Source organism: Zingiber officinale, chromosome 1A (genome assembly GCF_018446385.1).
Source record: "Zingiber officinale cultivar Zhangliang chromosome 1A, Zo_v1.1, whole genome shotgun sequence".
Lineage (NCBI taxonomy): Eukaryota > Viridiplantae > Streptophyta > Magnoliopsida > Zingiberales > Zingiberaceae > Zingiber > Zingiber officinale.
The window spans coordinates 87,266,360-87,338,448 of record NC_055987.1 but is presented as its reverse complement, the minus strand read 5'-3'; the positions used below and the strand labels follow the sequence as shown (position 1 = coordinate 87,338,448).

The 72,089-nt window shown below is 40.4% G+C and overlaps 1 protein-coding gene across 5 annotated transcripts; it reads left to right on the top strand.

Moving 5' to 3' along the window:
* The first annotated feature begins 46,828 nt into the window (after positions 1–46,828).
* Positions 46,829–54,931, top strand: LOC122026666 (auxin response factor 7-like). 5 transcript variants are annotated; one of them, XM_042585413.1, is made up of 16 exons: positions 46,829–47,067; positions 47,213–47,473; positions 47,629–47,814; positions 48,421–48,536; positions 48,913–49,008; positions 49,116–49,172; positions 49,456–49,608; positions 49,768–49,852; positions 50,199–50,289; positions 50,417–50,581; positions 50,902–51,021; positions 51,106–51,181; positions 51,326–51,491; positions 52,379–52,836; positions 52,956–53,146; positions 54,650–54,931. In XM_042585413.1, exons 3-16 carry the CDS (start codon positions 47,769–47,771, stop codon positions 54,795–54,797), a joined length of 1,968 nt encoding a protein of 655 aa, XP_042441347.1. In that variant the 5' UTR covers positions 46,829–47,067; positions 47,213–47,473; positions 47,629–47,768; the 3' UTR covers positions 54,798–54,931. The 5 variants fall into 5 exon arrangements, with proteins under 5 accessions (XP_042441347.1, XP_042441331.1, XP_042441337.1 ...); XM_042585397.1 differs by lacking the exon at positions 54,650–54,931 and adding an exon at positions 53,281–53,869 and having other exon boundaries at positions 46,832–47,067; XM_042585403.1 differs by lacking the exon at positions 54,650–54,931 and adding an exon at positions 53,281–53,869 and having other exon boundaries at positions 46,832–47,067; positions 47,207–47,473.
* The last annotated feature ends 17,158 nt before the right edge of the window (positions 54,932–72,089 follow it).

Sequence of the window (72,089 nt, the reverse complement as noted above, 5' to 3'; positions counted from 1 at the left end):
CGGAATCTAAGTCATACTTTTTTTTATTAATTTGTTTGAACTCTAACTGTGCTAACAATCTATTTTACAGGATATATATTTGCCTCGGACTAACTCTATTTTGCAGGGGAAGGAGTTCCTGGAAATAGGAGGTCCGGGCGCTCGGAGGTCCAGGAGCCCGGAAGGGATCCGGGCACCCGGAGGTAAGTTTTATCCAAACTCGCGCGTCGCCACGTGGAGCTTGATGGTTGGACCTGCCACATCCCACCAGGGCGCCCGGAAGGGATCTGGGGCGCCCCGAGCCTCATATAAAAGAAGGGTCAGAGGGGAGCTTCAGAACAACAGAAAGAAAGTCTTCTACTGCTTGCTCTACTGCTCTGCGCTCCAGCGACGCTAACAAAGATCCGACAATACGCTCCTGTCTTTTTTCTTTAATTCTTGTCGGTATTTTCCTTTATTTTACTAGCATTTTTATACTATTAAAGTGTAATCATTTTCGAACTGCTAGTGATTGCCCAACGAAAGTACTCACGGAGTACGGGCCTTCGAGTAGGAGTCGTCACAGGCTCCGAACGAAGTAAAAAACACCGTGTTCAGTTTATCTCAGTTTTTATTATTCCGCTGCGTTTATACTCGTTGTTTTTCAAATCGATATTCACCCCCCCCCTCTATCGACGTTTCACGATCCAACAAGTGGTATCAGAGCAGGTACCGCTCTGATTTGGTGCAACCACCAATCAGACAGGGGGTGAAAATATTCTTTTTCTGTTTTTTTTCTTAATTCTAATATGATATTATTATTATTAATTTAAATTTTTTTCGCAATTAAATCTATAATTAGTGCAACACTAATTTAGATGCTGTCATAATTTTTTTTCTTTCCGCACTGCTAATCCAAGACCAAGTCTTGGGATATTTTTCTTTCATTGTTTACTTGTGTGCAGGATGTCTCAACTAGAAGGCTTTAGTACAGTACGCCCTCCCCTATTCAACGGGGATGACTTCTCGTACTGGAAGAAAAGAATGGAGGTGTACCTAAAGACAGACTACGATAAATGGTTCAGCGTTATAAAGGCGTACCGAACTCCAGTCGACAACTCTGAAAATCCACTAGACCCGGAACAGTGGACTCCGGACATGAGGAAAAAGGCATCAACAGAAAACAAGGCAAGTCAACTGCATGCAAGAATCAAAGACGTCCTCAACGGACTCCACGCGATAGGCCACCAGATGGAAAACAGAGATTTAATAAGGTATGCACTAAATGCCTTTCCTCGTAATAGCTTGTGGGCATCAATCGTAGATGCCTACAAAATTTCGAAAAATCTATCTAAGTTAAAATTAGACAAGCTTTTCTGTGAGTTAAAATTACATGAAAAAACTAATGCTGGAGCCGAGAAAGGTATTACTTTATTTGCAGGCTCATCCAAAGAAAAGAAGAACAAGCCTGAATCTGAAGAAGATTCTGATCAAAATACCGAAGACGAAGAACACCTGGTGAACCTGGTAAGAAAAATGTTCACCAGGAGAAAAAGAAGCTTCAGCAGGAAGAACCTTCAAAAGATCAGTTCTCCCTCAGAACAAAAGAACGTAACGTGCTTCGGATGCAATAAAAAGGGGCACTACAAGAACGAATGCCCAAGACTGAAGTTCGACAAACCGAAGCCAACCAAAAAGAAGGCCCTCAAAGCAACGTGGGATGACTCCTCGGACGAATCGGAGGCAGAAGAGCAGAAACACCAGAGCCATCTCGCGCTGATGGCCCGCGAAGCTGAAACGGAAGACGGGTCTGAACCCGAATCAAGCCACGAGTCCGTACTCGTTTTCGAAGGCCCGGATGAGGTATATTTTAATTTAAATAAAAAGTTTTTTAAAATTATTTCCTGCTTAAATAGTAAGTTAATTAAGATAGAAAATGAAAACAAATCACTCCTTGAGGAAAATCAAGACCTCAAGGAACAACTAAAAAATTTAAATCCAACTCAAGATCTAATACTTGAAGAGAATTCATAATTAAAATCAGAAATTAATAACTTAAAAGAAATACTAGAAAAATTCACTACAAGATCAAAAAATATAGACTTAATTCTGAACAATCAAAAGCATGTTATAATAAAACCGGACTTGGATACAAGTCAAACTCAAATAAAACCTTTAAGTCATTAATAACCCAATACAAATCAACTAATCAAGCTTGGGTTCCGAAAGCGTGTTTGACAATGCAAGTAGGAATGAATCAATATTACATACCTAAAGAAAAAATATATTATATAAACTCGAATAAACTAAATCAAAAACCAAAACACAAATCAAAATTTAAACTTATTAAAACTCAACAAAATATAAATTATCACCAAGTTAATTATAATTATAAAAGAAATCGACACAAACCTAAAATAAAAATTTAAATTAAAGGCCAATAATTCAAAGGGAGGCTTCAGAATAGCTGGCACCTTCAAAACTAACTAACCCAGCAGGGTAATTAGGATTAGTTAAAAAGAGACCAAGTTTAACTTGAATCATGGTACTGGTGAAGTTTTTGGATGATAGTACGTTAGGGAAGCTTGGGCATCGCATGTCTAGAAAGATATGGTTTCAATCTGGTGCATTTGGCCAAGTGGAACTGACCGAAGCTACCCTTAAATGGATCCTAACTAGTTAGACCAAGATTTAGTACTAAGCTCCGTGGATAGGACTATTCGGAAAACCTCGAAAGCTTGGTTACTTCTAATGACGTTCATGTGACTCATCAAGCTTAGAAGTTTATCCGAAAAATGCCTATTTGTAGAGACCAAAGCTAAACCTGAATCTAACACAAGTTAAACCAAACTCCATAATTAAAATCTAACCCATCTCACAAAATTATAGGATTCCCTGAATGAAAACTTAAATCGGGTGAGATGACTAAGGATCAAATTAAATTTTGAATTTAAAATTAAATTTCAAATTTCAAATTAAATTTTTGAATTTCAAATTAAATTAAATTTTGAATTTCGAATTAGATTTCAAGTTTCAAATGAATTAAAATTTTGAATTTCAAATTAAATTAAAATTAAATTTTGAATTTAAGATTAAATCTCAAATTAAACTGTGAATTTCAAATTAAATTAAATTAAAATTAAATTTTGAACTTCAAATTAAATTAAAATTAAAATTAAAATTTCAAATTAAATTTCGAATTAAAACTAAAGTTAAAAAAATTCATTTTAAACCTTAAAAATTATTTTAAAATTAAATTAACTTTAAAAACTATTTTTTTAAAAAATGATCTTAACTTTAAAAACTCACTTTAAAATTAAATTAACTTATATTAACTTTAAAAATTAAATTAAAAACAAAATTTAAAGGTCAAAAACCAGGGGCGGGCGCCCCTAGTATTCCCTTCCGGGGCGCCAAGGAGGGGATCCGGGCGCCTCGCCCAAAATCAACCCCGGGCGCCCGGAAAGGCTCCGGGCGCCCGGACCTCCCTATAAATAGGGGGCAGCAGGCGCCCCCAACAATTGCCTCACAATCTTTTACTCTTACCAAAGTTCTATCCGAATCTCAGTGTGAGAGTACTCTAAAATTAAATTTTTTTGCGGTGAAGACGCTGCTGCGACTCAACCGAGGTCATCAGTTCTATATTTTACGATGGCTCCTCGGTAAAATTTTTTTCCTTGTCTAAAAATTCTTTGAATTTGTCTTGATATTTTCATTTAGAATATCTCTTTTATATAACAGTAGGAAACGAACAAATACTGGTGCTGGGCCCTCTAACGCTAGTACTGGCCCTAGGTTTCCCACAAATGAACTTAGAGTCAAGTTTGAGTCAACCATCTATATGGCCATTAGAACTAAATGTATAGATAGATCGTTCTTTCTAGTTTCTTGTGCTCCTGCTATGGAGGTAATAAACCACTATAACTTACGAAACCTTGTTGAATGTACTAGTCCGGTAAACATAAGTCTGTGTGCTGAATTTTGTAACAACCTAGTGAAAGTAGACGACCTTACTGTAATGCCCGAAAATTCTCGAAACTGCATTATAAATATTCTATGATTTTTCTGGAATTTTTAGATATTTTTCCGGAATTTTCCGAGTAGCGGAAGTAGCAAAAATAATTAGAACCGCAAAATAGCTTAGGCGGGAATCGAACCCGAGACCTATGGTTTGCGGATAATGTTAGAAACCAGTGAACCCAGCAGGGCCGTGCTGAAAGAAAGGAGAACCAAATATATTTATATTAGGGTTGGGTTCATTAAACCACTTAATATAAATTAAGAACTTAAAGAGGGTTTGGTTTATTTTAGAAGTTGGTTCGGCAATTCTCTCTTCACCGAAGCCCTCACGCCACTTCCTCTTCTTTCTCCTTCTCTCGGCGCCAACCACAAGGGAACACCTAGGGTTCCCTCCCTAGGGCCCTAAGAGCACTCTCCGGCGACGACTCCGACACGAGAACGTTCCCCTCCGCGAGAGGAACGCATAGACGCGAGCGAATCGTCAAGAAGTCGTCTCCACCGGAATTTCTAGCGAAAGGAATTGTAAGAAAATTAGCGTACGAGGTAAGAAACCCCTCACCTGCAGTATAATAGCTTCCGATTGAGTTTTTATGCTTTAGTTAGGATGTATGCAGATTTTTATCGATATCTAGGGTGTATTTAATTCTCTTCGCAGATTAGGGATTTAGTTGAACACCTCCAGATGGGCCAGACACGCTTTCTCTCTTCAGATAGGAGGTTAGACGTTGTCGGGTGCCTAGAGGTGGTCTCCCTAATAGAGAGGAGAGTTAGGACACACTAAGTGTTCGATAAAATAGCTAGTTTAGTAAAAATGCACCATATGCATCTTCAACAGCTTAGTTAGATACATTAGAAGTATCTATTCAGTATTCTCAGTTTATTACAGCTTATATGGATCAGATATCCAATGGGTGGGCTCCCACAATCGCCTCTAGGTTTGGATAACCTAGCTCTAGGTTCAGATAACCTAGAAACAATAGAATAAGCAAATATTAGCTATTTCAGTATTTTATTTTCAGTGGCACTGTACTGGATCAGATATCCATTGGGTTGGACTCCCACAGTCGTCCCTAGGTTTAGATAACCTAGTTAACCCTACTAAATTCGGGACTTGCAAACCCGGGTCTAGTTAGGGATGCGTGCATAGCAAGTACAGTTGCCGGGCCCAAACAGCATGATTATGTATTTTCACTTATTATGATATTAGTTTTCAAACTCTTAATCTAATCCAGTGATTATAGTTTAAGATCAGTTTTAGCGCAGTTCAGTATCATGCTCCAGTTTAGTTTTTCCCTGTGAATATGCATGATAACTTTATGTGCAGTTGTTATACATGTTCTTATGTTCAGGTTTAGATATGCCATGATTGTATGCTTATATGCCATGCCATGTTAGTTTATTCAGTATATTCAGCATATGTTTTAAACAGCATGATTTTAAATCATATTTGCATCGTTGCATGTTTTTGTGAGGTAGATGGTTTCTTACTAAGCTTTTTAGCTTATAGATACTATTTTCCTTATACTGCAGATACAGGTAAAAGGAAAATGGACTAGCAGAGGAAGCTGGAGGGCAATGCAAAGATGGTGTGTGTGGCAGGAACTGGAATAAAAGACCCTCTGGGGATCTAGCATTTACTTTAGCACTTTGCAATGTATTAGTTCTAGTTTTCATGTTTTATGCACTCTTGAACCTTAGCAAGTTTAACCAATTAGAACTTTTAGAAATTTATACTTCCATGCACTTTAAGTTGTTAAAATGTGTTTTAGTGAGTAAAATGCCATGAACCAGTTTAGAATTGTTACTACATGTTATTAGAATAGTGTATTATGCATTAGGTAGTTGTTGTATGAGGTATTGGCACGAAGCAGTGCTGAAATCAGAGTTTCTGATTCGAAATCAGAAACTCCTGATCGGTCCGCGGACCGATCAGAGCTGGTTCGTGTCACTGATCGGTCAGCTGACCGATCCAGGCGCGAACAGAAAGTTGGCGTCGTTTATGGATCGGTCGGCCGACCGATCCAGCGGCGAACAGTGGGTTCAGAAACTCACTGATCGGTCTGCCGACCGATCAGTGAGCCACTGGATCGGTCTACAGACCGATACTCCTGGATCGGTCGGGAGACCGATCCAGCATCTGAAGCGATGCGGCTTTTGGATCAATTGACCGATCCAGGTGTTCATTCGCGATCAAGAGGCCTAGATCGATCCGTGGATCGATCCAGCGCAATCGATCCAGTTCAGTTTGGATCGATTGGGAAGCTCAGTTTCGACCAAGAAACTCAGTAGATCAACTTCTAGTCCATGGGGGATGTAGGATACGCTTGTGTTCCTCAGATTACATCCTTTAGCACATGTAGAACCAAGAACAGTCATCAATTAGTAGAAAAGTTTAAATTAGATCAGTTTTCCGCACAGTCAGTACAGTACAACTGTAGCGATTCGCCTTACAGCCTAGTAGTTAGAAGGCGGATCGTTACAGAGTGGTATCAGAGCAGTGTTCCATACTTCCTACACACACATCAGCATTGCACCTGCAGCTTCCAAGTAAGAATACCTCTACTCTCCTTATTGTTCTTTCTTTCTAGTTACAGTTCATGTTTATATGCCTACTGCTTGTTAATATGTGATAGTTTTTAAGCATGATATCAGTAGTTATATAACTGTGATTACATTAGTTATGTTATGTTCTCTATGTCTTTAGAAATGGCGAGGATGCCCCAAGGGCATTAGCTCGAGCCCGGAAGAGGCGGATTCGGTGCCTCCTCCGGACCTACATAGTGGCTTAGTTACAGCAGCAGCTAGCTGAACAGCAACAGGAAATAGCCACCTTAAAGGCTAATCGCAGAGTACCCCCACAGTCACCCCGGAACCGAATTTGACTACTCCGGTAGTCTTGGAGGTTCCACCAGTCAGCCTACAAGCAGTCCCAGCAGTGAGCCAAGAAAGGAAGCCTATCTGATCCAATGGCGGCGGGTCAAGCCAGAGAACTTCTCAGGCACTAGTGAACCATGGGATGCACAAGCCTGGTTCAAAACATTGGAGAGCACAATGGAGCTTCTGGACCGGACACGAGAAGGTGAAGTGTGCCTCCTTCGCCGACGGAGGACGACGCATGTGGTGGGAGAATCGAAGGCGCCCGGTGAACCGGATGTCATGGGTGACTTGAGAAGGAGTTGAGGAATTCTTTCACATACGGGTTATAAATTACCACTCGGCGAGTTCACGGAGTTTCGTGAGCAACCTTTCGATTGAGGCGTGAAGAAATTCAACGAGTTGGCTCGTCTATGCCGAGTTACTCATCGAGAGAAGGAACGAATCCGGTTGATGCTCAAGATCTCGAGGCCGGAGATAGCAATGAACGTGGTGGCGTACATAGGCCACAAACCACGGAGGAGCTAGTGAGCAATGCCTTGACCACGGGCATTACGCACAAGATAAAGCAAGAAAAGTAAGTCTCCTCGAGTCCAAAGGCCAAGGAAACTCTCACATTCAAAAGCAAGAAGGCCTGACTCGAAAGGAAACCTCCAGCGCAGATAGGAAGTGACCCAAAAGGAGGACCATCTAGCAGCGACCTAGTTATCCAAAGTGTGCTACTGTGGGAAATTCCACCGGGGTTTGTCGAGACACACGAGGATGTTTTGAATGTGGACAAGAAGGGCACATGGCTAGCGGTGCCGAACAAGACCGGTCTTCCTCGGCCCACGCAGATTCAAGATGCCGCAGCCGGCAATTATATCGATGGCCGCTCTAGAAGGTCCACTCATCAGCCGGGCAGATTAGAAGCCCCTCCATGGCGAATGCGAGGATCTACTCACTCACGAGAGGATGTAGCCAATGCCTCGACAGGTTGTCACAGTGATTAGTATTTTCAAGATATTGCTATCGTTCTATTTGATCGCAACCCATTCATATATAGCCGGATGTTCTCCGAAAAGTTAGAAATACCCTCAGAGTACTCGGTGGTCAGTTTTTGACGACACTACCTTCAGGAGAGATCATGGCATTCACGCAGGCTCAGGCGATCTGGGTCTCATTATAGCGCATGAGAGCTCTTTTGTGATCGAGTGCTAGAGATGACCGACTATGGCGTTATCTTTGGAATGGACTTTACGATCAAGTACGGTGCTACCATAGAGTCGTAAAGTAAGCGAAGTCATCTTCCAACCTGAAGCGGCATGCAATTTGAATACATGGGAACCAAAGAGAAAGGCCAAGAAGCTTCTCTCAGCTATGAAAGCACGAAGCTCTGGATTCGGGATGTCTGAGATTCCAGCACATGTAGTCAACGTCGGCAGACAAGAACCAAGCCTAGAGAGGTTCGAGTTGTATGTGACTACCAGATCTTCCCCGAAGAGTTACCGGGCTTAGCACCGACAGGGAGATTGACTTTGAGATAGAGCTCATTCCGGTACAAATCCTATCTCCAAAGCGCCTTATCGCATGGCTCCAGTAGAACTGAAGGAGCTTCAGGAGCAACTCAGGAGCCGCTTGACAAGGGTTTCATACGCCCTAGTCACTGGGAGCGCTTGTGTTGTTCGTGAAGAAGAAGGATGGAAGCATGCGTTATGCATAGACTACGTGCCTGAACCAAGTCACAATCAAGACAGGTATCCTTCCCGAATCGATGACATGTTTGACCAACTAAAGGGATCTGCGATCTAGTTATCATCAGTTGAAGGTGAAAGAAGGGATATCCCCAGAACGGCATTCAGAACCAGATACGGACACTACGAGTTCGTAGTCATGCCCTTTGGCGTGACTAATGCTCCAGCTACATTCATGGATCTCATGAGCAGAGTATTCAGGGAGTATTTAGATAAGTTTGTTATTGTGTTTATCGATGACATTCTTATCTATTCAGAACTCGGGAAGAACATTGAGCACACGAAACTAGTATTGCAGACCCTTCAGAGTAACCACTATACGCCAAGTTCACGAAATGTGAATTTTGGTTAGATCAGTGTCCTTCCCGGGTCACATCATCTCAAAGGATGGTATTATGGTAGATCCCAACAAGATAGAAGCGGTAAGTAATTGGAAGAGACCTAAGAACGCCAGTAAATCGGGAGCTTTCGGGATTAGCAGGATATTACAGAAAGTTTGTAGAGGACTTCTCGGGATAGCCTCCCCCCGATGCTCTTACCGGGAAGAACAGGAAATTTCGGGTGGGCGGATCTGTGAGAACGACATGAGCTAAAAGGAGATTGACCGGTGCTCCCATTTGGCTCTACCGACAACACAGCAGACTTTGACATCTATAGTGATGCCTCTAAGTTGGGACTAGGAGCAGTGTTGATGCAAACGGCAAGGTGATCGCCTATGCCTCCGGACAACTCAAGGATTATGAGAAGAATTATCCTACTCATGACCTTGAGCTTGCAGCAGTTGTTGCCCTCAAAATTTGGAGACATTACTTATATGGAGCTCGGTGCAGTGTATATAGATCGTAGTCAGTACTTCTTCACCTCGGAAGGATCTGAATATGCGGCAATGAGATGGTTAGAGCTGGTCAAGGATTACGATATAGACATCCTCTACCATCCGGGGAAAGCCAATAAGGTAGCGCCCTTAGCAGAAAATCCATGCTACCTTATTATCTCTTATACCATGTCACCGCCCCAGAAGGAGATCGTAGATTTCGGTCTCGAACTCATCGTTGGACACCTCTACTATGACCTTAGAGTCTACCTTGCTTGGTGATATTCAGTCAGCTCAGGAGCAGGACCCTGAAATTCAGAAAATCAAGCAAGGGCTAGCAGAATCAGAAAGTAGAGAATTCAGAGTGTCCGATAGCGGGGTGTTGTATTTTGGTGACAGACTCTGTGTTCCAGATCAGGAGGAGCTACGGAGATATATTTTAGATGAGGCTCACAAGACTCCCTATGCGATGCATCCAGGTTCCACCAAAATGTATCAAGACCTGAAGAAACATTTTTGGTGGCCCGGGATGAAGCGAGACATCGCCAGATATGTTAGCACCTGCCTCACCTGTCAGAGGGTCAAGGCAGAACATCAGCGACCAGGAGGAGTTCTGCAGCCTATACAGATTCCAAAATGGAAGTGGGAGGATATCTCTATGGACTTCATAATGGGACTGCCCAGAACCACGAATGGTTTTGACGCCATCTAGGTAATAGTCGACAGGTTGACTAAATCAGCCCACTTTTTAGCTATCAAGATATCCTACTCCATGGAGAAGCTAGCTCAGTTGTACCTCCAGGAGATCGTCAGACTTCATGGAGTCCCACGAACCATCATTTCGCGAGACGCAGATTCACATCACACTTCGGAGTGTGTACGCATAGGCACTAAGTTAAAGTTCAATGACATTCCATCCTCGGACGGATGGTCGACGAGGCGAGTAAACCAGTACTCGAAGATATGCTCGGCGTGTGCCCTAGACTTCAAGGAAGTTGGTGCAAATATCTGAGCTTAGCAGAATTTGCATACAACAACAGCTATCGGACCACTATCGGCATGGCACCCACGAGGCTCTATGGGCGGAGGTGTAGATCTCAATCGATGGTATGAGAGTGGTGAGCAGAAAGAACTAGAGCTTCAGACGGATCTAGTAGCGAGATACCACATGACATATACAGATCCGCAAAGGATAGAGAGATACCAGCCGAAGAGCTATCTTGATACACCAGACCCTTAGAATTTTCAGTTGGGGATTCAGTATTCCTCGAGTAGCTCCCATGAAGGAGTAATGCATTTTGGGAAGAAGGCAAGCTAAGCCCCGATATGTGGGATCATACCTTATCGGAAGAGTGGGCAAGGTAGCATATGAGCTAGAGCTACCCAGAAAATGTCACCGTCCACAATGTATTTCATGTCTCTATCTTTGAAGAAGCATACCCCGGATGCCACCGGTGATTGAGCCCGGTCGGTACATATCAAGACCTCGGCTATGATAGTCGGCCTATTCGGATAATAGACCGAGGCGGTTAAGAAATTGCGAACAAGGAAGTACCATTAGTCAAAGTTATTTGTACCACAGATCCACGTGAAGAGGCAACTGGGAGTGCAAGATGAGAGTGGTACCCAGAATTGTTCTAAGTTCGAGGCCGAACTTTTATAAGGTATGGGGATTGTAACACCGAAAATTCTCAAACCGCATTATAAATATTCTATGATTTTTCTGGAATTTTAGATATTTTCGAATTTTCCAAGTAGCGGAAGTAACAAAAATAATTAGAAGAATAAAATAGCTTAGGTGGGAATCGAACCCGAGACCTATGGTTTCATGGATAATGTTAGAAACCAGTTGAACCCAGCAGGGCTGAAAGAAAGGAGAACCAAATATATTTATATTAGAGTTTGGTTCATTAAACCACTTAATATAAATTAAGAACTTAAAGAGGGTTTGGTTTATTTTAGAAGTTGGTTCGGCAATTCTCTCTTCACCGAAGCCCTCACGCCACTTCCTCTTCTTTCTCCTTCTCTCGGCGCCAACCACAAGGGAACACCTAGGGTTCCCTCCCTAGGGCCCTAAGAGCACTCTCCGGCGACGACTCCGACACGAGAACGTTCCCCTCCGCGAGAGGAACGCATAGACGCGAGCGAATCGTCGAGAAGTCGTCTCCACCGGAATTTCTAGCGAAAGGAATTGTAAGAAAATTAGCGTACGAGGTAAGAAACCCCTCACCTGCAGTATAATAGCTTCCGATTGAGTTTTTATGCTTTAGTTAGGATGTATGCAGATTTTTATCGATATCTATGGTGTATTTAATTCTCTTCGCAGATTAGGGATTTAGTTGAACACCTCTAGATGGGCCGAACACGCTTTCTCTCTTCAGATAGGAGGTTAGACGTTGTCGGGTGCCTAGAGGTGGTCTCCCTAATAGAGAGGAGAGTTAGGGCACACTAAGTGTTCGATAAAATAGCTAGTTTAGTAAAAATGCACCATATGCATCTTCAACAGCTTAGTTAGATACATTAGAAGTATCTATTCAGTATTCTCAGTTTATTACAGCTTATATGGATCAGATATCCAATGGGTGGGCTCCCACAGTCGCCTCTAGGTTTAAATAACCTAGCTCTAGGTTTAGATAACCTAGAAACAATAGAATAAGCAAGTATTAGCTATTTCAGTATTTTATTTTCAGTGGCACTGTACTGGATCAGATATCCATTGGGTTGGACTCCCACAGTCGTCCCTAGGTTTAGATAACCTAGTTAACCCTACTAAATTCGGGACTTGCAAACCTGGGTCTAGTTAGGGATGCGCGCATAGCAAGTACAGTTGTCGGGCCCAAACAGCATGATTACTATTTTCACTTATTATGATATTAGTTTTCAAACTCTTAATCTAATCCAGTGATTATAGTTTAAGATCAGTTTTAGCGCAGTTCAGTTTCAGTTCAGTATCATGCTCCAGTTTAGTTTTTCCCTGTGAATATGCATGATAACTTTATGTGCAGTTGTTATACATGTTTTTATGTTCAGGTTTAGATATGCCATGATTGTATGCTTATATGCCATGCCATGTTAGTTTATTCAGTATATTCAGCATATGTTTTAAACAGCATGATTTTAAATCATATTTGCATCGTTGCATGTTTTTGTGAGGTAGATGGTTTCTTACTAAGCTTTTTAGCTTATAGATATTATTTTCCTTATACTGCAGATACAGGTAAAAGGAAAATGGACTAGCAGAGGAAGCTGGAGGGCAATGCAAAGATGGTGTGTGTGGCAGGAACTGGAATAAAAGACCCTCTGGGGATCTAGCATTTACTTTAGCACTTTGCAATGTATTAGTTCTAGTTTTCATGTTTTATGCACTCTTGAACCTTAGCAAGTTTAACCAATTAGAACTTTTAGAAATTTATACTTCCATGCACTTTAAGTTGTTAAAATGTGTTTTAGTGAATAAAATGCCATGAACCAGTTTAGAATTGTTACTACATGTTATTAGAATAGTTTATTATGCATTAGGTAGTTGTTGTATGAGGTATTGGCACGAAGCAGTGCTGAAATCAGAGTTTCTGATTCGAAATCAGAAACTCCTGATCGGTCCGCGGATCGATCAGAGCTGGTTCGTGTCACTAATCGGTCAGCTGACCGATCCAGGCGCGAACAGAAAGTTGGCGTCGTTTATGGATCGGTCGGCCGACCGATCCAGCGGCGAACAATGGGTTCAGAAACTCACTGATCGGTCTGCCGACCGATCAGTGAGCCACTGGATCGGTCTACAAACCGATCAGTGTACTCCTGGATCGGTCAGGAGACCGATCCAGTAGCATACAGAAGTGATGCAGCTTCTGGATCGGTTAGCTGACCGATCCAGGGTGTTCATCCGTACCAGTAGCAGCCTAGATCGATCCGTGGATCGATCCAACGGAAAGCAATCGATCCAGTTCAGTTTGGATCAATTGGGAAGCTTAGTTTCGACCAAGAAACTCAGTAGATCAACTTCTAGTCCATGGGGGATGTAGGATACGCTTTGTGTTCCTCAGGTTACATCCTTTAGCACATGTAGAACCAAGAACAGTCATCAATTAGTAGAAAAGTTTAAATTAGATCAGTTTTCCGCACAGTCAGTACAGTACAACTGTAGCGATTCGCCTTACAGCCTAGTAGTTAGAAGGCGGGTCGTTACACTTACCTATACTACTAGAGCAACAGGTACTGATATCACGCTATCCCCTACGACGATCTGGGAGTTTTTAGGGTTACGTCCATCCACTTGTTCCTTTTTGTGCTATCCCCCCAGGGATCTACCATTCGGAGATCCCTATTCACATATCACTCTTAATATGATTTATTCGTATTTTTTGGGGGGAGAGAGAGATCCCACTGTGACCCAGTTTAGATCAGTAGAACTTCGAGTCCAGGACTACGCTCTTTATAGGGTCTTAGTCTTCTGCATTTTACCACTGACTACACGGGACATCGCTGTGATGCGCCCATTCCATTCAATTTTACTCTATGCCCTGAGTCATAGGTTAGATATTGACATCAGTCTACACATCTTCTCCACTATTATCTACTCTGCTGGATACGTGACTAATAGACGAGTCCACATGCCTTTCTGTCACATTCTGACAGCATATATGTCTTCGTTGGACATTGATGTCACTAGAGGGGGCATTCGCTATATGACTGAGTTTGACGTCATAGCAGCTAGGAACTTCTCTCTAGCTAGTATCCACATAGATGAGGGTGACGGTACTATGTCTTGGCGGAGGGGGGCACGACACCAGCACGATCCAGACGCACAGGGGGAGGCCGAGCAGGATGAGTTCATGCTTGCACTGTTTCCGGAGGAGGTCGTTCCACCTCCACCACCAGCTCGAGCATCACGTCACGCACCACGCACCCTAGCCGACCGCATGACCGGACTAGAGAGAGCCATGGCGAGTCTCCAGCATGAGAACTTTGACTTTTAGCGTGACATGCGGCGAGAGGTCTCCGAGTTGCGAGCTGACGGACAGACTCGACAAACTGAGCTGATGACACTACTCCGCTCATTGGAATCTGGACCACCATCTTCCTCATCTCAGTAGCTCTACTTATGACACACTTCTGTTATCTACATCACTTGTAGAATACTTTTGATCTATCTAGTGCTATTTCTGATATGGATTGATTATGTTCTATCTTACTAGACTAGGAGTTTCAAATTTCAAAAATATTTTTCAAAAATGGTTATTCTCAAATTATAGGTTAAAACTTATTTCGTTTTCAAAACTTTCCTATTTTTAGATTTTTAAATGAATTTTTAGCCTTAGACTAGTTTAAAATCCTTAGAAAGCATGTACCCATAGGATTAGTTTTGAGCATCTCACCAAAACCCTAGGCTTACCTTGCTTGTGTTTGACGAACATAGAAAGGGGTGAGATGTATAGGCCACTTGCCTAAGACTTAAGATGCTTATTTCAGTGCATCGATAGAAGTCTGGGCGTTAAATACAAAATATACATTAATCAAGTTAAGGTTGAACTTAACTTGACTAACCGAGTGAAAGCTGCTATCTTCTGATAAGTCAGTCAGTAACAAACTGGTTAAACATTTGATTTAATGTCAGGTTCAGGGGGAAAAATAAAACTACTTCAGTTTTTCAAATTGAACCTTAAACTTATTTTTGAAAGTCTAAACTCAACTTGGTTAAAAATGTGCATATTTTTTGTGAAAAATTGATTCTGAAAAAGAACTTTACAAAATTATTTTGAAAACTCTTTTTTCTATTTTGAATATTTTTAGCAAATACTTTCAACATTTTATGTTAGTATTTGAAAAATGTTTTCTTGACAAAATTCCTTAAAACTATATTTGCAAACTAACTCTTATACAACCAAGTTGTTTTGGGTTTTTACTTTTTATTGAAAATTGATTTAACTTAGTTTTGAAAATTAAATTTAAAAATCTAGTTCTCAAAATTTGATTTTACTTAATTTTGATAATTTAATTTGAAAGTTAAGTTTTGCAAAAATTAGTTTTAAAAATTGCTTTGTTATTGAAAATTGATTTTGAAAATTAGATTTAACTTAATTTTGAAAATTAAATTTAAAAATCTAGTTCTTGAAAGTTAAATTTTGCAAAAACTAGTTTTAAAAATTGCTTTGTTGTTGAAAATTGTGGAAATTAGATTTTTCAAACTCAGTTTTGGAATTGTAATTTTGATAACTTATTTAAAAAGTATTTCAAAGTTGAAACTTGTTTAAACTCCCCCAGATTTTCTTGACATTTTACTTTGTCTGAAGTCTATGCTTACTTAATTCATGCTTATTTTTGATGAATGCCAAAGGGGGAGGGTTAGGTGGTTAAGTTAGCTAAACCAGAATTGAAAATACAAACTAACTTAAAAACCCTTTAAAGGCTTGTTTTAGGCATATATTTTCACTAACTTAACCAGGTTATCATTCCATCAAAAAGGGGGAGATTGTTGGTGCGGTTAGCACTAATGATTTAACCCAGGTTTTGATGAATGACAAATCAGGTTAAGTTAGCTTGTTGTTGTCTGACACTCTGATCGAGTGTGCAGGAAAAGTCCAGACAGGTCGACAGGCTGACCAGATGTCTAGCACGAAGCCCAGCTAGGTCGACGGGTTGACCGGATAGCTGGCGAGAAGTTCAAGCGGGTCGACGGGCTGACCGGATGCTTGGCGAGAAGTCCAGCTAGGTCGACGGGCTGACCGGATAGCTGGCGAGAAGTCCAGACGGGTCGAAGGGCTGACCGGACGCTTGGCAAGGTAAGTCAGCTAGGGGAGTGACTGCGAGGACGCGCTCCCGGGAACGGAACATTAGGCGTCAATCCGGCTTAGATCCATTTCGGATATCTAAGTCGAGATCGTGACTAGATTCCGGTCTCGGAAAGACGGAATCTAAGTCATACTCTTTTTTATTAATTTTTTTGAACTCTAACTGTGCTAACAATCTATTTTACAGGATATATATTTGCCTCGGACTAACTCTATTTTGCAGGGGAAGGAGTTCCTGGAAATAGGAGGTCCGAGCGCCCGGAAGGGATCCGGGCGCCCGGAGGTAAGTTTTATCCAAACTCACGCGTCACCACGTGGAGCTTGATGGTTGGACCTGCCACGTCCCACCAGGGCGCCCGGAAGGGATCCGGGGCGCCCCGAGCCTCATATAAAAGAAGGGTCAGAGGGGAGCTTCAGAACAACAACAGAAAGAAAGTCTTCTACTGCTTACTCTACTGCTCTGCGCTCCAGCGACGCTAACAAAGATCCGACAATACACTCCTGTCTTTTTTCTTTAATTCTTGTCGGTATTTTTCTTTATTTTACTAGCATTTCTGTACTATTAAAGTGTAATCATTTTCGAACTGCTAGTGATTGCCTAACGAAAGTACTCACGGAGTACGGGCCTTCGAGTAGGAGTCGTCATAGGCTCCGAATGAAGTAAAAAACACCGTGTTCAGTTTGTCTCAGTTTTTATTATTCCGCTGCGTTTATGCTCGTTGTTTTTTGAATCGATATTCACCCCCCCTCTATCGACGTTTCACAATCCAACAGTGCTAACAATGACCTTCTGGTCTTTAGGACTATAAAATAAACTACCTTTCGTTCCTCTCGGATAACCCACAAACACACGAACTTCTGTACGAGATTGTAACTTATCAGCATCTAGTTTCAGCACATGTGCTGGACTACCCCAAATTCGAATATGTCTTAGACTGGGCTTTCGCCCATTCCACAATTCTGTGGGAGTAGAAGATACTGATTTAAAAGGTACTAAGTTCAGAATGTGCACTATCGTTTCCAGAGCGTATCCCGAAAACGAATTTGGTAATTCTGAATAACTCATCATCGATCTAACCATCTCCATAAGAGTCATATTCCTTCGTTCTGTCACACCATTCTGTTGGGGTGTACCAGGTGTGGACAATTGGGATTGAATCCCGACCTCTAATAAGTAATTCCTAAACTCTCCTAAGAGGTATTCGTCACCACGATCAGATCGTAGTGTCTTGATACTTTTACCTAGACATTTCTCCACATCAGCCTTGTACTCTTTAAAATTATCAAAGCACTCAGACTTGTGGCGCATCAGGTAAATGTATCCATATCTTGAATAATCGTCTATAAAAGAGATAAAATATTCAAAACCACCTCTAGCCTGGATAGATATAGGACCACACAAATCAGAATGAACCAATTATAACGCTTCTTTGGCCTTAAAAGGTCTCTTGGTCATTTTACCTTCCAAGCAGGATTCACATGTTGGAAAGTTTTCCAACTCTAATGGACCCAAGAGTCCATCGGCTACAAGCCTTTGAATCCTACTTAAGTTAATATGATCAAGCCTTAGATGTCAAAGATGTGTTTGGTTCATTTCTGAAGGTTCTTTTCTCTTATTAGAGTTAGAAGATGTGTTATTAATTTGCATATTTTGATTTGTGGGAGAAATTGAATTTAAAGTATATAAATTGGCAACCAATGCACCAGAATAGATAATCAATTTATTTCTCTTTATAACTACATTGTTACTAAAGGAAACTGAATACCCATCCAAATACAGTTTAGAAACTGAAATTAAATTCTTTCTAAAACTGGGTACATAAAGACAATTTCTTAAAACCAATTTTCTATTCCTATCAAATGATAAGTAGACATCTCCCACTGCAACAGCCGCCACCTTAGTAGCATTGCCCATGTAGACAGTTATTCTCCATCAAATAGTCATCGGGTTTCCTGGAACCCCTGTAAAAAATTACTGACATGATCAATGGCTCCCGTATCTACACACCAAGTGTTGGTAGATAACACCGCTAAACATGTTTCAACTACTAGAGCATGAGATATACCTTTATTGTTCTGATTCCTATGAGGACAGTCCGCCTTCCAATGCCCTATCTGCTTGCAGATGAAGCACTTGCCCTTCGGCTTCTTCATTCCAGCTTTTTGTCCCTAAGGTTTATTCACTCTCTTTGCTGAAAAGACCTATTTCTTCTTCTTCTTGCCTTTCGGTTTAGAATTAGAACCATTTTCAGCATAGTGAATCTGAGAACTTTGACGAAATATTCCCTCTGCTACCTGTAGTTCTGTCAGAAGTTCCGCCAACGTATACTCTCTTTTGTTCATGTTATAGTTTAGGCGGAACTGCTCAAAACTTCTGGTAGCGTTTGGAGAATTATATCGACCTGGGTTTCCCCATCAATTTCTCCTCGAAGGACTTGTATTTCATTCAGATAAGCCATCATTTTGAGGATATGATCCCTTACAGGTGTTCCCACGGACATGGTGGCTGTCATTAATTTTCTCATTGCCTCTTGCCTAGCGGTCCGGCTCTGGTGCCCAAAGAGTTCTTTGAGATTGTTCATTATATCATATATTGTTAGTAAATCTTAATGCTGATGTTGCAATACATTTGACATTGATGCCAAAATGTAACACCGCGCCATCTCATTAGCTTTTACCCATTTTTTATGATACTCAATCTCCTCTGGGGTAGAGTCACCGTCAGGTGCATCAGGGCAAGCCTCAGTCAGTACAAACTTATAGCTTTCAGCAGTAAGGACAATGTCTAGGTTTCTTTTCCAATCTAAGTAGTTGGGTCCAGTAAGTTTGTTCTCTTTCAGTATAATGGCCAGTGGGTTAAAAGTCATCCTAAGAATCACAAAAATAACTTTGGTCAGGACTCTAAATTTAGAATAATATTGATTCCTCAAACAATACTATTTTAAATTAACCAACACCTCAAACACCGTGAATTTTGTATGCCACGATAGTGTAGACGTATACAAATTTAACATTTGTAAAAGGAGGGTGTAACCTATTAATTTTATTATCTTGTCAACCTAACTTTTTGACAAATAAAATTAATAGTTGGTTTCCTTTGGTCACACAAATAATAGCAATGACTCCGATGGGAAGGATACTATTAGACGTGCCTAAGTGTATACCATTACTTGACACTAAGTCCATTAATAAGATTGTGCCCCTTCCGATGGGGAAGATCACACGCTCTTAATTAATTTCCTATAGTCATCCAAAATGGAAGTTTGATCTAGTGATCCATAAACAAACTCATCCGATATAGAGGAAGGCACTCAGAGCCAACGCACAAGTTTGTTTGCATCACTTTCAAACCAGTAATGGAGACCGTGGAATTTACTAAAATAAATCTCTCTCCCACTTAGTTATTTAAAGTGAGGAATTTTAAACTATCCTAGCATACATCATATGCATACACACATATCACAGTAAATAAAAGCAATAAATATAGAAATTATTTTTCAACTATTATGACATTTTTCTGTTACTGTCCTCTATGTGCACTAACCCTAGCTGCTGCCATCTTTAGCCACTGCCATCAGGCCGAGTCGTCGCATCCATCTTGCTTCTTATTCCGCTGTGCCTCTGGTGCTCCAAAAGTACCACGCCTCTCAAGAATCCGATCCGCGATAAAAATAGAATTTTACATATATCGATCCTATATTCCACGAGGGAATGTACATGTAATCTAGATCGAAAATAAAATTATAAAATCCTAGGGCTAATACAGCTCCTGCTGTATTAGTTACATACAATCATGCACATATAAAATATTGCCCTTGAGATGTCCAAGGGTCCAATCACACACAACATCTATAAGCCATAATAGTTGGAGCCTGCAACCAAAGAGTTAGCACATCCTACTATTATCCTGCCTAAATTATGTATGACATGTGCATAACCTATTTGAATTCTAAACACACAGAGGCAAACCCTAGCTCTAATACCAATTGTTGGTTAGTCCTAGGAAAACGTACCGGTTCCACTGTATAAAAATTTTTGCACAAGTGTCGAACCTTTCCTTAAATAACCTATTATGATCTTTAGAAGTTAAATTAGGAATCGCAAACGGAATTTAACATCATTGATTCCAAATTTAACTTATCTGTTCTTAATGGTTTAGATTTGAATCGCAAACAGAACTTAACACTATTGATTCAAATCCACCTATGTTATTAATTCCATTAAATATTAATTTCCAAAAATGGCTTCCAGGACTGCATGGCGAGTCACATGACCTTCTTGGATATGGGAGCAACCACCACCGCCTAGACAAAGCATTTTAAGGAAAGCTAATATTTAATTTCCTTAAATAACTCTAGGTTAACCAAAAAGAACAATCGAATCACAAATTCGAAAAAGAAGAAAACACAAACTCGAAAAATAAGAAGAGCCTTGGACCGGCCCACTTCTTGGACACCAAGAAGAGCCTTACATTTGAATGGACTTGAGGCTATAATGAGGCTACGACAGGGACTTAGAAGAGAAATTGGTTTTGGCCTTCCGATGAGCTTGAGTATCCCGTGCTCGCCCCGAACACATAACTCAAGTTCATCGATAATAACTCATTCCACTAGAGAGTTATTACCGCACTACCGCACCAATCCCAAATTACATTATGGGCTCCTTCTTATTATGAGTGTGTTAGTCTCCCTGTGTTTAAGATTACGAATGTCCACTAATTAAGTAAGTTACTGACAACTCACTTAATTAATATCTAGCTCCAAGAGTAGTACCACTCAACTTCATTGTCATGTCGGACTAAGTCCACCTGCAGGGTTTAACATGACAATCCTTATGAGCTCCTCTTGGGGACATTCTCAACCTAGATAACTAGGACACAGATTTCTTCTATAATCAACAACACACACTATAAGTAATATCATTTCCCAACTTATCGGACATATCGATTTATCTAGCTAAACCTCACCCTTTGATAAGTCAAAGAAATAAATATTAAATATATGTGCTTGTTATTATATTAGGATTAAGAGCACACACTTCCATAATAACTAAGGTCTAGTTCTTTTACTAAGTCAGTACAAAAAGAACTTACCTAAATGGTCCTACTCAATACACTTAAAGTGTATCAGTGCAATTTATTAGTCAAGATAAACTAATACTTAATTACACTATGACTATTCTAATGGTTTGTTCCTTTCCATCTTAGTCGTGAGCAACTTGTTTATAATTTACAGAGAACCGACAACATGATCTTCTGAGTGTGACGACACACTCCATGTTATCTACTATATAAATTAATTGAACAATTAAATTTAACAAATAAATGCAGATATTGACCAATGTTATTCTTTTATTTTAAAAAATAAATATTTGCAAAAGCTAGGTTTTTAGTATACACTCCAACAAAGCTGGATCACGTTAGAGGAGATTGGGTGGAAGAGCTGCAAAGTATTCTATGGACCTACCGTACAACGCCCAAGGAGAGCACAAGCCTGACCCCGTTTCATCTAGTCTACAACAATGAGGCAGTAGTGCCCATAGAGATCGGGGTGCCTTCAACTAGGAGAATGCTATATGATGAAGAGAATGTCGAATGATGACTCGCAGAGCTGGACCTTATTAGTGAAACTCGCGAGCGGACGGCAGCCCGGCTAGCTACCTACCGATAAAGGATGAGGCAGAGTTATGATAGAAAGGTGGTTTCTCGTTTCTTCGGAGAAGGGGACCTGGTCTGGAAGCGAACGAAACCTGTGGGGGGCGTAGCCAAGCTAGCACACCAATGGGATGGGCCCTATAAAGTTGTTAAAAAGTTGGCATCAGGTGCCTACTATCTGCAGGACGGCCGGGGTAGAAATCTAGAACGATCCTGGAGTGCTAACTATCTTCGGCCTTATCGTACATAGATAACTTTATGTTCTATAAGATTTGGTCCCGATAAGTGTGGGTCTGATGGAGGGATAAGTCAGATCGGGAATACTTATCCTACCGGTCAGTAAGAATGTTTGCCTAGACCGGTCAGTAAGAATGTTTGCCTGGTCAGGGTTGTTACGTCCTTACTCTTTGTAAATTATCAAACTCATTTTGGACTCGTACCCATAAAGTGCATAGCAAGAAATGGGACAGAACATTATGTTGGTTGCTACTCGGAAAGCCTAACGGTTCCATTGTACAAAAATTTTGTACAAAGGTCTGAACCTTTTCCTAGCTATCATGTGTTCTTTTAAATTAAACTTGGATCGCCTGCGGAACTTAACACGTTTGATCCTAAGTTTAATTTATTTGTTCTTTTAGGTTTAGACTTGGATCTCCTGCAAAACTTAACACGTTCGATCCAAATCACCTAGGTCACAAAGATAATTAAATATCCATTTCCAAAATCGGCTTCCAATACTGCATGGAGAGGCACTTGGCCTTCTTGGATATGAGAGCAACCACCACCGACTAGACAAAGCCTTTTAAGGAAATTAAATATTTAACCTTCCCATAGTAACCCTAGGTTAACCGCTAAGAATAATCAAATCACAAGGAAAAGAAAAAACAAAAGAACACAACTTCGAAAACTAATTCGAAAAACTAGAATCGCATGCCTCTTGTATTTGGTATTTTTACAAAGAAACAAAACTAACATGATGCGGAAAATAATTATTAGTTATACCTTTCTTTGTAGATAATGACCTCTTGATCTTCTACCGTATTCCTCTTCTAATCTCGGGCGTTGTGTGGGCAACGATCTTCCGAGACGAGAACCACCTAGCATCTTCTTCTTCTTCCTTCAAGTTTCGGCCAAGCACAAAACTTAAGGATGAAGAACTTTTTCCACCAACCAAGCTCCAAGGGATGCAAACTTTCTCTCCTTCTTCTCCAAGCTAGAATCCGGCCACCAATTAAAACTCCAAGAGCATGAAGAGGTTCGGCCACAAAGAGAAGAAGAAGAGAAGAAGAAAGGGCCGGCCACACCACCAAGGAAAAGAGGGAGAAAAAGAATAGAGGTTGTTGTATATTTTTAAAGGCACCTCTACCTTCTCTTTTATAATCCTTGGCCTTGGCAAATAAGGATATTTAAATAAAAACTTCCTTAATTCCTTTGCCATGGAAAAGAAAAATTAATTAATTAAAAATCAATTTTATTTTTCCAACTTATTTGGCCGGCCACTTTCTCCCCAAAACAAGGAAAGTTTTAATTAAAACAAGAATTAAAACTTCCTAATTTGTTTCCGGAAATTTAAAAAAATTTCTCCAATAATTTTTATCCCTTCATGATTGGTTAATAAAAAGGAAATTTTATAAATTAAAATCTTTCTTTTAAACATGTGGATAATTTCCAAAAAGGAAAGTTATCTCTAAAAATTAAAATTTCCTATCAATCTACAAATAAGGAAAGATATTAAATCTTTTCTTAATCTTTTGTAGAAACTAATAAAAGAGAATTTTTAATTTTTAAACTTTCTTCATGAACATGATTAAAAGGAAAGTTTTTACCAAAATTAAAATCAACCTTTTAATCTACAAATAAGGAAAGAGATTTAGCTCTTCTCTTAATCTTTTGTAGAATCTTATAAAATGAAAGATTTAAATTTTTAAACTCTCATTTAAATCATGTTATCCACATAAGAAAAATTTTAAAATTAAAATTCCTTTTTATTTTAATAGGGTCGACCACCTAAGCTTGAGTTCAAGCTAGGATCGGCCACATGAATTCACCCATGAACCAAGCCATGGCCGGCCCTAGCTTGGTCTCCAAGCTATCTTGGTTGGCCCCTATAGGATGGGTAAGAATGTGGGTATAGGTGGGTATAGTACTCTATAATTAAGAGGCTACGATAGGGACAGAGAGGAGGAATTGGTTTTGGTCTCCCGATAAAATTAAGCATCCCGTGTTCGCCCCGAACACACAACTTAATTTTATCAATAATAATTCATTCCACTAGGAACTATTATTGAACTACCGCACCAATCTCAAATTACATTTTGGGCTCCTTCTTATTATGAGTGTGTTAGTTTCCCTGTATTTAAGATGTCGAATGTCCACTAATTAAGTGAGTTACTGACAACTCATTTAATTAATATCTTAGTCCAAGAGTAGTACCACTCAACCTTATCATCATGTTGGACTAAGTCCACCTGCAGGGTTTAACATGACAATCCTTATGAGCTCCTCTTGGGGACATTCTCAACCTAGATTACTAGGACACAATTTCCTTCTATAATCAATAACACACACTATAAGTGATATCATTTCCCAACTTATCGGGCTTATTGATTTATCGAACTAAATCTCACCCATTGATAAATTAAAGAAATAAATATCAAATATATGTGCTTGTTATTTTATTAGGATTAAGAGCACACACTTCCATAATAACTGAGGTCTTTGTTCCTTTATAAAGTCAGTATAAAAGAAACGACCTCTAATGGTCCTACTCAATACACTCTAAATGTACTAGTGTAATTATATAGTTAAGATAAACTAATACCTAATTACACTACGACCTTCCAATGGTTTGTTCCTTTCCATCTTGGTCGTGAGTTACTGTTTATAATTTATAAGGTACTGATAACATGATCTTCTGTGTGTGACACCACACACCATGTTATCTACAATATAAATTAATTGAACAACTACATTTATCATAAATGTAGACATTTGACCAATGTGATTCTTATTTCTAGATAAATGTTTATACCAAAAGCTAGGCTTTTAGTATACATCCTAACACATTAAACATGGAGTAGTTCAGTTTACACAATTTACAAATACAAATCACTTAAAGGAAAAAAAGACTTCGTCAGGTATTTCTTTCAAAATACGATGGTGATCCAAGAAGTCAGGGGGGGATTAAGGTAGCCTTGTTCATATAGTTGTCGCAGGACCCCTGCCACACCATAAGCTATGGACATCACAAAGTGATCCCCCACCTACACCCTAAACTCCCGAGAGTGGAGGTAGGCCTCTCGACTCAACCTACAACACTCATTTTCTCCCGCCCTATATATTTCCAGAGCTGCGGTGACTCCAGAGGAGGCAGAGCGAGCTTGCACTAATTCAGCCTGTATGGCACGCAATTCTGTTGTTTGAGATTCCAGAGTTTTGCTCTATTCTTGTAATAGTGCCTCCTTGGATTGCAACTCCTTCTTCAAATGCTCCACAGTCTGCTGATGAAGAATCCCGGTCTAGTTCTTTTTCGCCTGAAGACCCTTAATTTCTTGGGCTGCTTCCCTCAGAGAGTGCCTGTGGAGGGCGTTTGCTCTTTTCAACGTCTCTATCTCAGCCCGCAGAATTTGGTTGGCCTCCGCTGGGTTATTCAATTGAAGTTCCACTTTAGCCATCCTGTCTTTTATAACCTTATTCTCTTGATATAGGGCGGACAGTGTGTGACTCATTGCTAAGGATTCAACGAGGTTCTACAAAAAGATAAGTATAAGGGATAGTAGGAGTAAGGGAAGGAAATAATATGGGAAGCTTACGGCTATAGCTCCTTCTGTGACCAGGTCTAACTAGTCTAGCATTGGATAAGAATGTATATGCTCCATGTGTTCTTGCCAGTTGTTAGACAATAGTCCTCACAGAGTGATGCGGCTGGTATGGGCCTCTTCTTGGCACTGCAGGTGTCACTCTGAGAGTAGAGTGGTTCGGAAGTGTGAGTAGGTGGGGTGTCTTGATCTAGATGGTTCGGCTTCGTCTCCAGCCATTGGGTGTTATGATCCGGGTGGTCCGGCCTCCCCTCCAGCCGCAGGGGCGTGAGTTGAAGGTCCTTCAGCCTCATTGGTGGCTCTTGGGTGATGGGACGCAGAGGTCGGAGAGGTAGGAGGAGATGTAGGAGGTGACGCAGGACCCATGGGAGGCATGTGTTATTCGCCTCAAACTTCTTCATAGCTAATTGGGGCACCCCTTGAAGAATTCTCTCTGGGATCTCTGGAGGAGGCACAGAAATACCCGGGACTCTCTATCTTAAGGCGGTTGTCGAAGATGTGAAGGAAGATCGGGCAGCAGGTGGATCATTAGAGGCGGTGTCAACAGGTCTACGTCGAAATTGGTGTGCTAATGGTTGGTCGTCCAAATCTGAATCTTCAGGTGAAGGTCGGGATCGATGAGCCGAGAGAGGTGTAACATTTCGACTGGTAGGATCAGCAGCAAGACGCGCCTGCCGAGCTGCACGAGAAGCTGCTCGAAAAGAAGGGATGTCAGGAGGTAAGTTTGTTGACCCGGAAAGTGGTCGGGAAGTAGGTTCAGGAACTATTTGGGGAACGGACACGGGAGTTGGTTGAGGAGCTGACCAAGGAATTACAGTGGTAGGCGCTCCTAACCGGGTAGGGGCAGAATGGGGGAGGGTCCTCCTTTCCAATATGATTCTGCCTCTACGCATTATTTCCTGGTCGCTAAAGGGGAGAGGTTGGACATCTGATGCGTGGAGCAGGGTGTTGGCTGCACGGGGAAATCAGAGTTGTAGTAACCGTACCAAAACATAGGGAGAAGTAATTCAAAGGCAGGCAAGACTCACCCAAGGAGTGAGGCAGCTCGGTAGAGGAGATGCGGCTCAGCCTGAAGAAGGACAACACGTCCTCGGATAGCAGTCTCGTTAAGTCCAGTCTCCAGTATCTCAGCTGAGCCAGAGCTTTTGTGAAGAGGGGATCAGTACTGAAGTCCCCCACATAAGGTGCTACAGGAAGTATTTGTTTCCATTTTTGGAATGTATATTAAAAGCCTAGCTTTTTGTAGAATCACATTGGTCAAATGTCTACATTTATATGCTAAGTGTAGTTGTTCAATTAATTTATATTGTAGATAACATGGTATGTGGTGTCACACACAGAAGATCATGTTATTAGTTCCTTATAAATTATAAACAATTGCTCACAACTAAGATGGAATGGAACAAACCATTGGAGTGGTTGTAGTGTAATTAGGTATTAGTTTATCTTGACTAATAAATTACACTAGTACACTATGAATGTATTGAGCATGACCATTTGAGGTAGTTTTTTTTATACTGACTATATAAAAGAATAAAACCTCTGTTATTATGGAAGTGTGTACTCTTAATCATGATATAATAACAAGAACGTATATTTAATATTTATTTCTTTAATTTATCAAAGGGTGCGATTTAGCTCGTTAAATCAATAGGCCCGATAAGTTGGGAAATGATATTATTTATATGGTGTGTTGTTGATTATAGAATAAAACTGTGTCCTAGTAATCTAGGTTGATGATGTCCCCTTGAGGAGCTCATAAGGATTGTCATGTAAACCCTACAGGTGGACCTAGTCCGACATGACAATAAGGTTGAATGGTACTACTCTTGGAGCTAGATATTAATTAAAGTGAGTTGTCAGTAACTCATTTAATTAGTGGGCATTCAATATCTTAAACACAGGGAGATTAACACACTCATGATAAGAAGGAGCCCATATAGTAATATGGGATTGGTGCAGTAGTGCAATAATAACTCTTTAGTGGAATAAGATATTATTGATGAACTCAAGTTGGGTGTTCGGGGCGAACACGGGAAGCTCAAGTTCATCAGGAGACCAAAACTAATTTCTCCTCGCGGTCCCTGTCGTAGCCTCTTATTTATAAAGTCTTATACCTAGCTAAACCTAACTTTTTACCCACCTTAAGGTGGCTGGCCAAGCCTATCTTGGAGCCCAAGCTAGGGTCGACCAAACTAAGGCTAGATGGGTTAAGTGGTGGCCGGCCCTAGCATGGAACCCAAGCTTAGGTGGCCGACCACAATAAAATTAAAAGGGGATTTTAATTTTAAAATCTTTCCTTATGTGGACGCCATGTTTTTAAAAGAGAGTTTTAAATTAAATCTTTCCTTTTATAGTTTCTATAAAGGATTAAAAGAAAAGTTTGATATCTTTCCTTATTTGTAGTTAAAAGAAATATTTAATTTTAAAGAAAACTTTCCTTTTTGTAATCATTTACATGTTTTAACAGAGAGATTTTAATTTATAAAAGTTTCCTTTTATAACCAACCATGAAGGGAATTTTAAAGAGAGAAATTTTTATTTTAAAAATTTCTGGAAACAAATTAGGAAGTTTTAATTTTGTGTTTAAAACTTTCCTTGTTTGGAGAACTTGAAGGGGTCGGTCATTAAAAGAATAATAGGAAATTTTAATTAAATTTTCCTTTTGGCAAAGGAATATAAGGAAGTTTTAATTATGTTTAAAACTTTCCTTATTTGCTAAGACCAAGGAATATAAAAGAGAGGGTAGAGGTGTCTCACATTACAATAACACATCTATTTCTCTCCTCTCCTTTCCTTGGTGGTGGTCGGCCCTCTCCTCTCTTCTTTCTCTCTTCTCCTTTTGTTGAGGCCGGCGGCACTTGGAGCTCTTATTTCATCTTGGTGGTCGGTTGCTTGTGGAGAAGAAGAAGAGAAAGAAAGCATCCCTTGGAGCTTGGTTGGTGGCCGAAGTTCTTCATCTTTAGGAGATTATTGGTGGCCGAAACTTGCAAGGAGAAGGAGGCTTGGGTGGATTCTCATCTCGATAGATCGTCACCCACACGACGTCCGAGATAAGAAGAGGAATACAACAAAAGATTGTGAGGTCTATAAACTACAAAAGGTATAACTAGTTATTAGTTTCCGTATCATAACTAGTTCATTCTTTTGTTTAGATCTTGAAATACCAAACACAAGAGGCTAACGTTTCTAGGCGATCGAATTTATGTTTCAATTTTGTGTTTCTTTTGTTTTTTGAGCTTGTGATTCGATTGTTCTTATTGGTTAAACCTAGGGTTACTATAAGGAGATTAAATATTGAATTTTGTTGAAAGACTTTGTCTAGGAAGTGGTGGATGATCCCATACCCAAGAATGCCTAGTGTCTCGCCATGTTTAACCTGGAAGCCGATCTCTGAAACAAATATTTAATCAAATTGTAACATGGGTGGATTTGGGTTAATAATGTTAAGCATCGTTTGCGATCCAAATCTAAACCTCTAAGAATAGATAAGTTGAATTTGGAATCAATAATGTTAAGTTCTGTTTGCGATTCCAAATTTAATTTCTAAAGAACACAATAGATTGTTAGAATTGGTTCGGGACTTGTACAAAATTTTTGTACAGGGGAACCAGTACGATATTCTGATTAGCAACCAACAGCCACCTCGTGGGCCATTCTACAGCGGAAGGAAACTTAAGGAAAAAATATTTATCCTTCCAATTAGGTTCGGAGGAGGGAATAGGACAAAAGAAAGTAGTGTGGGTGCGGGCCTAGAAATGAAACAAGCACTCACTTTGTTGGCGAGGAGTAAAGAAATAGTGGAACAAGCGAGCAGACCAGGATATGTCACAAACTTCACACAGGATCACGAAGCCACACAGAATCCTTATAGAATTGGGAGTTAGTTGGCCCAGAGAAATTTTGAAATAACGACTCACATCAGAAAATAGAGGGTGAATGGGGAAGAGAAGCCCTGCAACGAATTACTCCTTATAAAAGGTGACATATCCTTCTGGAGGAGAGGAGACTCGGTAAAGCAAGTTAGGGATAATGATATGCATGTCTTCGGAGATTTCATAGCTGAAACAAAGATCATCCAGATCTATGCCAGTGAAAGTAGAGACGCCAAGGGGGTAAATGATGGTAGGAAAACCCATAGAAAGGGTTTTAATTATGAGGAAGAGAGCAAGAGGATGAGGCAGAAGGTAAGAGGAGGTGACATGCCAGAGGAAGCAGAGAGCGAGAATAGAAGGAAGAAGCAGGCGAAAAAGTCCCAAGAGATAGAGGAAGGGGCTTATTTATAGCCGATACTCATGAGGACATTATGGTCAACCACCATCCAACGACTCATAATAAAAGCAGGTTAGGTTATCCAAGCAAAAGGAACCGTAGGATCATCACCAAAAACGAAGCTAGAGGAAAGGGGCTAGAGAAAGTAAGTGGCGCGATGTACAAGGGTCATCATGAGGTAGGTTTACCTCGGGAAAGAGCGTCACTGTAGGACAAATCGTTTGACATCTTCGCATACTTTCTCTCTCTCTCTCTCTCTCTCTCTTTCTTTCTCCTTTGCTTGTTAAAATTTAAGGGGTGAACCCAGTTAAGGAGCCAGCTCGGGACACTAAGAGATAAGAGGCCCAGGGTAAAGACACTATTCAGAATGCAATCATGGTCAGGACGGATCTCGATCAGGGAACAGGTAGGTCTTGGTGGGGAGCATAGCAAAATAGAAAATTCTTAAGATAGAGATAGTTGTCGAGGGATTTCCTAAGCTTACGTAATTTCAAACAAAAGCAGACCGATGGATTTCCTAAGCTTAAATAACTTCGAACAAAAGCATATATGAAACGTCATACATGAAGAGTTTTACATCATGGCTGGGGGTCTGTAGGAGGTACATCGCTTGAGGAAGGTACAGAAGGAGTCAAGAAGTCGTCGTTGGTAATAAAATAAGGGAAGGCTTCATTGGAAAGTTCTTGCACCAGGCGAGCCCTGTCCAAGAAATTATCTGGGGGGGGGGGGGGGGCAGAGCAAAGAAGGCCTTATTCAAACAATTGGCGTACAGCGCCCACACCCCCATAGCATATCATCAAGTTAATCAGGTCACCTATCTTCTTCCTAAAGAGTGGAGAGTTAACGTATGATAGTCTGTAGGCTCTGAGGCGTTCGATTTCGCCCAGCCGATACTCCACTAGCTCGACCTGTACCTTTCCCGCATTTGCAAGAGCCAGCGCCTTCTCCTGTTTAAGGGTGGAAGCATCCGCCTGGACCTTGAGAAGATCTGCTTGAAGGGACTTGATGGTATCTTGGTCCAGGTCCCATTGAGCCTTGAGAACTTTTTCCCGGTCAGCGCTTGCAGCCAAGTCTACTCGGGTGGCTCCCAGGTCTTTCTACAAGCCTTTATTAGACTCCCGGAGCACCTTTAGATCTACAAATAGAATGGCCAACTCCGATTCTTTCTCCTCCAGCTCAGTCGCAAGTTGGCAATGACGCTGACCTTCCGAGTTCAATTTAGAGTCACTGGTCTTCAGGGTCGCTTGCAGTTCTCTTATCTTTTCGGAGGACACCTGAGCCAGATTCCTAGTAGATTGTGCGGACTCCCCGACCGTGTGCAGATAGGAATCCAAAGGGTCGTCCGAAGTCAGAGGGTCTAGCGGATCGCGGGGAGTTAGTGGCAACTCCAATTCCTAGACATGAGCCTTCAGTAACTCGTTTTCTCGCAGCAGGTCAGCGGCAAACTAGGTAAAGCTCAAGCCATTGGAGCAGGCCTGTCCGGCAAAAAGAGGAGACTCAGAAATAATGTCTGATAGTCAGGCCAGGAAAAGGAAGACTCACTGATATAATATGTTGAGAAACTAGATCTAACCCTTCCCATTGGGAGCCTCCCCAGAACTGCTCATTAGTCGACCTCCAAGAAGTAGCCAAGGCTCCGTGCAGTTGAATCTGGCCAGGGACAGGAGAAGTGCCACTAGCCTCTGCTAAATCCGCCGCTGAATCAAATCTAGTTACAAAGGGCAGGCACCAGGAAGTCGTGAAATCATATTTGCTCCTCTTGGACCATGCCCTGGTGCAAGCGGCTGAGGGGGAGGAGGCAACAGGAACAGTAGAGGGGGTTGCAGAACTCCCGAGCTATTCTCCAGCAGAAGGGCCGAACTGCTCGGGGGCTAAGACCCGGACGGGAGTAGGTGCAGGTACTTCCGCCATCAGAGGAGACTCCTGGACGAAGGTTTTAGTTGTTTCAACCCAGACCTTGGGGACTTTGGAGGAGGAGGAAGCTTGCCCAAGAGGAGGAAGAGAAGGGGAGGACTGAACTGATGGTGTAACTCTTTTACGCTTGCGTTGGAGGCGCAGACGCTTATCTGGAGACGGAGAAAGAGTCTGCCCTTCCTCGATGGGCTCCAGGGCTACAGAACCAGCCTCAGGGAGGGTAGCTGCCAGAAGGAGGGGGGTGGAGGACTCTGCAGGATCCTCCGTTGTTTCATGCGAGGAAGTGGCTGAGGGAGTGGCGAGGCCTTTCGCGATTTCCTCGCCCAAGGCCTTCAAAATATTGCTGGGCATCTTAGCTGATTCGGCCGAGTAGGCTCGAAATATAGCAGTCTCTGCAAAGCAAGAAGGAAATACCTCAGTTAGCGAAGACTGGCAGAAGGAAAAGCAAAGTCTTACCAAATGGAGCTCCTATAGCCACGGGGATCGGGTTGAGTCCAAAAAGATGTAAAAAACCTTCTCGCAATATTATAGATAGGAGAAGGCAGACTCCCTTTATTTTCTCAGGTTGATGCTTATGTTCAGGCAATTCAAAAGGTGAAGGAAGGTTGGAGCGCCAGTTGGTTGGCCAGGATACCAACTCAGGCAGCCTGATGAGAAGAAGCGAGATTTCCAACCCTTGTTGGAGGAGGGCATATCAGGGAAGAATTTGTTAGAATGTATACTAAAAGTCTAGTTTTTGTATAAACATTTATTTAGAAATAAAAATCACATTGGTCAAATGTCTACATTAATATGCTAAGTGTAGTTGATCAATTAATTTATATTGTAGATAATATGGTGTGTGGTGTCACACACAGAAGATCATGTTATTAATTCCTTATAAATTATAAACAGTATCTTACGACTAAGATGGATAGGAACAAACCATTTGAATAGTCGTAGTGTAATTTGGTATTAGTTTATCTTGACTATAAAATTACACTAGTACACTCTAAGTGTATTGAGCAGGACCATTTAAGGTAAGTTCTTTTATACTGACTGCATAAAAGAACAAGACCTTTGTTATTATGAAAGTGTGTGCTTTTAATCATGATATAATAACAAGCACATATACTCAATATTCATTTCTTTAATTTATCAAAGGGTGTAATTTAGTTCGATAAATCAATAGGCCCGATAAGTTGGGAAATGGTATTATTTATATGGTGTGTTGTTGATTATAGAATGAAACTGTGTCCTAGGAATCTAGGTTGATAAAATCCCCAAGAGGAGCTCATAAAGATTGTCATGTAAACCCTGCAGGTGGACTTAGTCCGACATGACAATAAGGTTGAGTGGTACTACTCTTGGAACTAGAAATTAATTAAGTGAGTTGTCAGTAACTCATTTAATTAGTGGACATTTGATATCTTAAACACAGGGAGACTAACACACTCATGATAAGAAAGAGCCCATATAGTAATATGAGATTGGTGCGGTAGTTCAATAATAAATCTTAAGTGGAATGAGATATTATTGACGAACTCGAGTTGGGTGTTCGGGGCGAACACGGGAAGCTCAAGTTCATCGGGAGACCAAAACCAATTCCTCCTCTCGGTTCCTATCGTAGCCTCTTAATTATAAAGTGGTATACCCACCCATACCCACCTTCTTACCCACCTTAAGGTGGCCCGCTAAGCCTAGCTTGGAGCCCAAGCTAGGCCGGCTAAACCAAGGTGACTTGGTGGCCGGCCCTAGCTTGAACCCAAGCTTAATTGGCCGGCCACATTAAATAAAAGGATTTTATTTTTTTTTAAATCTTTTCTTATGTGGAAGCTATGGTTTTAAAAGAAAGTTTAAAATTTAAATATTTTCTTTTATAGTTTTCTACAAAAGATTAAGAGAAAGGTTTGATATCTTTCCTTATTTGTAGTTAAAAGGAATATTTTAATTTTTTCTTTTTATGTAACCATTCTCATGATTTTAAAAGAGAGTTTTGAAATTAAATCTTTCCTTTTTATAGTTTCTACAAAAGATTAAGAGAAAAGATTTGATATCTTTCCTTATTTGTAGATTGAAAGAAAGATTTTAATTTTGAGAAAAACTTTCCTTATTGTAATCATCCACATGTTTTAATAGAGAGATTTTAATTTATAAAAATTTCCTTTTATAACCAACCATGAAGGGTATTTTTAAAGAGAAATTTTATTTTAAAAATTTTCGAAAATAAATTAGGAAGTTTTAATTTTGTGTTTAAAACTTTCCTTCCTTGGAGGATTTGATATGGCCTATCACATTAATAAATAAAAGGAATTTTTAATTAAATTTTCCTTTTCATTGGCAAGGAAATTAAAGAAGTTTTAATTAAAACTTTCCTTATTTGCCAAGACCAAGGAATATGAAAGAGAGGGTAGAGGTGCCTCACCTCATACAATCTAGCTTCTATTCCTCTCTTCCTTGTGGTGGTCGACCCTCTTTTCTTCCTCTTCCCCTATTCTTCTTCTTAAGTGGTCGGCAGCATCATCTTCTTGGAGAGATCTTGGTGGCCGGATTTTGCTTGGAGAAGAAGGAGAGATAGGAGACATTGTTTCTTAGAATCCCTTGGAGCTTGGTTGGTGGCCGAAGTTCTTCAACTCAAGGAGTTTGTTGTTGGCCGAAACTTACTTTGAGAAGAAACAAGCTTGGGTGGGTTCTCATCTTGGTAGATCGTCGCCCACACGACGTCCGAGATAAGAAGAGAAATACGACATAAGATCGTGAGGTCTATAAGCTATAAAAGGTATAACTAGTTATTAGTTTCCGCATCATAACTAGTTCATCCTTTTATTTAGGTCTTGAAATACCAAACACAAGAGGCTAATGAATCTAGGTTATCGAATTTATGTTTTTGATTTTGTGTTTCTTTTGTTTTTTGAATTTGTGATTCGATTGTTCTTTTTGGTTAAACCTAGGATTACTATAAGGAAATTAAATATTAGTTTTCTTTGTAAGGCTTTGTCTAGGCAGTGGTGGATGATCTCATACCCAAGAAGGCCTAGTGCCTCACCACGTTTGACCTGGAAGCCAAACTTTGAAATAAATATTTAATCGAATTTGTAACATGGGTGGATTTGGATCAATAATGTTAAGCATCGTTTGCGATCCAAGTCTAAACCTCTAAGAACAGATAAGTTGAATTTGGAATCAATAATGTTAAGTTCTGTTTGTGATTCCAAATTTAATTTCTAAAGAACACAATAGGTTGTTAGGAATGGTTCAGGACTTCTATAAAATTTTTATACAGGGGAACCGGTACGATATTCCCAGTAGCAACCAACAAAATTTACACCCGACCCGGGACTGTACCATGAACACACCGGGCTCAGATCGTTTGAGGGAATAGAAATGGTGGAAAAGTTATGCGGTTAAGGGAATTTGGTATACCCGACAGAGGATAACCATGCCACAGATAGCATGGAAAGCATTGGGGGCAAACTGAGAAAGCGGTATACCGAAATATTGACTTAAGGCGGAGAAAAATGGGTGAAGAGGAAAGCGAAGACCTCCCAAGAGTTGGTCCTTGAAGAAAGTTACAAAGCCTTGGGGAGGGGAAGAAGGGTGCTCATCCGGTCGAGGAGGTCGCAGTTGATAAACTGTAGTAAGGTGCAGACTAGCATGGATTTGGGACAAATCACTGTTATCTAAATCCGAAATATAATACGAATACCAGAGCACCTCATTACCTTCAGCTATGAGAAAATTGGGGGGGATGAAGAGGAAAAGAAGAAGCGCTCGCAAGAAACAGGAAAACTTAGCAGGAAGAGCAAGAAGAAGTGGAAGAGTTGAAAGCAGCACAAATGGTGAGCAGGTGATGACGGGCAACCTTTAGGGTTTATAAAGCCAACCCCCTAGGAGGCATCAAAAGGGAGCGGGAAGGCATGATAATTTGAGTCGTTGGATCTAGGGTCGCGTGCCAAAAGGCACTGATCAGTCACAGTGGCGGGAAAGGTTCAGGGGGCATGCGTCATTCCCCTATGAAAGATATTAATGATGGACGTGACAAGGAAATCATGGAAGGAGATTTTTGTACGGCAACATTCCGACGCAGGAAGGCCATACATCAGAGGGAAAGACGGTCATGCGGTTACCTTGGGAAAAGCAAAGGAAAGCCATATGTCAGGGTTATATGGTCACCTCGGGAAAGAGGAAAGAAAATGAAGAGGAGCATGAATTTGAATTTGGCGCTCAGTAAAATTTGAAATAAAAAAATAACATATCTGATTAAAGTTGTATGAGATATTAGCAGGAAATATCCCAAGTAGCGGACAATTGGCCCGCCACCTAAAATGCGACACCAAAGCGCGAATTTTGGGGATAATCCCCAGGCCAGTCCTCAAATATCAAGCCGATTCCTGGACCAGCCCCAAAGAGTTTCATGCCAACCTTCCAGGTCGGGTCCCAAACTCTCGCCCCAGTGCAAATTAAGTGAGCATGCCCTCGCCCCAACGACCTTTCTAGGTCGATTTCCTAGACTCTCGCCCCAGTGCGAGTTATAAGTGAGCATGCTCTCACGCCCAACGACCTTCTAGGTCCGTTTCCCAAACTCTCGCCCCAGGGCGAGTTATAAGTGAGCATGCTCTCACGCCCAACGACCTTTCCAGGTCGGTGTCCCAGACTCTCGCTCAGTGCGAGTCATAAGTGACCATGCTCTCACGCCCAACGACCTTCCAGGTCGGTGTCCCAGACTCTCGCCCCAGGGCGAGTTATAAGTGAGCATGCTCTCACACCCAACGACATTTCCAGGTTGGTGTCCCACACTCTCTCCCCAGTGCGAGTTATAAGTGAGTATGCTCTCACGCCCAACGACCTTCCAGGTCGATGCCCCAGACTCTCGCCCTAGTGCGAGTTATAAGTGAAAATGCTCTCATGTCCAATGACCTTCCAGGTCAGTGTCCCAGACTCTCGCCCCAGTGTGAGTTATAAATGAGTATGCTCTCACCCCAACGACCTTCTAGGTCGGTGTCCCAGACTCTCACCCCAGTGCGAGTTATAAGTGAGAATGCTCTCACTCCTAACGACCTTTCCAGGTTGGTGTCCCAGACACTCGCCCTAGTGCGACTTATAAGTGAGCATGCTCTCACGCCCAATGACCTTCCAGGTCAGTGTCCTAGACTCTCGCACTAATGCGAGTTGTAAGTGAGCATGCTCTCATGCCCAACGACCTTTCCAAGTCGGTATCCCAGACTCTCGCCCCAGGGAAAGTTATAAGTGAGCATGCTCTTATACCCAACAACCTTTCCTGGTTGGTGTCCCAAACTCTCGCCCCAGTGCGAGTTATAAGTGAGCATGCTCTCACGCCCAACGACCTTTCCAGGTCGGTGTCCCAGACTCTCGCTCCAGTGCGAGTTATAAGTGAGCATGCTCTCATGTCCAACGACCTTCCAGATCGATGTCCTAGACTCTCGCCCCAGGGCGAGTTATAAGTGAGCATGCTCTCACGCCCAAAGACCTTTCCAGGTCGGTGTCCCAGACTCTCGCCCCAAGGCGAGTTATAAGTGAGCATGCTCTCACACCCAATGACCTTTCCAGGTCGGTGTCCTAGACTCTCGCCTCAATGCGAGTTATAAGTGAGCATGCTCTCACGCCCAACGACCTTCTAGGTCGGTGTCCCAGACTCTTGCCCCAGTGCGAGTTATAAGTGAGCATGCTCTCACGCCCAACGACCTTCCAGGTCGGTGTCTCAGACTCTCGCCCCAATGTGAGTTATAAGTGAGCATGCTCTCATGCCCAACGACCTTTCCAAGTCGGTATCCCAGACTCTCTCCCTATGGCGAGTTATAAGTGAGCATGCTCTCACACCCAACGACCTTTCCTGGTCGGTGTTCTAAACTCTCGCCCCAGTATGAGTTATAAGGGAGCATGCTCTCACGCCTAACGACTTTCCAGGTCGGTGTCCCAGATTCTCGCCCTAGGGTGAGTTATAAGTGAGCATGCTCTCACACCCAACCACCTTTCCAGGTTGGTGTCCCAGATTCTCACCCCAGTGCGAGTTATAAGTGAGCATGCTCTCACGCCCAACGACCTTCCAGGTCGGTGTCCTAGACTCTCACCCCGGGGCTAGTTATAAGTGAGCATGCTCTCACACCCAACGAGCTTTCCAGGTCGGTGTCCCAGATTCTTGTCCAGGGTGAGTTATAATTGAGCATGCTCTCATGCCTAACGACCTTTCCAAGTCGGTGTCCCAGACTCTCGTCCTAGGGCGAGTTATAAGTGAGCTTGCTCTCACACCCAACGACCTTTCCAGGTCGGTGTCCTAGACTCTCGCCCACTGCAAGTTATAAGTGAGCATGCTCTCGCGGCCAACGACCTTCCAGGTCGGTGTCCCAAACTCTTGCCCCAGTGCGAGTTATAAGTGAGTATGCTCTCACGCCCAACGACCTTCCAGGTCGGTGTCCCAGACTCTCGCCCCAGTGCGAGTTATAAGTGAGCATGCTCTCACGTCCAACGACCTTTCCAAATCGGTATCCTAGACTCTCGCCTCAGGGCGAGTTATAAGTGAGCATGCTCTCACACCCAACGACCTTTCCAGGTCGGTGTCTTAGACTCTCGCCCCATTGCGAGTTATAAGTGAGCATGCTCTTACGCCCAATGACCTTGTAAGTCGGTTTCCCAGACTCTCGCCCCAGGGCGAGTTATAAGTGAGCATGCTCTCACGCCCAACGACCTTTCCAGGTCGGTGTCCCTGACTCTCTCCCCAGTGCGAGTTATAAGTGAGCATGCTCTCACGCCCTACGACCTTCCAAGTCGGTGTCCCAGACTTTGTCCCAAGGCGAGTTATAAGTGAGCATGCTCTCACACCCAACGACCTTTCCAGGTCGGTGTCCCACACTCTCTCCCCAGTGCGAGTTATAAGTGAGCATGCTCTCACACCCGAAGACCTTCCAGGTCGGTGTCCTAGACTCTCGCCCCTGTGCGAGTTATAAGTGAGCATGCTCTCATGCCCAACGACCCTTCCAGGTCGGTGTCCCAGACTCTCACCCCAGCGCGAGTTATAAGTGAGCATGCTCTCACGCCAATTGACCTTCCAGGTCAGTGTCCCAAACTCCGACCCGGTGCGAGTTATAAGTGAGCATGCTCTCACGCCCAACGACCTTCTAGGTCAGTGTCCCAAACTCCGGCCCGGTCCGAGTTATAAGTGAGAATGCTCTCACGCCCAACGACCTTCCAGGTCTGTGTCCCAAACTCCAGCCCAATGCGAGTTATAAGTGAGTATGCTCTCACGCCCAACGACCCTTCTAGGTCGGTGTCCCAGACTCTTGCCCTAGTGCGAGTTATAAGTAAGCATACTCTCACTCCCAACGACCTTTCCAGGTCGGTGTCCCAGACTCTCGCCTCAGTGTTAGTTATAGTGAGCATGCCCTCATGCTCAACGACCTTTCCAGGTCGGTATCCCAGACTTTTACCCCAGTACGAATTATAAGTGAGCTTGCTCTCACGCCCAACGACCGGCCTGGTCGGTATGCCTTCCTCTCGCCTCAGTGCGAGGTCACAAGGAGACATACTCTCGTGCTCAACAAGTTTGTAAACCATACTTCTACTACAAATATGAGATACAAACAAACATGCCCGTATGAGCCACGACTTCCCAACCCTTATGGTAAGAAAAAGGTTTGGTAAGTAAATTATTCTTTCTAAATTATCTTTTCTTGAAACTTTTCTTGAGGAGAAGGCGTCTATGGAACATGATAATAGGAGGGACAAGGAAATATAGACTCACACCCTAATGGGCAGATAATGCGGAGAATATTGTTTATTTAAAAAGAGTTGAGGAATATCTTTCATGAGGTCACATTATTACAAGAGCAAGATGCCTGGTTCCTCTTTGATAGATGAGCCTGCGCTTGAGCCAGTTCTTCCTTGATACGTTGGATGCTGCTTTGTAGATGGGCAATGGTTTCATCTTTTATCCGATTTTACTCTTGCAGGAGGGCTACGGTGTCCTCATGTTTCAGCTTTAGGTAGGTAATAAAATGGGTCTAATTCCTCAGGTCAGTACGAGCCTTATGCTTTAAAGCTGCCTCGGCCCGAGTCTTGGACTTAGCAGCCAGCCAGAGTCCTTCCATTTCATGAGTAAGGGAAGACTGAAGATCTCTGCTCTAAGTCATCTCCAATAAAGTCTCATCTTTCTGGGCCTGTAACTGAGTTAACTGGGTAACTTGTTGACGTAAAGAAGATGGTTCGTTAGATCCCATTGGAGGTTCCATGGCAGCCTGAGTATGGGAGGAATGTTTGCTCTACTTAAAGAGACGAACATAAGGCATTCTCCTCGGGGCATGCGAATATCTGCAGGAAATGAAGGCTCATTTAAGGAAACGTTACCCCCCCCCCCCCCCCATATATGTTAATGGATGCAATAACTCAAAACTCCTGGGAAGAGGTGAGACACTCCAGCGCATGATAAAATTCTCAAGGACTTGGGAAAAAGGAAAAGGGGTTAACGACTTGGTAAGGGGAGCGAGTGAACTTGGATTTGGGTCTAGTCAGTCGGACTAGAGCCTCCTTTGACTAGACTTGAGGGGGAGGCTTGTGATACGGTGCATGATAGTGGGGTCGGATAGCTAACGTGGTCAGAAGTCAAGCGTATGGGGCAATCAAAAGTCAAGGCCATGAGGCGGTTAAAAGTCAAGCTCACGTGGCGGTCAGAAGTCAAGCCTATGTAATGGTCAGAAGTCCAGCCTACGTGGTGGTCAAAAGTCAAGCTCACGTGGCAGTCAGAAGTCAAGTCTATGTAATGGTCAGAGGTCCAACCTACGTGGTGGTCAAACGTCTGGCCTACGTGGTGGTCAAAGATCCAAGTTACCGGACGGTCCAGGTTGGATATAAGTGGCATTCAGGGGTTAAGCCTACATGGCGAGTAGGAACTCAGAAGGTAAGATGTACAAGTCAGGACTTACGGGATACACGTTAGGATAGGCGGACTAAGGCTTATTGGTCAGGATTTACAGGACGAGACACACAGAACAGAAGATACGGACTAATACGTACAGGTCAGGATATGCGGACTAAGGTTTACAGGTCAGGATTTACAGGACGAGACACGCAGAATAGAAGATACAGACTAATACGTATAGGTTAGGATATGTGGACTAAGGCTTACAGGTCAGAATTTACAGGACGAGACACGCAGAACAGAAGATATAGATTAATACGTACAGGTCAGGATATGTAGACTAAGGCTTACAGGTCAGGACTTACGGGATAAGACTTGCAGAACAGAAGATACGGACTAATACGTACAGGTCAGGATATGCGGACTAAGGTTTACAGGTCAGGACTTACGGGATAAGACTTGCAGAACAAGATACGCGGACCAAGACGTACAGGTCAGGATATGCGGACTAAGGCTTATAGGTCGGGATTTATAGGACGAGACATACAGAACAGGATATGAGGGTTAGGACGTATGATTCAGGACGTACAGGATAAAATACGGAGCAGGGCTCTGCCTACAGGACGAGACTTAAGGAACGACAAGCGAAGACCTCGTTTGGCAGGACGGTAAGCGCAGGTCTGGATTTACCAGGATTTACCAAATGTTAAATGTAGGGCTGGACATACAGATCTGGATTTCCGGGGCGACAAACACAAGCCAGGGAATGTACCAGGGAATGCAGGTCTATGCCCACAGGTCAAGAGTTGCAGGTACGAGGACCCAGGCCGGGGTTAACAGACCGGGGCAGGCACACACTACACGACAATCAAGCAAGGGAATCTTAACAACCTGTCAGAGAATAATCACTGCATGCCAGGGAATATGCTAACGGTCTAGGGCTCATTGCCCACCGATCCCTTCTCAGACCTATAGGAGGACGTCATGTGTCATTCATCGCTAGACAAATCCTGACATCCGACATTCCTTGACACTCGTCAGACTCCAGAAGTACTCACTGCCATATAAAAGGGAGGTTGTTTCCCTTACGCAGGTACGCTCACTCGTCTTTACACATTCGTCCTTTACTTTTCCGTCCTTTCACTGTGCTTATGGGGAAAAAGTACCTGACTTGAGCGTCGGAGGACCTGACCTGGGGACTTTTTCCTTGGTTCTTAGTCTCTAACGTGAGGGCGGCTTGTCTGAGTGTGTGCAGAACCCTCGCCTCATCATCCTAGTCATCATCCCCCGTCATCCACTCGTAGGAGCCTTCCCAGGAGGTACCAGATCAACGAGGTGTCTCCACGACTTTCCGTCAACACCAAGGACAACACAGCCAGTCTCCGCCTGACTCAGCTTCCGGACGGGATCACATTGTATAAGACGATTATCTTATAATAGCTCTCAATTATAAGAAATTATCAACATAACACTTCCTCCTAGTTTTCTCCTCTCCCACTTTTAAAGTGTGTAAGTTAAGATGTTTATTATATGGCTTAAAATAAGCTCCTTGTGTTTTATTTGAGAAGTTTTATTCTACCTTGTTGTAGTTTAAATTTGTGCAAAGTCAATATGATTTCTTTTTATTTCTTCATAAAACTTCTACTAGAATTATCCTCCTTATGGTCTATATTGATCACATAGTTATATTGGAAACAAATTCTTTATTACTTACTCAAATTCAGCAATGTCTTCAAACTTCATTTTATATGGATCTTGGAAATCTAACATATTTCTTAGGGTTGGAAGTTTATTTTGTTTTTTTGGTATATTCCTACATCAACATTAATATATTCAAGATTTGACTACTTTTGTTGAACTTCAGGACTCTACATTTGTTGATATTCCTTTAGAAGTGAATGCTAAGAATCACATGGATGACGGAGAACTATTTTCTGACCCATTTTTGTATCGCCAATTAGTAGGTAGTTTGAATTACCTAATTTTTACTTGATTTGACATTTCATTTGTTGGCCAACAAATTAGTCAATTTATATACTTTCCTTGGCATCTTCATTTGGTTGTAGTTCATCGCATCATAAGATATCTTAAGGGCACTTCACATTGTGTTTTAGTCTTTCATGCAAGATCTTTTTTGTAACTTAGTACTTTTTAGCGATGTTGATTGGGCTGATTGTCCAAAGACTCGTCGCTCTTTCACGGATTAATATATGTTTCTTGAAAATTCTTTTGTATCATGGAAGAATAAGAAATAAAAGTGTGTCAACAAATCTTCCACTAAATCTGAATATCAAGCTATGCATGTAGCTATGATATTACTTAGCTTAAGGGACTATTGTTTAATTTTCTTAATCTAAACTCACTTCTCTCCATGCTAATAATAGAAGTGCTATTCAAATTATTAATAATCTAGTTTATCACTAAAATTATTTATCATTTTATCCCGAAGTTGTAAATATTTATGTCATTTCTCTTCTGCATATTTTTACCGTTGCACATATTATTGATGTGTTTATAAAGTCTTTAACTGGACAACGAAATAAATTTTTTATTGGCAAATTGATGTTTTTTTTTTATAAATCAACATCAATTTCAAGAGGATGTCGTTATACGTAGCAAACATTTATTTGTACAACATATTTATTTTTTAATTTGTTTTCCACTAAGACTTTAAATAGAGATAAATGAATCGTAATTAATTCGTGTACGTAAATAGAGAGAAATTAGTCCTAATTAATTTGTCGAGTTATAAATACACAGAAATCAATATTTAAATCTATGTAAATTACCTTTACATTCATTTATTTAATCAATCAAATAAGAGACAAAAGACATCGAGTCCATTATTAACTTCGTTGGCCATAGAAATTTTGATAGGATTAGGGATGTAATCGAGCCGAATTCTTGAATGTTTGAGCTTGACTTGTTTATAATCGAGTTGAGCTCAAGCTTTATTTAACGAATATATTCATGGTTCACGAATTATTCGAGCTTTTATCGAGCATAAACGAGTTTAATAAGTATAAATTATAAATTAAATATTTATAAAAAATTAAATTATATATTTAGAGAAAATTATAATATTCTTATTAAAATTTATAATTTTATTCTAATAAATAAATTTAATATATTTGTCTATATTTTTCATAAGTAGAGTGTAAAATTTATAAATTTAATATCAAAATTATTATTTTTTAATTCAAAAGTTGATTAATGAGCTTAACGAACGTGTTCACGAGCTAACGAGCCGAGTATTGTGAAGCTTGAGCTTGGTTTGTTTATCTTAACGAGCCTTATTAAACGAGCTCAAATGAATTTTTATCGAATCGAGTTTCGAATAGCTCACGAACGGCTTGATTCATTTACATCCCTAGGTAGGATGATATCCATCATATTTAAAATTATTTGATTTTAAAAATTAAATATTTAAATTATAAAAAAAAGAATCAACTACATTTTCTCTCCCAAAATAATGGTACAATGACCAAATGTCTTTTCATTTTCTTAGATATTTAGGGATGAATCTTAATTTGAGCAAATTAATAGATAAATTTTTTTTAATAATAGACGATTGATCTAAAAATATTTGGCATAAGAATACTACATAAGTATTTTTAATTTATTGATAAATTTTTTTAAAAATTTAAATTTATCATCTTTAAAATTAATCAGTATAAATGAATTTACACAATCCTTTTCAAATGGTGTGAATGCACATGTGAGGATGCGAACCTTGTGGCAGACTAAGGGAGGTGGTGGGAGCCTTAAAGTGAGGAAGTGGTTCAGCCACATCAACCGCTAATTAATCATTCATTTGCTCAATATCCCCCGTTGACTTTTATTACTTTGTTGCAGAGAAAAGTCTCTTCCCTCTTGAAGTTGCAACTGACAATGGAATTATTAACTCCAGAATTAAAAACTAATGAATAATGCATGTGTTTCTTCTTTGCCACTAGTTTTTAAAACCTCATTAACTCCTTTCACAAGTCGAATAACTATATCTGACTGGCTTTGATGACAAATAAATCATCCAGCCACACTCGCCCTTGCATTTTGTTTTCTAAACGACTTACAAATCTCCTTTATAAGTCTACTTTTCAGTAGGCATGCACGAATGCATTATAAAGACCAACATGATCTTTATATTTGTCTTTATAATTAATTTGACAATTTGAATAGAACTCTTTGAGCAATAGTTTCTTACTAAAAAGTAATACGTGTATCAGGATCAGTAAAAGCAGAAACTTTCGGCACAAGCTCACCTAACAGAGCTGAGCTTTTCAAAGAATTGGTCCTTAATTTCCTTTGGAAAGACCTGGTTAAAGGTCATACACATACACCTTTCCATGGTTTGGAACACAAGTGAGATTCACAATGGGGAAAGCACATGTTTCAGAGTTGCAAAAGCTGCTCGGACATCACTGTTACAGAGATGCACCATTGTTCTCATCATGATTTGAGACTCGTTCAGATGATCGCTCATTCTGGACCACTGCCTGAGATTGTTTTGCCTGAATTCGACAGAGGCATCAGGTTGCAGGGACCAGTCAGTGATTCTCATGGAAATCCATCTAAAAATTAACACGAAAGCAACCTACAAGAGAAACGAGCTAGCGATGGTGGATTCTGCTTTCTGCTGCTTTTGCAGTGGGATATGATGAAACTATTTAATTAGACTCGCTCGTCCAGAGATTAATGCTTTCTAACGCCAAACAAGATGGTTTTGCACTGCAGAATCCATGACCATGAATACATCCATTATCAATACGCACAATGCATCAGAAGCTTCCTTGAGGAGGAAGAGAGTTAGTTCAAAAGTCAACCGGCATGGATTCGGTGGGTCTAGAGATTGTTGCCAGTAGGCCATTCCAAGTATTCAAGGAAGACCTCTCTTTTAATTTAGTTGTTTTCTTCGTTGATTCATCAATTAATGACGTTCATAATGTAGGCAATCAAGTTTGAAAAAGGGCTAAGTACTCAAGGGCAAAACTCCGTCGGATTAACCTGTCCATCAAATAATTTAATTTTAAGACATAGTATATTATCACATAAAATTTTAGATCGAAATTTAATATATTTGAATATATTTTCTTTTATATATATATTGATCATCTAATTAATAATTATTCATAATTTATTTTTTTTTATATTGAGGTATAAATAAATTGATAGGATATTAAGGATAACTATTATACTAAACAATAACACAGACAAGAGTATGTCTACCTTTGTTTTTTTTTTCTTATAAAAATAATAAAAAAAAGATACTTTTATAATTAGATAAATACGCTAGTTGCGTCCTCGGGACCTGTTATGCTCCCCTCTTCTTTGTACCAACAAATCCCTATCAGCCTCTGGATTAAACAACACACTTTACAAGCACCTAATAATTGCCCCTTCTTCCCTGCTACTTGACTTGTGACCTGGAATTCCAATATCATATTAACGCTAATTATGTCATTATCATCGACCAGTGGTGTTCTTGGAAATACGATAAATTGTAGGGGGTTTAGCGTGATGATGATTGACGATCATGGCGGTGGAGTATTAAAAGGTGATCCTTTGCTTGCCGGGATATAACTGGCCAGGAGTGACGCCCCCGCAGGGGACCAGACGTCCACAGGACAATTTTGCCCTCCTTCCTTGGAGTATTTGCCATCCGAGCCCCGGTGTCGGTAGGTCCGAATCTGAACCGTCCACTCCCCGCGTCTCTGCCGTCGGATCGATGGGCTTCCCCGGGTTGGCCGGCTGGCTCGAGCAGTGACGTGGCGGTCTGCTTGTCGCGCTTCCCGTGCCCCCCGTCAAAGTCGCATTTCGACGGCGATGGCATGTTCGTTATTTCGGGGACTGCTGCGTGTGCTGTCCTGTCGGAGAAGAATAGCGATAGGGACGGCGGATTCTGGAAATCTAAAACTCGTAAAATTAAAGTGGCATTCCGCCGTCCAATTGGCGTGTGGAGGATCGTTCGATAAACCGAGGGAGTACTAGATCTCAGGAAACGGGAAACGGGAAACGGGAACCAGGGAGTGGCTTATCCGTGGAACGAGTAGGGAGCAGCGTCGTCGGAGGGTGCGGTGTAGGGTCTCGCAGAGACAGGTAGTGAAAAGAGGAAAAAGGAAAAATAAATAAATAAATAAATAAAAGTAATGCCAGAAAAAGAAGCCGCCTCGTCGTTAAAGCCGGAGTGGTTCTCCTGTCCCCAAGCTTTCCTCCTCCGCCCATTTCCTCTTTCTGCTTCTTTCTCGCGGTGTTAGTCCGTGCGATTCTTCGTCGGCTACTCGATTGGCCGCTTGTGGTTTTCCCTTCTCGCAGGATGGCTTCGATATGAAATCTTTTGGTTGTGGCGGTAGAGATTAGTTGAGGATCTTCCCGTTGTGGGTAAGTTTCGATCTTGGAGGCTTTCGAGTGCGTCCTGCTCTGTTTGGGCTGTAGGAGTTTTATTCTGTTTTGAATTCCTTTGGCAAATTTGGTTTCTGTCCGATTTTTGATGTGGTTGTAATAGCTTTTCTCTTTCTAGTTACAGGGCAGATTTTGGGCCGAGGATTTAAGTTATACTGGTGTGACATAAAAGAGATTTGTGCTTTACGAGTGTAAAGTTTCTGTGAGTGCTAGCTAGATCTGTTAGTGTTCCTTGCTGCAGATCTGTGTTTGGGCGGAGAAACGGCGTAGGAGGCGCCTTTTCTTGTGCAACGTTAGCGGTGAATTCGGAGGCGGCGAAAAAGAGGTGCCTTTATTGCATCCAGCGTTGAAGGACCAAGCTACATCCGTTTCAAGAAAAAACAAGGTGAAGAAGGGGTGCCTTTCGAGCTACTAGGTTTCCGTTTCACGATGTACGAAAACGTCAAGGCATCGCGGGGCCAGAATAGGGGTCAGATGCTATTGTAGGCAACTGCTCGCATATTTTAGGTGGTAACCGAGGTTTCGTTGGATTTTTGCTAGGGATTTGTGGGAGACTGGAAGTTCTGGAGCTGCGATCAGCCGGGATTCTGTGTGTACTTAAGTCGCCCTTCAACTTTGAAGTGCGAAACGGAACTGCTGCGCCTGTTTTCCTTTCTGAAGAGAAATTCTAAACTGGTTTCATGGCTTTGCCGCCATCAAATAGTTCATCCGCTGTACTTGGATCAGGTTAGAACTCTTTATTGTCTTTATTATTATTATTATTACGCAATTATCCTTTTGTTTTCTCCCGGAGTTCTCTTTTCCTTCTCATGGTTTTGTCGTTTCGCATTTAATTTTTTTTTTTGAGGGCTTTTGGAGATGTTTATCATTCGAAATAGAATTCCTAGATTTGAACAATGAGTAAGTTTGTTTTCATTTCCCAAAATTATCATTCGGGTTTCATGTTTGTTGAGGTTGATCTTGTCCTATCTTTAGTGATTTCATTTCTGACCATTTTATGCTTTTACGTTTTCTCAAATACTTCATATTGTAGATCCTTTTCTTAATTAACCTTTTCTTCCTAGACGGTCTTCTTGACCTAATCTTTTATTCGCAAAAATTTTCTGCGACCAATATCACTTATTTGGCTTCTTAAATAATCATCCCTAGACAAACTCTCCTGGATCATTCCCTCTCCAATTAATAGAGTTTAATCTTTTGTTTTTCTTTATAGAAAACATCAAATTCACTATATTCATTCATCTGCTAACCACTAGGTAATATGATTGTTCTTGGTTTTAGATGTTACTTTCAATTGGTTCCTGAACGCTGCCTATAATTTTATCCAATCAGGTACTTATGGCGATGTCTTGTACCCAGAACTTTGGAAAGCATGTGCAGGACCATTAGTCACTCTACCCCGTGAAGGTGAAAGGGTTTATTACTTTCCACAAGGCCACATGGAGCAGGTACTGGTTGAATTCTTTTTTACTGCTCGACCTCTTTATTTCCATCATTTTCTTCATTGCATAAGAACCATCAAGAACTACAGCCTATCTACTACAGCCTATCTACTTACTTATGCTCTTTGAAATTGTCCTTTTCATTATCCGAATCCTGTACCTGCATGTTACTTGCTGGCCCTCGACTTTCTATATTTGGGTGCTTTAATAATTGCTAGGCAGGTAGCCTGTAATCCTTTTTTGAGGCGTACAGTATCTCTGTTTAGCACAAGTGGAAACTTTTTGTTGTATTTTCTTTATTAAAACTATGTATTTAAGGTGGTTTATTTTCTTAAATTTTGAGAAACTGGAGTTATTTCGTTTCTGTTTTTGTTTTTTTAAGCTTGAAGCATCGACAAATCAAGGGCATGATCAACAGATGCCCTTGTTTGATCTGCCATCAAAGATCCTATGCAAAGTAGTCCATGTGCAGCTTCAGGTTTGTCTCTTCCAAGCCATTTTATGTTAGTGTGCCACAATACCTATGCTCATTCTTCCAGCCTTTTTACCAGCCAAATGAGTTACTTTTTTATGTGCTAATTTCAGGCTGAAGCAGATACAGATGAAGTTTTTGCTCAGATAACATTGCTACCTGAAGCTGATGTGAGTCTTTTGCTCATCATCATTTCCTTTTAGATTCTTTCATGATATCAGTAGAAAATAATAATTTGGAAAATAAGAATGACTTTTATAATCTGATTCTTTTACCAATATGATTGTACATACATTGGATTGCTATTTCCAGAATGTTTATAATTTTTCTTACCTTAAAGTAACAGGAAAATGTTGATTTGTAGCTTTCGTACCTACTTGTTTGTCCAGCTTTAGTTTTGCATCATGTTCTTTCATTCCTTTAACCTGTTGTTTTTCCTTTTCGTGCAATCAGCAAAGCGAGGTTACTTGTCCAGATCCACAACTACCAGAACCTGAAAGGTGCAATGTCCGCTCATTTTGTAAGGTTCTGACTGCATCAGACACAAGTACACACGGTGGTTTCTCAGTTCTAAAGAGGCATGCAGATGAGTGTCTGCCTCTGCTGGTTAGTTGCTACTTTCAGAAATGATTTCTTTTATTGCTTACTAATTCTTATCTCAGTTCTCTTAATATATTGATTTATGTTGAAACTTCCTTGTATTCGTCTTTTGAAGTTATTTAGTGATAACTATTTATTTATTTATTTATTTATTTTTGTGTGTAGGATATGTCCCAGAACCCACCTTGGCAAGAATTGGTTGCTAAAGATCTTCATGGAAATGATTGGCATTTCCGTCACATTTTTCGAGGTTTCTATGCATTATGCTGATTATTAAAAATTGCCTTTTTTGCTTTGTTCTTATTAATCTTTCTTTTTAATCTGGATCAATTAAAGATTGGAATGTAGAAATCCACGGAAATAACACCATACTTTTCATGATATTGCATTGTCTCAACCCTGTTTGATTTTTCATGATATCTGTTATTATCTGTGTGGAATCATTTTTAGAATAAGTTTTTGTAGTAGTAGATGTTTATGGTTTGCGGCAATCCTAGTTTATTTTTCAATTGTTAATATTGATTCATATATTTAATCTCTGTATTGGTAAGTTACTGCAAGCTGACTTTTGCTAATCTGAGCTTCTCATCTTTCAGGGCAACCTAGGCGCCATCTTCTCACAACTGGTTGGAGTGTTTTCGTGAGCTCAAAAAGATTAGTAGCTGGTGATGCATTTATATTCTTAAGGTAATAGTTACGTTTGCTGTATTTTGCATATTTTTCAAATTATTTTCCAAGATTCATCTCATAATTATACTAAACCCTGATAACTTGGAGAAATAATAACCATGTATTTGTATATTTTATATTGCAGAGGTGAGAATGATGAACTTCGAGTCGGTGTGAGACGGCTCATGAGACAAATAAATAACTTGCCGTCATCTGTCATATCCAGTCATAGTATGCATGTTGGAGTATTGGCTACTGCATCTCATGCTATTACTAGTGGGACTCTGTTTTCTGTTTTTTACAAGCCAAGGTTAATATTTTTCATTGTTTACTCTTTACCTTTTATGCATGGGCATGCAAAAACATGATTGTCTACTTAAATTACTAAAAAACATGTTTGTGGTTGGATTATAAAAATTATATTTAATTTTGCAAAATGCTTGGTTCTCCTGTCAATCTTGAATTCAATTTCATTAAATCACCTCTTGAATATTTTCTAGATGAAATTGGAAACAATGATGCATTTATTATTTGATTTTCTTGTTACTGCTTGAACAAAATGAGGATTCCTAGTATTTTTTCTTGAAAGAAAAACTGAAGAAATTTACTACGAATGTGTTTATGTTTCAGAACAAGCCGATCAGAGTTCATCGTAAGTGTAAACAAATATCTTGAAGCCAAAAATAACAAATTTTCTGTTGGGATGAGATTTAAGATGAGTTTTGAGGGTGATGAAGCTCCAGAAAGGAGGTACTCTTGACTGTATATATTGTTGCTCAAATATAGTACCCTAGTTAATATATAGTAGCAATTTACAGTCTTTGATAATTACAGGTTTAGTGGAACTATCATTGGTGTAGATAAGCCGTCATCATGTCGATGGACAGATTCAGAATGGAGATCCCTAAAGGTAAGGATTTCATGTTGCTGGCTTAAGACAAGTTTGCGAACAATAAATTTATACTATCAAGCATTGTTAATGTTGGTTATTACGAGTCCTACAACCTCTATATTGCCATTTATTCTTGTGAAATGCTTTGATTTATATGTACAGGTTCAATGGGATGAACCTTCATCTATTCCAAAGCCAGATAGAGTTTCACCATGGGAATTAGAACCACTTCTTACAACTACTCCGACATCTCAACTGGTGGTCAGAAACAAACGACCCCGACTGCCGGCTTCATCTGTTCTTACAACTGATGCTACTCCAACATTTGGTAATATTGTTCTCCCACACCTATTTTATCTTCTCTATTTGAGATATCTACTTAGTTGATGCCATTTGGACTTTTGGATTCACCAATCACGTTGGTCCCCTACTGGATAAATATGTTTTGAGGATTAGCTTTTTGTAGTCATCGTCTGAGCATGGGTGAACTCATGTAATGTCAAGGGCCACAGGTCATGCATTTAGGTGTTGCTAGTCGTAATGATCATAGTTATGCTATCCTAACCCCAACCATCATCAAATTGACATTGGAACTTTCATGATTGCGTTTAAAACTTATCCACCATGCCATGTTCTCAAGTGCAATAAGTTTTATGTCAGCGTTTCTCCACTTTCCCAACCTGCTGAAGTATCACCTGAATATGCTCCTTGTAGTGGTGTCCATAGAACGCTGCAAGTGTGGACTGGAGTTAAGAGAGCTGTTTTAGATGATCCAAAAATTCAGTCTTGTATTATATATTTGCTAGATGACCTAATTGTGTAACAAGAGTTTCATTTATCTTATATAAGAGCAGTTTAACACTAGAACTGCTGGCTGAAAATCCTCTGGATGAGTGATTTTTTTGTTCTCTTGATACAGTGACCTGCTTTTATCAGTGCTTCTGTAAGGGCTCAAGTTTTCAAAAGTAACAATTGTTTAAGATGTTTATGGATACTTTGATCGTATCGGCCAGTAGTATCACTAAACACTTTTCACCTTTTGTGATATGAACAAACTATATAGTAGTCACAATCTATGATAGTAGTCAATTTTCTTCAATGACTTCTTATTTAGTTGTCAGTAGTCAATTTTCTTCAATGACTTCTTATTCAGTTGTCGCACTTTTGTATTTATGACATCATCTGCTGAAAGCACTCAAACTTTACCATTCATAGGGTCGCACAGAGGAAAAGAGATATATGCACCTTCCTGTCAATCACCTTTGTTCACATTGACAACAAAGCCTGGGTCAATTGTGCTGAATGCAAACAATGGGCCATCAGCTGGTAACAGCCCCATGTACTGGACGAAGATACAAAATCAAATTGATTCCTGTCTGACAGGTATTAATGATGGACAAAGTGAAAGAAAGATGGAAAGTAGTTCAGGCTGTAGGCTGTTTGGGGTCCAGCTAGTTGAGAGCTGGGGAGCCGAAGAAATCTCTGTACCCACTGCCTTCTCTTGTCTGAGAGAGGAACAGCCTGTGACATCTTTGGATGTTGATTCAGATCAACAATCTCAACCATCCAACTTTAACCAGTCTGAGACAAATGCACTCAGCAGTGAGCTTGAGAAGCCATGCGTGAGGTTAATTCAAGAATCTCAAAATCGACAATTAAGAAGCTGCACTAAGGTAATCATAAATCTATATTTTTTTTTCCTTCTTTATCATTCTGGATGACATTAGCAGATTCATATGGTGCACTCGGTGGTGTTTTTTCCTCATAATGTTTATGTGCACTTATTTGACAGGTTCACATGCAAGGAATGGCAGTTGGGAGAGCAGTAGATTTGACTAGATTATATGGATATGATGATCTTCTTCTGAAGCTGGAAGAGATGTTCAATATTAAGGGAGAGCTCTCCAGCCAAATAAAGAAGTGGGAGGTTGTCTACACTGACGATGAAGATGACATGATGATGGTTGGCGATGATCCGTGGCAGTAAGGCTCTAAATCCTTCCCTCTTAACTTTCTCATAAGGTTCCATGTTTGTTCTATTAACTCCCCAACAAGCTCTTTCTAACCGCCATGGTCAATTGTTGAACTAATTTATCTTTAATGGCACACACTTCCAGTGAGTTCTGCAGCATGGTCAGAAAAATAAATATTTACTCGTGTGAGGAGGCCAAAAGGTTGACCCCCAAGTCAAGGCTTCCTGCTATAAGTGAGGTGATTAAGCCTGCATCCAAGAACTCCTTGCTGGACTCAGAAACCACTGATAACAAGCTGGAAGATAAAATGCCGGCTTCTCACTAGGATCACTGGCTTTTGTCCTGCCAGTTCATGAAATTTTCTGTTTTAATCATCGAGGCTAGTGCAAGCAAATGTGCAAAAAAATTGGTGCTGTTTGTTCTTTTGCTACTAATTGATTCCATGGGCATTGGGTCACTAACAGAAGCAACAAGGAAAGATAGAAGTGAGATGGTGCTTTAGTTTAGGCTACATGCTTCTTCTATGGGTCATTTTCTTCTTTGGCTTGGTCCTTGTAGGTGCGAGAAAAGCCATAACGCACCTGCCTCAATAAGTTGACTCATTGCATCGTGTCTCTATTGTGGACCGAGGATGAGGCATGCTACCCTTGTTCCTTCTTTAGTAGCTACCAAATAGATGTACATAGTTAAGGTCTATATCACACTTGCATTATTGCTTTGTCTGATTGTTTTAGTGTCATTTATCTGTTTTGAAATTACTTTGTTTGGTAGTTATTCAAATAGTTTGTTAACTATGTTGAAATTTAACAATTAAATAAGATAAAAGTTCTTGTGGCATTATGATTTCCAGTTATTCCTGCTAAATGGAAAAGAAAGCAATTGCAGGTTTGGATGTATCTCTTTGGATATCAAAAAAGTGCTTCCTTGTGGGACTGATGTCTCGTGTCAAATCTTAAGTTCAATTGCCTTATTTTATCAAATGTGTCTACAAATTTTAGATGCAAACTGAGTTTGTTGAATCTGATCCAATCATATGAAATTGAGGCACATGCACATGATGTGTTTTAACACGTAGTGGGGTTTGCTTACTTCTTTAGATATCAGCAGTATAGTTTTAATTTTTCATCGGTTGCGATTTAAAATCAAATGTGATGTTCTAAAGTGAACCTCTTTGCTCGTTGTTTAGTTCTACCTCCATTCAATAGTCATGGTTTTAGGTCTTAGGCAAAATTATAGGTATGTTGATTAGCTAATGTGGTACTAATCATCATCTTGTGATTCTTGGCTTGTGACATTCACATTGTTTTTGTGACTAATTTTCAACAATTGCAATAAAATAAGAAAGAATCCTTCGAAGTTGCATCAAATGGTTTGGCCTCAACTGAGATTGCATATAACATATCAAAAACTAGTTAACTTGATTGGGTGCAATAGTTTCTCAGCTTTTCACGCTGAACTTCAATGACATATCATTGCAATAAGACCCTAAAAATGCTACTTGGATGTTTTTCAGGACTCTACCGGATATTCTTTCTGTAACATTCCAATCAAGGGAGTCGAACTTAAACTTCAAAGTGAATAGGGTACATTTATCCTTTCACCAATTAATATCTCCCTTATTTTTGGCATCGCCCTTCATGGATAAATTCCAAGTAGGTTGAGGATTAAATACTCAGTGAATCGAAGACTTGATAAGTCAAGTACTGATGATTAAGAAAGACCAGATAGTAAGTTATATAGACAACGCCTCTCAACATTGAAGATCAGAAGCTTCTTAGCCCATGAAGTCCGATGGTAGAAACTCTTAACAAGAAACTTCTAGTGAAGTCCAGAGTCAAGACTCACTTGTATAAAGACTACACTTAGGAAGGGACTTAAGCTTAGAAATGATGAGTTTAAATATATAGTCGATTGGTACTTCACTTCACTTGTTAGTTGACTCAAGTTCAAATGGAATATCATAGAATATCTTTGTTTGGTGATCAGTCAACTAGTGATCAAGTTGAGTTGACTAGTATTGAAAATCTGGGAAGAGAGTCGATGATAATGCTCATTTAATATGGTTCAGTATTATCGATTCCTTAATTAGATATAGACAAATAAATTATGAAAAATTTTGTCCCATAATAATAGTCAGGGCCGTCTCAATTATTCTTGAGGTTGTAGGCAGAAAAAAAGTAAGTCTTAATTTTAAAAACAATATATTAAAAATCTTATTAGTTATAGTAAAAAGTGAAATTCGCCATCCTATCGATCCACATAGTCGATCCCATGATCATCTATGAGAAGGTAAATCGGGAAATTACAGTTGGTCACTATGGGCATTACATTTTTCTTAACTTTGTTGAGATTCGACCCTTTGCCCACTCACAATAGCTAAACTCAACCATACCAGGGATAACATTTAATTTTATTAGTAAAATTTAAAAGGATAATTTCATGGATTATTAATGATTATTTTTACAATTGGAAACAATGACCAATTAAGTCATGTAGCAATAACTTTATCTTGTGCCAATATCACTTTATGTTAATTAATTTGGCAACAAGTAATAAATTATTACAATATTATTAATATACATTTAAATTTAATTATTATTTTTTAAAAAATTATCAATCAATTTTAATTTTGATAAAGGAATGTCTTAACTCAATAAAATTATTGTTATGTGACCTAAAGGTAATAAATTTGAGTAGTAGATATAGTCATTTCGTACAAGATATCCTTCTTCTGGATCTCATATTGACGAGAGCTTCATGAACCAAACTATCTTTTTATCAATTTTAACTTCGATAAATTATCAATCAAATTTATTTAGCTAAAAATATTTAGCTATTAAACATCAATGATGAATTATTAAAAATAAAAGAGTGTGCCTCATGGAAGAGTAAGGATACAGTATAAAAATTGATAATGAAGGAGAAGAAAAAAAATAATAAAATTTAGAGAAAATGATAATGTAATATTAAATATGTTTTGACTTCCAAAAGTATTTTTATAAGATAATATCAATTAAGTATAATCAATAAATATTTTTAATTTATAAATCAAATTTAATTTCGATTAGTAAATTAAATTTTATTAGTAAAAAATTTAAAATTATGAATTAAATTTTAATAAAAAAATAAAAATAAATTAACAATCAAATCTAACTTTAAAAGTAAAAAAATTAAAATTATCAATTAATTCTATAACGAGTAAAAAAAAAATCAAATTTAACTTTAATCTAAAAAAATTTTAAAATTATTGATTAAATCTAAAAAAAAATAAAAATTATTAGTCAAATATAATTTGGTTATAAAAAATAAAAAAAATAAAAATAAATCTTGAGTAAATTTAATTTTAACTATAATTTTAAATATTTAATATTCAAACTCATATATTTTTAAATATATATATATATATAATTTGGTGGATCCCAATATAATTGGGGCCCTAGGCATAGATTTTAATAGCCTATGCCTTGAGCCGGCCTAGACAATAACGTATGTAGGAGGTAAGGTAACCCGTGGGGATGAGTTATTGGAGTAAAAGGTAAATTTATTATCTTCTTAGTCCTTTCAAGATGATCCCATATTTTCTAGAAGAAGTAAATCATGGGGATATTTGTCCTAGTACAATGACCCTTTGTATGAGGAAAGCCAAACATCCAACAAAATATTTTGTATTCATTAGAAATTGACCTCAAAATTTATTGGAATAATCATCCATACAGGGACGATGATATTGGACTGTTTGGGAAGTAGCTGAACTGAAGGAGGTTATCAACCTTCCATCTTTTAGGTCATCTCATCGGTGATATTGAGCCGAGTTGATGGAGGTCAGGAGTGGCCGAGCTAGGAACAGTTGGATTAGTGAACTAAATGAGGTCGGGAATAGCAGAACTAAAGAAGGTCTGGAATGGCCAAGCTAAGGGTGATGGGGAGTGATGGAGCAGAAAGAATGTCAGGTTAGACCTTTCTTGGGGCTCAACTGGCTAAGTGAGCACGACTTAACTGGAGCTTACTTTTAACCGGGCTTGATTTCGATTTAGACGGGTTTGACCTGCTCGATTTTGCCTTATAACTCAGCGCAACTCTGGACTCCGTTAATACACGTTGAGACACCTTATGAAAGAAATTCCTTCAGAGAGATGGAGGAAGCTCATATAATCCTTTCCAATATAAAATAACCACAGAAAATATATTACCAAATGTCAGCACCAAAATCCTTAGAATGAGCATATATATTAAATATTTGCTATGTATAAGTTGTGTATTTCAGGTCCCCTTGCACCCGTATTTGTTAGATGACGAAGAGAAGGTAGAGTGGGGTGACTAGGCTCTGTCACTTGATTTATTGTGTTTGCTTATTGTCTACCAGGTTAGTATGACGACAAAAATATATTAAAAATAGTAGATGAAAAGTAACACAGCACAAGACAAGATAGAAAATCAAACCAAACGTAGAGATGTTGTTGGGATTATTGCATGCAACTAGAAGAAGAGGGATGAATAACCATTCAACAATTTTTCTTTCATAAAAATGAATTAGCACAATGAAATAGATAAAAATAAATCAAAATACAAGAACATGAATTAAACCAACATAACATGGTTCATAATTGCTCTAAGAGGTGTCCTCTCGGATGGATCTAGTGGCTAGCATATGAGATGTTATCATCAATGAGGTCTGAGGTTCGAATCTCGATAAAGTCGAGGTAAATGCCTCCCTTATGTGCTAGTCACTATTCCAAAGGCTAGTAGCCGCCCGTGATTTACCTCCTCCGTGTTGGCCCGGGGACGAGTTGGCGGGGGTGCTGGGGGCGAGCGTATTCGCCTTTTGCCACCAATAATTGCTCTAAGAGGTGGCTAGCGCATGAGGTATTGCCACCATAAGGTCTGGGGTTCGAATCTCGGCAAAGTCGAGGTAAAATACCTCCCTTATGTGCTAGTCACTATTCCAAAGGCTAGTAGCCGCCCGTGATTTACATACTCCGTGTTGGCCTTGGGACGGGTTGGCGGGGGCGTTGGGGGCGAGCGTATTTGCCTTTTGCCACCATAGTTGCTTTAAGAGGTCCCCTCGGATGGGTCTATTGGCTAGCACAGGAAATATTGCTACAATGAGGTCTGGGGTTCGAATCTCGGCAAAGTCGAGGTAAATGCCTCCTTTATGTGCTAGTCACTATTCCAAAGGCTAGTAGCCGCCCATGATTTACCTCCTCTGTGTTGGTCTTGGGACGGGTCGGTGGGGGCGCTGGGGGCGAGCGTATTCGCCTTTTGTCATAATAGTTGCTCTAAGAGTGGCCCCCTCGGATGAGTCTAGTGGCTAGTGTATGAAGTGTTGCCACCATGAGGTCTGGGGTTCGAATCTCGATAAAGCCAAGATAAATTTCTCTTTTGTTGGAATGTATACTAAAAGCCTAGTTTTTTGTATAAATATTTACTTATAAATAAGAATCATATTGGTCAAATATCTACATTTATGTTAAGTGTAGTTGTTCAATTAATTTATATTGTAGATAACATAGTGTGTGGTGTCACACACAGAAGATAATGTTATCAATTCCTTATAAATTATAAACAGTAGCTCACGACTGAGATGGAAAGAAACAAACCATTGGAATAGTCGTAGTGTAATTAGGTATTAGTTTATCTTGATTGATAAATTATACTAGTACACTCTTAGTGTATTGAGTATGACCATTTAAGGAAAGTTATTTTTATACTGACTTAATAAAAGAACAAGACCTTAGTTATTATGGAAGTGTGTGCTCTTAATCCTAATATAATAACAATCACATATATTTAGTATTTATTTCTTTGACTTATCAAAGGGTGAGATTTAGCTCGATAAATCAATAGGTCCGATAAGTTGGGAAATGATATTACTTATAGTGTGTGTTGTTGATTATAGAAGGAAACTGTGTCCTAGTAATCTAGCTTGATAATGTCCCCAAGAGGAGCTCATAAGGATTGTCATGTTAAACCCTGTTGGTGGACTTAGTCTGACACGACAATAAGGTTGAGTGGTACTACTCTTGGACTAAGATATTAATTAAAATGAGTTGTCAGTAACTCAATTAATTAGTGGGTATCTGACATCTTAAACACAAGGAGATTAACACACTCATAATAAGAAGGACCCCAAAATATAATTTGGGATTGGTGCGGTAGTTCAATAATAATTCTTTAGTAGTATGAATTATTATTGATGAAATTAAGTTTGGTATTCGGGGCAAATACGGGAAGCTTAATTTCATCAGGAGACTAAAACCAATTCCTCCTCTCGGTTCCTATGGTAGCCTTTTAATTATAAAATATTATATCCACTCATACCCACCTTCTTACCCATCCTAGGTGGCCGGCCAAGTCATGCTTGTTGGTGCAACCTTAGGACAAGGTTGACCTGGTTGACCCGACTCGAGTTGACCTGACTCGAGGTGTATTTTGATGTTTGACGAGAATAGAAAAGTTGTATCTTGATGTTTGACAAGAATACAAACTTGGGAGATTGTGGGTGCAACCTTCGGTCAAGGTTGACCCGACTTGAGTTGACCTGATTCGATAAAGTCCAAGTATGGAGACTTGGCACGGGAAAAGTCCAAGTATGGAGACTTGGCACGGAAAAGTCCAAGCAGGGAGCTTGGCACGGGAAAAGTCCAAGTATGGAGACTTGGTACGGAAAAGTCCAAGCAGGGAGCTTGGCACGAGAAAAGTCCAAGTATGGAGACTTGGCACGGAAAAGTCCAAGCAGGGAGCTTGGTACGGGAAAAGTCCAAAGTATGGAAGGTTGGCATGAGAAGTCGGAGAGGGCTCGACAGCTCGTTCTCCGGACTAGGTCAGAGAGGGCTCGGGAGCTCGTTCTCTGGACCGGATGAAGTCGGAGAGGGCTCGGTAGCTCGTTCTCCGGACTAGGTCAGAGAGGGCTCGGTAGCTCGTTCGCTGGACCGGATGAAGTCGGAGAGGGCTCGGTAGCTCGTTCTCCGGACTAGGTCAGAGAGGGCTCGGTAGCTCGTTCTCTGGACCGGATGAAGTCGGAGAGGGCTCGGTAGCTCGTTCTCCGGACTAGGTCAGAGAGGGCTCGGTAGCTCGTTCTCTGGAGCGGATGAAGTCGGAGAGGGCTCGGTAGCTCGTTCTCCGGACTAGGTCAGAGAGGGCTCGGTGGACGTGGAAGTTGGAGAGGGCTCGGTAGCTCGTTCTCGGACCAGGCCGAGACTCGGTAGCTCGTTCTCTGGACCGAACGTGGAAGTCGGAGAGGGCTCGGTGGCTCGTTCTCCGGACTAGGTCGAGAGGGCTCGGTAGCTCGTTCTCGGACCGGATGAAGTCGGAGAGGGCTCGGTAGCTCTTTCTCCTAGGTCAGAGAGGGCTCGGTAGCTCGTTCTCTGGAGCGAATGAAGTCGGAGAGGGCTCGGTAGCTCGTTCTCCGGACTAGGTCAGAGAGGGCTCGGGAGCTCGTTCTCTGGACCAGACGAAGTTGGAGAGGGCTCGGTAGCTCGTTCTCCGGACTAGGTCAGAGAGGGCTCGGTAGCTCGTTCTCTGGACCGAACGTGGAAGTCGGAGAGGGCTCGGTAGCTCGTTCTCCGGACTAGGTCAGAGAGGGCTCGGTAGCTCGTTCTCTAGACCGGGAAGGCTTTAGGGTTTAGGGCTGGGAAGCTCTAAGGCATTGGATCGGTCTGGTGACCGATCCAGTGATACTCAGGTTTATCTGATCGGTCTGGTGACCGATCAGTAACCAAACAGTGATTCACTGTAGGTTATCTGATCGGTCCACAGACCGATCAGAGAACGATCAGGAAGCGATGTTATCTGAGGAAGCGATGGGATTTAGAGAAGGGGGGATCGGTCTGTGGACCGATCCATCTATATCCTGATCGGTCCACAGACCGATCAGGGATACAGGACTGATGCCTGATCGGTCTGTGGACCGATCAGGGACCTCCTGGACCGATCAGTATGGAGCCTGATCGGTCCAGGCTTAGCCGTTGTGACTCAACGGCTAGATTTCTGGATTCCTCTGTGTCTTCTTCGCAGTGTTGTTTATAAGCCTCTACAGTGAAGGTGGAAAGATGTCTCTGGATAACGATTCTTCTTGTTCCTCACTCTTGCGATCTGAGCTTTTGCTGAGCTCTGTGTTTCTGAAGCTTCGTGTGAGCTTCCCTCGGCTGGTTTGCTGATCAGTTGCTGCTGGCATCGTGAAGTTGTTGCTTCATCAAACTCCAGTCGACAAGAAGGCAAGCAAAGTGTTGTTACATTCATATTCTTCTTGTTTTCTTGCTCTATCTTGTACTCCTTTATTGCTGTTGCAAAAGAGTTTGTGGCGAGGTTTCTCCACCCAGAAGGAGTTCATATTAGCCGGTTATCCGGGGTCTCATCCATCGACGAATTGATAGGCTTTGTCCACCTTACGGACACGCCGAGGAGTAGGAGTATCATCTCCGAACCTCGTTACATCATCGTGTTTGAGGTTTGATCTTCTCCACTCTCGTTTCTACATTGTATTTCCGCTGCGCTAACCTAAATTGTAGGAAGAAACGATAATTTGAGGTCGGCTATTCACACCCCCCCTCTCTAGCCGCTATCCGAAGGTCCTAACAAGTGGTATCAGAGCAAGGTTGCTCTTCGACGGATTAACACCCGAGGGAGCACAAGCTAGAGAATGGATCGACTTGGAGAAGACATCACGATTCCACCCTTCTACGATCGCGACGACTTCGCGTATTCGAAGGTAAGAATGAAGTATTTTCTTATGACTAACCTAGTGAATTGGAATTGTGTACGAGTAGGTTTTACTCCTCCGGTGGATAAAAAGGGAGAACCTCTCGAGAAGAAGAAGTGGATGAAGGAACAAATCCACCAATCCACAATCAACGACGAGGTAATGAAAATCCTTGAATTTTCATTACCTAATGATATCTTGTGAAAGATAGGTGGATACAACGATGCCAAGGAGTTGTGGAACAACTTGGCTAAGTTCCATGAGGAGAGCTCCAATTCTAGTCATGAAGAGGAGTCAAGTGAGCCAAGTAGCTCACATCATGGAGGTATGGAATTAGGAGTTGAGGGCTACTCAACATCTAAGGAAGAAGAGGAGGAGAGTTCTTCATTAAGATTGGTGCAAGAAGAAGCCTCTACCTCCGGAAGGGATGAAGAAGAGAGCGTATATCCATCCTCAACCCTAGGTAACTCAAGCAACTTAATTTCAAATAAATTACATATAATGTGCTTTGAGTGTAGGGAATATGGGCATTACAAGAGTAAATGTCCAAAGAGGATTAGGAAGACTCCACCGGCGCCAAAGGTCAAGGAAGCCGGAGTCCCGATACGCAAGGGCAAGGAACACGTGGTGTGCTTCCAATGCAAGCAAAGGGGACATTATAGGAGCCAATGTCCGAGGGGGAGGCAACCTCACAAGGACAAGAGACCAAGCACATCTATAGGGGGAGCTAAGGCAAACCCTAAGGTACCCTTTAAAGCACATTATTACAATTCTAATAAGAAACATGCTAGTAGCTTTATTGCAATTGCCAATGATGATAAGCATGATAACCATAGAATCTGATACATGTGTTTAGGTGCCAAACATGTTAGTCTAGATAAGGATAATACTAGAAATGCCAACCCTAGAATTAACTCATCTAAGGTTAAGGAAAACCTAGATAGGAATCCCAAAACAACTAGACATATGCCTAGGAATACCTCAAAGAAAAATGACAAATTAAAACTTGAGGTATTAGAGAAGGAAAATCAAGTCTTAAGGTCAAGACTTGACACCTTAGAAAAGACTCTTAAGAATTTGGAGAAGTCAACTCTAGGGTCTAAGGGTTAAAAGCAAAAGCCCAAGGACATGAGAGGTTTGAGTCACAAACCTAAGTCTCAAGTGGTCAAGCCCACTTACCATAATGTTCCATTCGATTATGGAACAAGACCTAGGGCTAGGAAGACCATCACCAAGGTCACAAGGGGAGTCACCCCTAGAGTTGATCTTGATGAGTCCCAAATGACCAAGGCTTTAATGCCTAGGAGGGTCATTAGGAGGGTTGCTAGGGAAGTCATCCCTAGTGAATATTTAGTGAACCCAATGAGTTCAAATAGGTTTTGGGTTCCTAGGAGCGTGATTTCATCACGCTAGATGGTTTAGGGTATGCCCACCTTATTTGGATAGGTAGTTAACCTAATCATGGCAAAAGGTGGCATTTTAGGAAGTTTCAAGGTATAACCAAGCCTTGAAAATGAAATTAAAAATTATTCCTAAGGTGATTAGGATGTGCCAACCACATTTGAGGAATTTTCTAGGATCAATCTAATTGGCACATAGTGATCTAAAAATCTTTAGTATATGATTTTAGGTCTATTACACTTAGGAATATAGAATTTATGGCAAAATGATCAAAATTATCAAAAATGGCAACTAAGGCTAGAATTAGGTATTTTCTATACCTTTATATGTTATTTGCCATATATTGTTTGCCATATGCCATGTCATGACATCATATTTATTTTATTATCATTTGAAATGTCATGATAATGCTTAGGTTAGTTATATGTCATGCCTTATTTAAGTTTCATACTTTATGACATGACATCATGACATTGGCACATGTTTTCACTTATGATATTATTTTATGCCATGTCATCATCTCTTGCATTTATGATCAATTAAATTGATTTAAGGATAAAAACTCAATTTGATATGGAAATCAAATTGTTGTCTAGAAAATGCATGAGAACTTAGCTTAAGATGACCTAAACCCATATCTCACATCAAAATTGACTTGGATGTGTTTGATACACCTTAGATGTGTGTTAGATATTAGGATTATGAGTTAGGATCAAGGTGCATAGCTCTTGTACCTAGATGAGCCTAATTCTAAATTGAGGATCATAGGGAAAGCTTGTGTACAAGTCATGTACATTTAGCCCTAAGATTGTGGTCCTAAATTGAATGTTTTAAAATCATTTCAAAATTGATTTGAAAAACCTTGATGAAGCTTTTCTAGTGATAACATTCATCATTGAGCAAGTTGATACAAAGATGGATTAACCTTGAGTTATTTCAAAGTTTTTCGAACTTTGTATCAAGATTTGAAAATGGAAGTTATTTTCATAGAAAACTATTTTTCCATAATAATATATGTTATGAGGAATGTATCCTCAAAATTTTACAATTTTTGGAATTTTCTGTGAATTTTTAGGGGTTTCTGAATTTCGGGAGAAAAATTAGAAATTCCTATCAGAGCTTTGTGGACCGATCAGAGGGGATGCTGATCGGTCCAGGGAGGTCTGGATCGGTCACTGGACCGATCCAGGGAAGTGTGGATCGGTCTGGTGACCGATCCAGTAAAGGGCTGAGCGTGCCAAAATGTTGATTTTCGACTGATTGTTTGATATTTCAGCTGGAAGTTGGTATTTTAGTTTTCTAAAGGATTGAAACTCTCCAAGACATTGTTGGTGCAATGGTCAAGGGGGAGTTGACCTTTAGGGGGAGTTTTACCTATTGGTCAAGCAGGAGTTGACTTTTAGGGGGAGTTTTTACTCGTCAAGATTAGTGATATGGGGATTATCACTATGTTGATTGTTGTATTTAGTATCAAGGGGGAAATTAAGGGTTTCAATGAAAGGTATGAGACTTTCATTAGGAAGAAACTCTTGACCTTGATTCACTCTTTTTGATGTGTGTCAAAAAGGGGGAGAATGTCTAGAGAATGTTCAAGGAAGAACATTGGAATTTGGGGAGAATGCTCAAGGAAGAGCATTGGAGAACTATTGGAAAACCTAAGTTAGGTTATCGGGTTAACCTAACTTGATTATGGTTTTTGTCAAACATCAAAAAGGGGGAGATTGTTGGTGCAACCTTAGGACAAGGTTGGCCTGGTTGACTCGACTCGAGTTGACCTGACTCGAGGTGTATTTTGATGTTTGACGAGAATAGAAAAGTTGTATCTTGATGTTTGACAAGAATACAAAATTGGGAGATTGTGGGTGCAACCTTCGGTCAAGGTTGACCTGGTTGACCCGACTTGAGTTGACCTGATTCGATAAAGTCCAAGTATGGAGACTTGGCACGGGAAAAGTCCAAGTATGGAGACTTGGCACGGAAAAGTCCAAGCAGGGAGCTTGGCACGGGAAAAGTCCAAGTATGGAGACTTGGTACGGAAAAGTCCAAGCAGGGAGCTTGGCACGGGAAAAGTCCAAGTATGGAGACTTGGCACGGAAAAGTCCAAGCAGGGAGCTTGGCACGGTAAAAGTCCAAAGTATGGAAGCTTGGCATGGGAAGTCGGAGAGGGCTCGGCAGCTTGTTCTCCGAACTAGGTCAGAGAGGGCTCGGGAGCTCGTTCTTTGGACCGGATGAAGTCGGAGAGGGCTCGGTAGCTCATTCTCCGGACTAGGTCAGAGAGGGCTCGGTAGCTCGTTCTCTGGACCAGATGAAGTCAGAGAGGGCTCGGTAGCTCGTTCTCCGGACTAGGTCAGAGAGGGCTCGGTAGCTCGTTCTCTGGACCGGATGAAGTCGGAGAGGGTTCGGTAGCTCGTTCTCCGGACTAGGTCAGAGAGGGCTCGGTAGCTCGTTCTCTAGAGCGGATGAAGTCGGAGAGGGCTCGGTAGCTCGTTCTCCGGACTAGGTCAGAGAGGGCTCAGTAGCTCGTTCTCTGGACCGGATGAAGTCGGAGAGGGCTCGGTAGCTCGTTCTCCGGACTAGGTCAGAGAGGGCTCGGGAGCTCGTTCTCTGGACCAGACGAAGTTGGAGAGGGCTCGGTAGCTCGTTCTCCGGACTAGGTCAGAGAGGGCTCGGTAGCTCGTTCTCTGGACCGAACGTGGAAGTCGGAGAGGGATCGGTAGCTCGTTCTCTGGACTAGGTCAGAGAGGGCTCGGTAGCTCATTCTCTAGACCGGGAAGGCTTTAGGGTTTAGGGCTGGGAAGCTCTAAGGCATTGGATCGGTCTGGTGACCGATCCAGTGATACTTAGGTTTATCTGATCAGTTTGGTGACCGATCAGTAACCAAACAGTGGTTCACTGTAGGTTATCTGATCGGTCCACAGACCGATCAGAGAACGATCAGGAAGAGATGTTATCTGAGGAAGCGAGGGGATTCAGAGAAGGGGGGATCGGTCTGTGGACGATCCATCTATATCCTGATCGGTCCACAGACCGATCAGGGATACAGGACCGATGCCTGATCGGTCTGTGGACCGATCAGGGACCTCCTGGACCGATCAGGATGGAGCCTGATCGGTCCAGGCTTAGCCGTTGTGACTCAACGACTAGATTTCTGGATTCCTCTGTGTCTTCTTCGCAGTGCTGTTTATAAGCCTCTACAGTGAAGGTGGAAAGATGTCTCTGGATAACGATTCTTCTTGTTCCTCACTCTTGCGATCTGAGCTTTTGCTGAGCTATATGTTTTTGAACCTTTGTGTGAGCTTCCCTCGGCTGGTTTGCTGATCAGTTGCTGCTGGCATCGTGAAGTTGTTGTTCATCGAACTCCAGTCGACAAGAAGGCAAGCAAAGTGTTGTTACATTCATATTCTTCTTGTTTTCTTGCTCTATCTTGTACTCCTTTATTGCTGTTGCAAAAGAGTTTGTGGCGAGGTTTCTCCACCCAGAAGGAGTTCATATTAGCCGGTTATCCGGGGTCTCATCCACCGACGGATTGATAGGCTTCGTCCACCTTACGGACACGCCGAGGAGTAGGAGTATCATCTCCGAACCTCGTTACATCATCGTGTTTGAGGTTTGATCTTCTCCACTCTCGTTTCTACATTGTATTTCCGCTGCGCTAACCTAAATTGTAGGAAGAAACGATAATTTGAGGTCGGCTATTCACACCCCCCCTCTCTAGCCGCTATCCGAAGGTCCTAACAATGCTTAGAGCCCAAGCAAGGGCCGACCACATAAAGGCTTGGATGGGATGAAGTGTGGCCGACCCTAGCTTGAACTCAAGCTAGGTGGGCCGACCACAATAAAATTAAAAGGATTTTATTTTTTAAAATTTTTCTTATGTGGATTCCATGGTTTTAAAAGAGAGTTTAAAATTTAAATATTTCCTTTTATAGCTTTCTACAAAAGATTAAGTGAAAGGTTTGAAATCTTTTCTTATTTGTAGTTGAAAGGAAGATTTTAATTTTTGATAAAATTTTCCTTTTCTGAAACCATGTCCATGTTTTTAAAAGAGAGTTTTAAAATTAAATATTTCCTATTATAGTTTATACAAAAGATTAAGAAAAGATTTGATATCTTTCCTTATTTGTAGTTGAAAGAAAGATTTTAATTTTTGATAAAACTTTCCTTTTATGAAACCATGTTCATGATTTTAAAAGAGAGTTTTAAAATTAAATCTTTCCTATTATAGTTTCTACAAAAGATTAAGAAAAGATTTGATATCTTTCCTTATTTGTAAATTGAGAGGAAGATTTTAATTTTAATGATAACTTTCCTTTTTGGAAATCATCCACATGTTTTAATAGAGAGATTTTAATTTATAAAAGTTTCCTTTTATAACCAACCATGAAGGGAATTTTTAAAAAGAGAAATTTTTATTTTAAAAATTTTCGAAAACAAATTAGGAAGTTTTAATTTTTGTTTAAAACTTTCCTTGGATGGAGGATCATGAGGTGGCCGGCCAAATAGAAATAAGAAAGGAAATATTAATTAAGTTTTCCTTTCATTGGCTAAAAGAATAAGGAAAGTTTTTATAAAACTTTCCTTATTTGCCAAGACCAAGGAATATAAAAGAGAGGGTAGAGGTGCCTCACCTCACAACTTATGTTCTAGTTTTCCTATCTTCTATTTCTTTGGTTGGTGGCTGGCCCTTCTCATCTTCTTCCTCTCCTCCTTTTCTTCTTCATTGGTGGCCGGCGGCATCAACTCTCAAGGAGCTTGTTGGTGGCTGGATTTTGCTTGGAGAAGGAGAGAAAGGAGGTTTTGTTTCTAGCATCCCTTGGAGCTTGGTGGTGTGGCCGAACCTCATCTATTCTTGGAATACTTGTGGTGGCCAAAACTCACAAGAAGAAGAAGGTAGCTTGGGTGGTTCTCGTCTCGGTAGATCGTTGCCCACACGACGTCCGAGATAAGTAGAGGAATACGGTAGAAGATCAAGAGGTTGTTGCTTAGAAAGAAAGGTATAACTAGTAATTATTTTTCGCATCATGCTAGTTTTTCTTTGTATGAATTCCAAACACAAGAGACATATAATTCTAGGTTTCGAATTTGTGATTCGAGTTTGTGTTTTTTTTGTTTTTCGAATTTGTGATTCGATTGTTCTTTTTGATTAAACCTAGGATTATATAAGGAAATTAAATATTAGATTTCATTGAAAGGCTTTGTTTAGGAAGTGGTGGTTGCTACCATATCAAAGAAGGCCTAGTGCCTCGCCATGTTTAACCTGGAAGCCGATTTCTAAAATTAATATTTAATTGAATTTGTAACATGGGTGGATTTGGATCAATAATGTTAAGCATCGTTTGCGATCCAAGTCTAAACCACTAAGAACAGATAAGTTAAATTTGGAATCAGTAATGTTAAGTTCCATTTGTGATTCCAAATTTAATTTCTAAAGAACACGATAGGTTGTTAGGAAAGGTTCGACACTTATACAAAATTTTTATACAGTGGAACCGGTACGATATTCCTTGGATCAACCAATAATTGGTATCAGAGCTAGGGTTTGCCTCTGTGTGTTTGGTTTTCAGTTTAATTATGCACATGTCATATATAATTTAGGCAGGATAATAGTAGGATATGTTAACTCTGTGGTTGCAGGCTCTAACTATTATGACTTATGGTTATTGTGTGTGATTGGACCCTTGGACATGTCAAGGGCATTTTATTGTGTGTGCATGATTGTATTTAACTAATACAGCAGGAGCTGTATTAGCCCTAAGATTTTACATTTATGTTCAATCTAGACTTGATGTACATTCCCTTGTGGAATATAGGATCGATGTATGTAAAATTTTATTTTTACTATCACGGATCGTATCCTTGCGAGGCGAGGTGCTATTGGAGGACTAGAGGCGTAGCGGAAAAGGAAGCTCGATGGACCTGACGGCATGAACCCTAGGGCTGGCAACACGCGAAGGGCAGTGATGGAAAAGGCCATAATAGTTGGAAAATTAATTTTCATATTTATTGCTTTTATTTACTGTGATGTGTGCTTGCTAGGTTAAAATTCCTCACCTTAAATAACTAAGTGGGAGAGGAGTTTTTAAATAAATTCCACGGTCTCCATTACTGATTTGTAAGTGATACAACAAGCTTGCGTGTTGGCTTTGAGTGCCTCCCTCCACAACGGATGGGTTTGTTGCGGATCACTCGATCAAACTTCTTTTATGGATGGTTATAGGAAATTATTTAGGAGCGTGTGATCTTCTCCAACTGAAGGGGCATAATCCTATTTAATGGAATAAGTATCAAGTAATGGTATACACTTAGACGTATTCAATAGTATTCTCTCCAACGGAGTCACTGCTATTGTTTTGCGTGACCAAAGGAATACTAACTATTAATTTGTCATAAAGCTAGGTGAAACCCCCTCATACAAATGTCTGAATTTGTATACGTCCACACTAACGTGGCATACATAATTCATGGTGTTTGAGGTAATTTTATTTGTCATAAAGTTAGGTTGACGAGATAATAAAATTAATGGGTAAAACCTCCTCTTACAAATATTTGATTTTGTATACGTCCACACTAATGTGGCATACAAAATTCATGGTGTTTGAGGTAATTTAAGGTTGACAAGATAATTAATGGGTAAGACCCTCCTCTTACAAATATTTTATTTTGTATACGTCCACACTAATGTGACATACAAAATTCACGGTGTTAGAGGTGTTGGTGAATTTAAATGATATTGTTTTGAAGAATCAATATTATTTTAAATTCTAAAGTTTTGACCAAATATTTGATCAAAGTCAGACGAACTATTAATTTTATTTGTCATAAAGTTAGGTTGACAAGATAAAATTAATGGATAAAATCTCTTCTTAAAGTTTGAATTTGTATATGTCCACTCTAACGTGGCATACAAAATTCATGGGAATTTTGAGGTGTTGGTCTTGACCAAATATTTTTGTAATTCTTAGGATTTCAAATGTTTGTTAATCCCCTAGCTGTTATACTATAGAATAGACTTAGTAGTCCCAATTATGATTGGAAACAAAACTTGGACTCTAAGGTGGACTGCCCTCTCAGAAAAGAGAACAATAAAAGTGTATTTTATTTATTAGTTGTTGAAACATATTTAGTGGTGTTATCTACCGGTACCTAGTGGGTAGATACAGGAGCCACTAATCCTGTCTGCAATTCATTACGGGGTTCCAGGAAACCCGACAACTATATAAAAGGGAAAACACTTTCTACATGGGCACTACTATAAAAGTAGCATCTATTGCAGTGGGAGATGCTTATCCTCTGATAGGAATAAAATATGGATTTTGAGAAATTGTCTTTACGTACCAAGTTTAGAAAGAACTTGATTTCGGTTTCTAAACTATCATAGAACTTGATATTCTGTCTCTTTTGATAACAAAATTGTTATCAAGACTAATAGGGAAGTTATTGTTTTGGTACGTTGGTTGACAATTTATAATCCAATAACTCTCACGATACAACAAATGGAAATTAATAACACATCTTCTAACTTTAATAAGAGAAAATAACCTTCGGAAATGAACCAATCATATCTTTGGCATCTAAGGCTAGGTCATATTGACTTGAGTAGGATTCAAAGGATAATAGCCGATGAACTTTTGGGTTCACTAGTGGTGGAAAACTTTCCAACCTGCGAGTCTTACTTGGAAGGAAAAATGACCAAGAGACCTTTTAAGTCTAAGGGGTATAGAGCCAAAGAAGTGTTGGAATTGATTCATTCTGATTTGTGTGGACGTATGACTATCCAGGCAAGAGGTGGTTTCGAATATTTCGTCTCTTTATAGACAACTATTCGAGATACAGGTATTTTACTTGATGCGCTGCAAGTCTAAGTGCTTTGATAAGTTCAAAGAATATAAGGCTGATGTGGAGAAACATCAAGGTAAAAGTATCAAGACACTACGGTGAGATCGTAGTGGCGAGTACCTCTTAGGAGAGTTTAGGAGTCACTTATCAGAAGACGGGATTCAATCCCAACTCACTGCACCTGGTACACCCCAACAGAATGGTGTAGTTGAACGAAGGAATAGAACTCTTATGGGAATAGTTAGATCAATTATGAGTTATTTAGAATTACCCAATTCGTTTTGAGGATATACTCTAGAAACAGAAGTGAACATAGTATCTTCTAAAGTTAGAACCCTCTACTCCTATAGAATTGTAGAATGGGTATAAGCCTAGTCTGAAGCATATTCGGGTTTGGGGTAATTCAACACATCTGCTGAAGGGAGACACTGATAAGTTGGACAAGAGTTCACTTGTTTGTGGGTTATCCTAGAGAAATAAAAGGATATTTATAGTCCTAAAAATTAGAAGGTTATTGTAAGCACCAATGCCCAATTTTTAGAAGAGGACTATGTAATAAACCACAAGCCTATAAGTAAATTTGTTCTTAAGGAAATAATAAAGGACACGTCTAATCTAGTACCAACTGTACAAGATGAAATATCACAAGAAACTGCAACACGTATCATAAATGATACACAATTGCACAAAGTGTCTCGTCGTAGTGGGAGGGTTGTTAGACAACCTAAAAGATTCATGTTTTGGGAGAGTCTTTGGACTTGATCCTTGGTGAACATGAACCTGATCCCTAGATATATGACGAAGTGCTCAAAGATAAGCATGCAACATCTTGGCAAAGAGCAATGAATAACAGAATTAGAATATATGTATTCTAATAAAGTCTGGGAGTTTGTAGAATAACCAAATGATGTAAAATTCATTAGATCCACAATAGAAAAAGAAGGACAGACGAGAAGGTTGAAACTTTCAAAGCAAGGCTTGTTGAAAAAGGGAAACTTTTTACCGGTAGCCATGCTTA

What these genes read in the sequence shown, in the direction of transcription:
- LOC122026666 (XM_042585397.1), top strand. Translation starts at nt 47,769, where the DNA reads ATGGCTTTGCCGCCATCAAATAGTTCATCCGCTGTACTTGGATCAG. An exon ending in ATGAGTGTCTGCCTCTGCTG is followed by an intron (nt 49,609 to 49,767) that starts GTTAGTTGCTAC and finishes TTTTGTGTGTAG; the next exon opens with GATATGTCCCAGAACCCACC. An exon ending in GATGAAGCTCCAGAAAGGAG is followed by an intron (nt 51,022 to 51,105) that starts GTACTCTTGACT and finishes TGATAATTACAG; the next exon opens with GTTTAGTGGAACTATCATTG.